The sequence below is a fragment of the Molothrus ater genome, chromosome 2, assembly GCF_012460135.2.
Source record: "Molothrus ater isolate BHLD 08-10-18 breed brown headed cowbird chromosome 2, BPBGC_Mater_1.1, whole genome shotgun sequence".
Lineage (NCBI taxonomy): Eukaryota > Metazoa > Chordata > Aves > Passeriformes > Icteridae > Molothrus > Molothrus ater.
The window spans coordinates 29,846,552-29,918,640 of NC_050479.2; the positions used below are offsets into that span (position 1 = coordinate 29,846,552).

At 39.6% G+C, this 72,089-nt stretch overlaps 2 protein-coding genes across 2 annotated transcripts in view; one reads left to right on the plus strand and one right to left on the minus strand.

Moving 5' to 3' along the window:
• Positions 1-38,155: 38,155 nt before the first annotated feature.
• Positions 38,156-58,363, minus strand: TMEM182 (transmembrane protein 182). The gene is made up of 5 exons (XM_036385206.2): positions 58,018-58,363; positions 57,505-57,604; positions 56,002-56,100; positions 47,372-47,509; positions 38,156-39,339 (listed from the first exon to the last, which is right to left on the minus strand). Exons 1-5 carry the CDS (start codon positions 58,156-58,158, stop codon positions 39,116-39,118), a joined length of 702 nt encoding a protein of 233 aa, XP_036241099.1. The 5' UTR covers positions 58,159-58,363; the 3' UTR covers positions 38,156-39,115.
• A 9,802-nt stretch (positions 58,364-68,165) lies between these two features.
• The window catches only part of MFSD9 (major facilitator superfamily domain containing 9), a 9,035-nt gene continuing 5,111 nt past the window's right edge, over positions 68,166-72,089 (plus strand). Inside the window, 5 exon segments of the mRNA XM_036389530.1 lie at positions 68,166-68,345; positions 68,348-68,462; positions 68,465-68,619; positions 70,509-70,596; positions 71,889-71,932. Of these exon segments, the coding sequence (XP_036245423.1) occupies positions 68,166-68,345; positions 68,348-68,462; positions 68,465-68,619; positions 70,509-70,596; positions 71,889-71,932 (582 nt within the window).

The following is a 72,089-nucleotide window of genomic DNA, read 5'->3' on the forward strand; positions in this document are numbered from 1 at the left end:
GCTCAAATCAACAAACGCTCCTGATTAAATAGCTGTGGTAGTTGACTTATTTGCACTTGTGTGTATGGCTCTGAATGTACATTGAGAATCCCTAACCTTTACAGGAAAAGAATTGTCTGTGACTTGTTTTTAATATGTTGTATTTTTACATAGAAAATAGTAAAATAATTTTGCATTTTATAATTTTGGTATGATGAGATATGTAAGTGTGGGTAACTCCAAATATTCCAAAACCAGCACGGGGCAACAGCAAAAAAACTCCACCTTTTCTCACACTGAATGTATTTGTATCTATTTTTGTCAGCAGCCTGGGCAGGGCCATTTAAATTCTGCTTGCTCAACAGAAACTCAGATTCTTATGTTGGTCTCCCCCCTAGTATAGAGGAGATGGGATGAGTTGTGTTGCTGCTGACTATGCCACTAAATCTCAAAAGTTTAGAGGTGGGAAAAGATGAGAAATTGAATGTTCAGGCTCCTGAATGCTTAAAAAAAGGGATAGGGAGGCTTTGGGACCACCTAAGTCCTTCTATTTTGGCCAAAGGAAAGAAACTAGCCCTATTTCCACAAATGAAGTCTTTTGAAAAACATTCAGAAAGATATAGTAATTGAGGTTTTCATACTCAACTTTCATATTCACCTTTAGCATTTCATGTTCAAGGACTTCACTTCAAAGGAAAATACCCACAGTCCTTCACAGACAACTCCAAAACAAGGCAGCCCAGTGCCGGGCGTGGCGTGACCATTTTGCCTGTTATGAAAATTAATTAGTATTAACTGCAATATGGATATCAGCTCAGACTGGTACACAGATTAAATTGAGTTTATATGGATAAGCTACAAAGCCACCCACTCAAAGTTGATTCTGGTTTTGAATACTACTAATACTCTATCCTACTAATGCAGCATCAGCACAAAGCAGGATTCATAGCAGAAGACCCCCACACAGTCTCTATACCATGATTACTCCCACATCAGCAAGAGAAGCACTCATATAAGGTTGTGCATAAAGCAGTTTTTGCTAAGCCAGACTATGCAACCCACATTTTGGAATCCCGATGCCCTGCCACTGATTGCCTGGCTCATTGTAACAAAGCTCTGGCAGCAAAAGCTTTGGCAATTTCTGGAGGAGTCAGTGATTCAGGATCCTCTTAGTAAGTGGCACTATTGCACATACTTCTGCTAGGTTATGTGAAAATATGCATTTCCCCTTTGTGAGTCAGTGCCTCAACATAGCCAGGCATAAATCTGGCCAAAAGGGTCACTGAAAGATTGAAAAGGCGAGTCCAGTTCTGTAAATACAAGGACAGGAAACATCCATAGTCTCAGAAGCCCATAAAGAAGCTATTCTGTATGGTCAGAAATGAAGAGAGGAGAGTTTGGTTTGATGTTGATCTCCAAAGGAAATGATTGCTGACATGCCATGTCATTTAACTGGAAAGAGCTGAACCTTTGCAGCAGATGGACTGAAATGGAAAAGAGCAGAGGGGCAGAGTAGTTCAGATTAGCTCTAATGTAATGTTCTATCATCTCAGGAGGACCCTAGAATATCCTTTTGTTTCCTGAACTATCTCAACAAAAAAACCAGCTAAAACAAGAATAATTTCAGAGGCTATGAGAGAAGATAGTTCTTCATAGCAAGCCTTCTGTGCTGCAGAAGGCTGAGGCTTACCTGCTCATTGCAGGACAGTCACCCAGCATATTACACTGTTCCTGGAATTTCTCAGTCACCCAAAGGCTCAATTTCTTACATATACCTCTACACCACTACTATTGATCTCATGGGGAACTTGGGGTTTCTAGGACTCCCAAAGATATTCCACCTATTTCCTTAGCATTGGGCTTGGCACTGTCTCAGCAACCGCATGAAAGGCTGCCCTTGGTGTCTGTAGCAAGCTTTGCGTGACTGCAGCAATTATTTCCCCTTGATGTCTCGCTCTGTCATTATTGTAGGTTTTTTAGCACTCCACATCATGGTGCTTTTTAAATCTTAGCTCACCATCAGTATAAATCAGTATAGCTAGACTGAAGTCAACAGTTACAGCAAGAAGTATTGAGAGAGTATCCAGACAGTAAATCCAACTCGGTGAAATTAAGAAAGTTCCCTTTCAATATATCTGTGTCACTGTTCCTGCAAGACTCCCATGTGCTCTAAGGCACATGCTTTAACACTGGAATATCTAACATCTCAGGGCAAAGATCAAAGCTACCAAACTGGCTGTATTTCTGTGACGGATAGGGGGATAAATGCAGTCAGCATGGATTTGTGTGGCTTTTGTGACAGGAGTGCATTGCCATTAAGACCAGTTTAGTCAGTGAGTTCAACAGTTGAGGACACAATCAATTCACTGTATGCCAGCAAAAGAGTGTCACTGCTAATGGGGAAAACTTGCTTCCAAATGGTCTTACCCTATGGTCATTTTGGATATTTTGCTGTTAAGGCTGTAGTACTGATTAAGTGACTGAGAAGAAGAAAATGTGAGACTGGGTACATTAATGCAGATGTGTATGTGAATCTTATCATTAAAGCATTTGATTCTAGTCCCTACACAGAAGTTACCATACATACAGTCACTTATCACTAATACTAGGTTTCATCAGGCATATCTAAATCAGGAAATAATATGGTAATTTTCACAGTCACCAAGTGGAAAATATTTATGGTGCAGTAGTTTAATATATCTGTATTTTATATTTCTAAGATTGCACCTGATGACATAATAAGAGTTTGAGTTTAAATAACAGTTGAATGATTTCAGAAAGAAAAAACTTGCACTGGTAGAAAGCTTACTCCTTTATAAAAAATCTTTTCCACGTTCATCAGGATTGCCAGCCTGGGGCAAACTTAATTAAAGTCAATGGAGAAAAAAATTGAATACTTAAAAGTGCTATTTGGGGTTCATAGAGCTTGAATGACTCAAAATATGAAATATTAAATTACTAATAATTGTGGGGTTTTGTTTGGTGAGCATTTTGTCACTCACTCCACACTTCACATCCTCCTCCTTTCATTCTCTTCTAGACAGAGGGGTTAAAAGAGAAGAAAATTAACAGCTCAAGTTCCAGTTCCCAGAGTGAGGAGGTACCCAGATTTCATAAACCCATTGCTCTTCATCATCCTGATCTCTCCCTTTGATTCAGACCTTGTCTTGCTGCCTTCTTGCTGGCTCCTTTCCTCTCTCCCTGAAACATGTTCTCTCTCCTCTCAGTCTTTTTTTCACTTTTTCTGGGTGTGATCATGATTCATGAAGTGATGATCTGGCTTTGAACATGTCCTTACATTTAGCAGCTCCCTGGCTTAGGTGCCAGGAAGGGTTTGAATTTCTTACTGACTTGAACACACCATTTAATAATCTCGAATGCTTTAAATGGAGATTTGAAGGAAATAATACCAGGAGATATTTTTCAGCAGACGCTCAACAGGGCTTGTAAAGGGAAAGCTGTTGGGCAAAGGCAATGAAACTTGAAATGGTTTTGTTTACTGGACTGCAGTATTAGAGGAGGTGAGCTCAAATTTAAATACATCTCCTGCCCAAAGTGGCTTCTGATTTCCAAGTATTTCATTTTATATCATGGGGGACAGAGTTCATTGGGATTGATGCTTCAGTAAAAGACAGAATGCTGCGCAAGAGGTCAAGCAATTTCCTCACCTTTGTTACTAAAACCAAATCAAATCAATATTTAGACATATATGTTAAAATAGGACATGAAAGAACTAAAGTCAGCCTCACAGACCAATATTAATTGTTTCCTAATTTCAAATATTCTCCAAGAACTATGAAAAGAAGGACAGCTTGGGCTCAGTTATGAGATATTCAACAATTCCAGAATTACTGGAAGAAACAAGTAAAGTTCATTAAGTGATTGATAAGGACAGGCTATTTGAGTGAATTTTTAAAAAGTATTTTACTGTCTCACAATAAAAGAAAATCCTAACCTGGAGAAATGGCAAATTAATTAACATATTCTCTAGTACTTAGTGACACCTCAGTAGAAGGAAACTCTTAAAATGTGAAACCCTTGACATTGCCAGAATAGAAAAATAAAGTACATGTCTCTCAGTGGGTACCAGGGACCTATATTATGTCCTACTGTTGGTTACAGAATTTTCAATATTTTCTTATCCTTTTTCACTCATATGAACTGCAGCTTATAGCAGTGGTAATCATTTCCTGTGTTTGAAAAAGAGATGAAAGCATTCATGGATGAAAGCAAGTTGGATTTAATCTCCTTCTCTCTCATCCAGTGCACTGTACTGATCATTTTCCAAAAAAACAAGACTTAAGCTCATTTTTGTCATGACAAAACTAGTTTCATAATAATCAGATGGCAATTCCTAGTGTACACAATTCTAATATAATTACCAGGAGGAAATGTAGAGGGAGTTGCAGGTTTGAGATAAAGAAAAGCCTGTGAATTTTGTATTAATGTCTCAGACTCTCTTATTTGTGCAAGTAATCAATCTTTCGGGGAGTAGAATAGTAATTCTTTGTGAAAAAATGACAAGAGTCTGAGGAAGAAAGAAGATAATCTGAGTTTCATTCTGTACACAGCAGGTCAGCTGTGATTGACAAAGCTCATCACAAAACTATAGCTCCCGGAATAATCCCAATAGCAGAGTTTCATTTGCAGCCGAAGCAGTGTTAATGACATGTTTAACAGCTGCTTGTTGAAGTTTGGAATCTGCATTAACCTGCAGAGCAGTGAACAGAGAAATGAGGGGAAGTATTGAAATCAAGCCCTCATTATGCCAACAGCCCAGGGTAAGGGGTAGCAAGGGGCTGGTGGAGCGGGCGGGCGGAGAGGCAGGTTCGGAGGGCTGGGCTGCAGACAGGGACACTGGAGGAGAGGGCAGCATCCAGTCAATGAACACAAAGGGCTGCACAAGGGAGCTGACAGGCTGAGGAAGGGGGAGATTTGACAACTGGCATGAACAAAAAGGGAGAGGTGGAAAACGGAGCACTGGCAGTGCAGCTTGTGAAGAGGTGAACCAACGGCACCGTTCCTCGCAGGTTATCACACTCCTCAGCCAGCCCCTTCTCCAGTCTGTAGCTGTTCTCTTCTAACCAGGGGCCTTTTTCTACCCTATAAAGGGGACACATTTCACAACATTCAGTCTCCTGCTGATATTGCTTTTAAGATCAGATGATTTTCCCTAATGAAGAAACAAAGCCAAGACACTGAATGCCTTTCCATGCCACACTGATACCCAGCAATCAGAAATTTAATATTCATCTGACTCCAGTCCTCCTACACTACTGTAAACCAATGCACATGTTAAGAGCCTGAGTGCATTTGAGCCGCCTGTAGACTGCACTGTTCTACACCAACTCCCTCTTTCATACTGCTAATACTACTTTTCATTCTGCTTTTCACAAAAGCAAAGGGCAAAGCCCTGGAAGTGTCTGACTCCTATGTACATGCTTCAAAATGTTGGCAGTGCCAGCAGGCATCTTTTGATGGACATGACAATTAATACAGACATATATACAGTACCTTCATAGGTCAAACAAAATGGCTCATTGTTATTCCAAGTACTGGATCAGCTATAGGGTTCCATTAAAAATCATTTGAAGGCCTTCCCTCACACCAATTTTACTGAATTTTGTTGTCTGAGGGACTTCTTAGTCAGTTTTTTTCACTGGACTGCATTCCTCTTTGTTGCTTCCTGACATGAGTGGAACACATTTAATCCTTTTAAAAATAATTTGATTTAGTCCATAAACTGTAGGTGAAAGGCACTGAACTTTCACCTAAGTCCCACATTGTCCTACACTTCCAAGCGTGTCACTTCAAGCACATTACAGCTTGAGCTGAAGAGTTTCTTAAGCACCTGGCCTAATGTCTTCCCAAAGGCAGGCACTTGGAAAGATAGGTACATTTTTGGTAAAGTCTAGCTAGGCTAGACTCAGCAGATCCCTCAAAGTACCTCTGATCTGCTACTACAGGAGCCCTTACCAAGTGACCAATCATGGGGAACTGGAAAAGATTTTTGTCTTTAAGAATATTTGGAATTCAAAGCCAAGGCGTTCCAAGGATAAGCAATGGACATTGGAAAAACAAAAGCAAAATTTAGAGGTGTGCAAGTCTGACACAAGTTTAGAGGTCATACTAGTGGTAAGGTCTACCATTCAAACCACCCACAATTTTCTTATTGTGCCTGCATCTCCAGTGTTTTGTTTTCTATCTCTTTTTTAGTTTTATTTCAAATGTCTTTGTCCCTAGTGAGGGTCAAAATCTCTGCTCTGGAACAACATTGTCTGGGAAGCAAGCCAAAACACAGTTGATGCTCTCTGAAAAAAAACAGGAGAAAGCAGAACGACATTGAGCTGGCATGGTCCAGAGGCTAGAGCAGGAGTCAGGGACCTGTGTTATATGAATACCTTCACAGTGATTTACCATAGCACCAATGACAATATTTCTTGACATTCTTAGTCAGAAGAGGTTTTGTTTACAAAAAAAAAAATCAAAATTAGGCTTCTGTGGTCATTTTCTCTTGCCTGCTTGGTTTCATGTGGTGAATATATTTGAGACCATTTTGTTTGGGAGTTTTTTCACCAAAACTTTTGCAGACAACCTTCTAAAATCTTAAGGCACATAGCAACGCAAAAGCTACATTAGAGCAAAACTGGAGGTAGATACATATGTAAGGTAGAAGTAATATATGTCATCTCTGCCAGCTAAAATCTTCCACAACCTCAGAAAATTCATGTGGCTTGTCATTCTAGCCCCTTGCCCAGAAAAAAATCTTCACATCCTGTGAAAAATTTCACTTACTCTCTTAGCTGTTCTGTGGACTCAGGCATTAAAAATCAGACAAACTTTGCTAACATTTTCTAATGTTTAAACAACCATTTTCTAACTCTGAATAATGTCAGATACTGCTTGTGGTTTTTTCCTTATGCATACCTGCTAGCTATTGCATTATCAAAGACTTAGATAGTATTGTTAATTTGTCCCCTAAAACATATGCGATGGATTTACACAGATCCTGATGGTTTTGACAGTAAAATCTACTCCTGGGACAGTCTTCTTAATCCGTGTTCCCAAACAAACCTCAGGGCAAAGACTGAATGATAGTAAGCTGTTGAACATGAAAATACATAACAAACAAAAGGAAATGAGATATATCTATGAAGCAATTTGGCAATGTGTTTAAACACTTCTGCTGTGATTTTCAGAGCTACTTTTTAAATAAAATTACTCTGTTAGATAGATAATTTTTTTTCAGAAAGGGCTTAGGAAGCCTTATTATTTTCAGCTCAGCCTTTAATTTTGCAGTGGCCAGGAAGTTTATTACAAAGAATATAAGGTGAAAAGAAGGGTTAGTTTTTGAATATAAATATACAAAATTCAGTCACTAGAAGCAGCTGAACCACTGTTCAGTTGCCACTTCATTCTCCTTCACAATATCAGAGCTCTGTAACTTCTGTTGAATTTTAGCATAATTTACGAATTTTAATATTTTCTATAAGATAATAGTAATCACTGGGGGTGTTCCTAGCATTGTGTACTGCTTGTACTCTCCATATCTTACTTTGTCAAGTGCTTTATCTTCTCCCATTTGGCTTCTCTGCAAGAACTACATTCTGGTATTGCACTGCTAAGAGTAAAAGCTCAATTTCATATGGAAGGCAGAGTTTGGAAGGCAGGGATTTGCTGAAACTTGGAGATGGAGTATGTAGGAGCCCCAAACTAGGAGAGTTTCCTTGGAGATAAATATTTCCCACGGCAAGCAGTAGAACTTTGTTTGAGGATTCCCTTTGGGAAACAATACTGCTGTTGCCATCTGCAGTGACCATGACTTTATACCAGGTCTACTTAATGTTCTCCATTAATAGTATCCAGCTTTGCAAGTGCTTTAGAGAGACAGTAGAGTGCTTTAGTATCACAGTATCTGAAGCACAGAGAGTTGAAGGGACTCACTTGAAATCCCTCATCAGACCTTTCCCATCCCTCCGGTCACACAGCCTCCCTAGGCAGAGTATTTAGCAACCCAACAGCTGAACTAGCAAGTCTTTCAGCTTTTCAAGGTAAATAGTCAGCAGTGTTCCAGGAAACTGGGATAAACATGTAGAAATTATGAAGATACTGAAATGTCCACAAAGCCAGCAGTTGGACTAAGATATGTAGAATAAATACATATTTTTGTTGGTTTTACTGACCCAATGAGCACCCTTACCAAAAACACCTTTGACACTAAAGATGCTTATCTGTGATTGTGTTTAGGCTTCATCATGAAGAAGTGCCTCCACAGGCAGTAGGATTAACACCTTGCACAAGAAGGAATTGTCAAAACAGGGATTTCCCTGTAGGAAAATGGGAGTATGCACAAATACAGAAAACACTGATTTTCATTCTGTTTCAGTGTAAAAATAATACAATCATCCTGTGGCTTTTCTAAAGTTGTTTAAGTTGTTTAATTTTGGACCAAGGAAAATTAAAATAAAATAAAATAAAATAAAATAAAATAAAATAAAATAAAATAAAATAAAATAAAATAAAATAAAATAAAATAAAATAAAATATTTTTTTTTAAAAAAAGAGGAAAAAACAGAAAAGAGATTCAGCTTTTGCCTAAATACATGTACATTACACACACACACACACACACACACACACACACTAATTTGGTGTAAGGAAGCGAGAAGATTTTGACACCTTTTATTGGGAGCATATGCTATATTTGCCGTTAGCATTTCAGGACCTTTTTTTATAGCTGGATAAGAATGGGCTGGCAGAAACATAAATGAGAATCCAACTCCATACCTGTCTGAACAAATTTCTTGCACTAATGGGTTGAATTACAGGAGATGATCTTGTTGCCATATGTGCGTTTTGCTGCTCTTAACCATATGGCTTTACTGCTAAGCAAAATATTTCTAGATTTCTATTTTTTTCATCCTCAAGCTGGGACAAATGTCAGCTTTTTGAAATTTTTCCCACATTGAGAATCAGGGAAAAATTGTATTAAAGCAGTTAAAATATTTCCTTTACGTTTCAGACTTTCACAAAAGTTTACAGTAAATAACTCTAGCTTACTAAGCAATCAGTTATTTTGTGCTAGAAATAGTGATAGTTTTAATACAGCTAAGTTCAGAACAGACTGATAAATTATCAGGTTTTTGAAAAATTTGAATGAATCAATATATTTAGCAAATAAGCGCCATTTCATTCGAAAACTTTTTTGAGTCATGTCAAATGAACGTAATGCACGCTTTAGGATTAGAAGGGAAGCCAATAAGCTTTTTCTTAGTGCAAGAAGTGACTTAGGGAAATATGAAAGTGGGAGAGGGAAGGTAGCCAAAGGTAGATTTTTGTATAGGATCAGAGGTTTCAAATCAGGCATTAATCAGGACAAAATGAAAAAAGCAAATAAAATGAGTGAATAAATCAGGAATGTCAAAGCAGAAAAACACAAAAGAAATTGAGCTTCAGTAAGGGCTGTGACTTCACCTGTGGCTAAGAGAGAAAATATGAAGTCTGTACTTTGACACTAAGCTATTACTTAAGCTAATTGCTGCCCTTATTTTGGATTTCAGTCATAAAACCATATGGTCATAAGAGAGCATTGAAAGGGGCCACATGGGTGGCAATGGCAACTAACTGCATACGTTGTGTGTCTCTCAGTTTAGTTTCAACCAAAAGGGTCAGCTTCACAGATCCTCAGTCTAGCCCATGATTTGAGCCAAACTGGTAAGAAGAGCCAGGGACAGATCTGTTTCAGTAGCCCACTTATGAGCTGGGAGTGAAATGCTGAAGCACCAACCCTTGACTAGCTTTGTAGAGAATGATAGAAGCAGTCAGAGCATCTCCTCTTTGAAATTACTTCCTAAATGGAGGGAGAAACAACAGAAAGCTAGATGGATGAGTGGCAGCCTTCTTTTAGCTTTTTCCCACCAATGTCCATCTCTCAACACAATAAGAAAATATAAGTGATCCTTCATCTTTCCCTTGATCATAGACATGAAAAAAAAGATCAAGACCACAGATTACCTGAGGGGGATGGTGAAAAAATGCAGAAATTATGTCCACCACATTGCAAGGCAGAAATACTGTTTCTCTACCACATTTTGGGGCAGAATGCAGCAAGAACTCCTCCTCTCCAGCAGCCATGGCTAGGAAGCATGTTCTCCAGGTACATGACCAAACACTGTGAACAATTTTCCTGGTTTTTTATTCCTGTTAAGATAGAAAACACCTGGGATGCTCACCTTGCCAGAGCTAAAGCAGCAGAGAGGGCCTACTCCATTTTTTTAGCAAGTCTTCCCTTTCCTGATAAGCCCTTAGACAACTCATAAAGAGATATCTTATTCTGCTTAAAAATGCAACATGGATCTAAAAGCAGATGGATTCTCTGTATTAGTAGGAGAGAAGATATGGGCAATTATTGCTTATTTCATAAGCATTTTAGGTTTTAAGAAATCAATTAATGCAAAGCTAATGCATGTCTTCCCTGATGTTTTTAAAGGTCACCCACCCTTTTCTTTCAAAGATCAAAAGCATGAACTAATACCATAGTAAATGTTCAAGCCTGCAAAGTGTCCCTCCTCCATGACATGACTTAGGTGTTTGTTCCTTTCTGTGCTTTGATCTTTTCCCAGTAGCATGCAGGCACTGTAACCTTTAAGTCTGAATTGAACTAGCAAACTCCTAATGACTGAGCAGGTTCAAAACTGAAGAGAAGTTGTCTTTTCCATTCATTGCTAGTAGGAATAGAGGAGTCTTTCAGACTTTACATTGTCAGCATGAAAGAAGTTGCCTTTGAGTATTTACCTTCAAATTAAAGAGAATTTTCTACAGCTTCTGCTAAAGCTAAATTTTATCCAGTTTCATGATGAGGCTGCTCTCACAGAAAGCACAGTTTTAGTCAGTATCTGTCAGGAAAGAGAAATATTAGATGAATCCTTCAATGGCAACAGGAATTTACCCCCTTTTTCTGCCTAGCATGGCAGTAAATATGCTCATGAAGCATCTTTTAAAAAAAAAGACCAGTGTTCCCCAAAACCATAAGCTAAGAATTTAAGGAAGAAATTAAAAGACATTTCTGGAGGCTAGGAGCTGATGCAATTTGGCCATTACTACCTCTGCTGGATTTTGGAGCATTATAATCTCTAGTGAGGCTCTTGTGTCAAAAAGTCTGCTGCAATAGCAACAATCTCTGAATGCACAGCTGGTCTCCTTCTATAGCAATTGACTCACACTGACCAATTGCTCACTACATTTCCAAATCAAAATTTGTATTAGATGGAAAAAACCAAAACATTAATATTACATGGTTTTTGTAAACAGCTGTATTTTCCTGCAGGGGTGGACTAAGGTGTTTTACTCTTGCTTGGGATGAAAACTTACTGAATGATGACAACTGACTTGAGCAGTCAGTCTGCTCAAGTCATACTTTTAGTACGTGCTAAAGCCTGTTACAAACAGACCAGCATTTTCTCCTTGAATTGAGAAGTATGACTTATGGTTCTGTGCAAAGACAGTGACTCAATCCCTAGGGGTTTCTTTTATTATGCAGGTAGAAGACTAGGTACTAAATATCCCCCTTTATTATAACATTACAGATTTAGTTATTTAAGAACAAAATAGTGAGCCACTAAAAAACAGATTTCTCAGAGACTGGAATGAGCAGTAAATCACTGTTAAATTTAGCTTTCTTTTTCACAATTCTACCCATTATTAAAATCTCTTTTAAGTCTGTGAATTGATTTGAAGCAGAACTCTGAGGATATCCGATATACTCTCTCCAGGGGAATTTAGAGATTGCAGCACGTTCTGAAAGAGCAATGAACTTACTGGTCTTTTCCATGATGTCAAAAGAAATTCCTGTCCTAGACAGATAGCAGCCATATCTCAGTAAGAGAAGAGATTGAGAACTGCTGTTTTGTTCTGGGATGGTTAATTTGGGTTTCTTATTCAATCTCCTTTTTAATGGAGATGAACTGTGCTTCTAGCCAAATTTTACAGACAAAAATTGGAAAAAAAGCTTTTTATTTACTGCATGTATCTTTCTGTACTTGAAATCCACTTCCCATTAAATTTGTATATGTAATGTCAGTCAAAAAGGACACTTAGACTGCAAGAAATGCTTTTTTCTTGACACGTGATCACATGAGTATGCAAGAAGTGCTTTTAGCATACTTCTTGCTTTGTTTCAATCTATTATTTTTTTGCATGTATACTAGTCATTTACCTCCAATTTAAGAAATAGTAATTTTTTTAAATAGTACTTTGCAGAGGGCACCAACATATGCAGAATTTGACCAGAAACAATCTTACCAAAAGTGGCTGATAACCACAAATTGTTTTCCTGACTCTGAAGTATTATGGAAAAAATAACAGTCCTCTTGTTACTCAGGCAGCCAGCATGCTGCACTAAAGCTAAAATATTACTTGAGGTTTGGTTATCAGAAAGGAGAAAACTTTGATTCTCAAAGTCAGGAGTAGATGAGTGCACATCATAACAATGTTATGACCATTTAATCGTTTTTCCATAAGAAAAGATTAAAATGCCTTAGTTATGCTAGATTAAATGCTCATTCAATAATTGCAATGGACAGTATGCTTTCAGAGTAGGAGAATTAAATTAAAAGAAAGACAACTACAGAAAATGTACTAGTGGTAGAATTAGACAATGTTTCATCAGTCCCTGATGTCTCTACAGTAATGAACCTGTCAAAAGATAATAATATTTTAGTGAAAGGTGTGATTGGATGAGTCACATTATTTATTAACTGTTACCCTAAAATATCACTTTTGTCTTATTATTAAAGAATGGTTAGAGGGCAGCAGGGATGCCTGACATAAAGCATTAAAACATGGATTATGGCTATAACAGGCCATGAAGTGTATATGCTGTGCTGTAAACTCTGTAGCACAACTGGCTAATACCTGATGCCTCAGAGCATTCCAGGAACCATAAACCAGCAGACTTTGTGCAAGGGCTTTGGATTGGTCTGCTAATTCAGCAGTGTATTTAGCTATCTTTCTGGAGCTACCTTTCTCAAAACATCTTAACTGTCCAGTGGACACGACCTTGGATTCTAGATTTGATTTTCAAGGTATTGCAATGAAACACTTTCTTCTTTTTTGTTCGGTTTGGGCTTTTTTAATTATGGTGGTAATGGTAGTAGGCAGGAGGGTGTTATGGAAAAAGGAACTACACAGCAGTATCAAACTCAGCAGAAAGTCACTGGGCAGAGATCACAATAAGCTCTCTGGTACTCCCATACCACGTGCATTTTATTACAAATCCAGCCTAGCTCATCTACTTGTATGGTAAAGAGGGCATCTCTATAACGCCACTATACAAGATAATTGAGAGGGAAAAAATCCATAATGGTATTATGGATGAGAGCAAAAGAGCTATTATGAGATGGGAATGATGTGGCTCCCATAATGAGGAGGCCATATCTAAACCACAGATAGTATTTACACTCAAAATTCTCCTTTCTTTGATTTTGTTAAAGCAACAGGAGTGAAAAATCAGGAGTCCAGACTTCTGCAGCAATGCCTGACATTTTTACCAAAAAAAAAAAAAAGGCAAAAATAATTTTGCATTTTTTAAATCCATATTTCCTTGGTTCAGCTCAGGATCAGCAATTACAAGTAAGATTCTGCCAAATCATATTGCCCTGTAGCAGTTTCTGGTTGCTCAGAACAGTCTTTCCTGTGGCTGTTAGACCACATCACACAGATAAAATGCAAGATGTGGCATTGTATATAAAAGCATCTTTTAAACACCAAATGTACAACCTTTAACTAAGCATATGAGCTTGCCTAAAACTGGGCCTCAACTTCATTCTCAAAGAAAATGTATCTGGTACTTCCAGAAACTGTTCTGAGAGAAGACAAAAAGTTACCAATTATATACCAAGAAAAAGCTAGCCTTGTGGAAAGAGGAAAAGCTATTTAAAATGAACCCATTCATTGATAAAAATGCAATTACTCCTGTTAGATACAACCTGATCCAAAGTTCTAAGTGTGGGGTTAAATCCCTCATGTTCCTTGAAATACAAACCTTTCAATAAACCAGGGGCAGCAGCAAGGTTTGGTTTTTCCCATTACTGCCATAAGAACTTCTGTTAAATACATTAATTCAGGGCATAATAATGCAATAATAATGGACAACATCAAACTGGCAAAGTCCTGCAAGTACATCTCAATTTTTATGTTTTGTTAGAAAGGTCACTCATTAACAAACTAATGGCACACTGGGGCAGATTCCAGGAGTGTGCACATCACCTGAGCTTCATCAGCATCATTGAACCTCAGCACACCCTCCTGCCAGCCTGCAGATGGGGCCTTCAGGGCTCCTAGAGACACACAACACAACGTGTATGCACATACACACCCATGTGGAGAGATAAAATCCCACAGAGTGTGTATTTACACACATAATCATCATGCTTTAATACTGAGCAAATTCCACCAGCTCTTTTGAAATGAATGTCATTAAGACCAAAGCAGATGCTGAGCTGCTGAGAAAACCCAAACACAGGAGCTAAAGCTACATCCTTTTTTGGTTAAATACACAAACCTTGTCCTGGTTTCCTTTCTGTGAAAAACTGAAATCCTGAAAGGCTTCCTGAGCTGGTTCACACTTTTGAAATTGTAGCTGAATCAGTACCCTGGTACCAGGTTCCTGCCATACTCAGAATGATCATGAAGACCTTTCCCATGACAAACCAAGGCTCATTGCTGCTGGAGAAATTATGTCAAATATTTTTTTACTGTTTGACACTTTCAAGGATGATTACTGCTAACCTAATATGCAAATGGGAGTATCAGAAATATGCAGATTATACATATTTAAACTCTAATACAGGATTATATGAGAGCACTTACTGTTGCAGTGTTTGCCATTGACACAAATTCATTGAGATAACTTGGCTGTAGCAACCAAGAACAACACACAAACCATAATGCCCAGTTTCACAGGAGGGGAGGAGAATGGACACAAGCAAAGCAAATTTGTGATTTAATGCAAAGCTGAATGAACCATTGTCCAGAACACACACCACAAAACACAGTCAACATACCCTGAGACCTCCCCACATAAACTGCAAATCACTCATGGCAGGAATTGGAGGTGTCTGAGGTGGTTTGTGCAAGGACTGTTAAACACCTTATTTGCACCTTTATGGTTACCAATTAGATATTGTAAATATCTATTTAATACTGCCACACATACCTCTACACAATTACAAGAATGCTCTTGTCCCAAGGAAGACATGGACCACACAATATCCTTTGGAAACAGATGCTTCAATGGAACAGAAGATAGCCCACTGTTCAGGTTTCTAGAAAAGCAGTTAAAAAATAAGGCAGAGGAAAGATTTGTTTTCAGCTCACAATAGATCGACTATTTGTAAAATGGCAAAGCAAGAGTTAATCTAATTCCCTAAAGCTCCTTATAAAATGACAGCTCTTAAAAGGGTCGTACCTACACTTATAGCTAACCATGCAAGTTGCAAGGAAGTGAAGAATCAGGCCCACTTGACTCTAATCCTACTGAGTAAAATATATATTTGTACATTAATCAGAGTGTGCACAGAAATACCTATATAACAATACATAAGGAAATGAACGGATTAAAGCACAGAAAACTCCAGATGCTGGAAAAGATTTTGCATCCTTATTTTTAGCAGTCAGCATCAGCAAGATTGTCTTTCAAAGGAAAGAGAGAAACTGACTTCACAAAGACACTTGCATTTCAGGTCAGCGGTACTTAGGCAGTATTTCTGTTCCCAGATGGCTTCCTGAGTATATTTATAAGATGCAGAAAAAAAGGACCTGCAAATATTTCCACACTCACTGCATTTTAATCTGGACAAGGGATTAAAGGGAACTGCTTCCCATTGCTTGCATAACAGTCACTAACACATTTCACATGCCCATGCCTGTCTGAACAATTTCCATTCCAAAAGGACAGAAGATACTTGGCCCTTGAAGCCCTGCTACAGGAACCACAGAAAACCTAAGGATGCACATCAGTACTGAGGATCAGACACAAGTTATTGCCACTCTCTGTTATTTACTCCTGAAATTCTTTGCACAAGCAACAACAATGTACAATGATCTGATAAACAGTACTGCTTTTTTTTTCTTTCAAGGTCAGTTCCAAGAAACCCTTGCTAGAATCAGCTAATTAATTTCTGGCCTCTTTAACTACAGGGTATTTGAAGCCACATGTTATGAATCATTTTCAGTTGAGATATTAAAATCAGATTACAACAGAAAAGCCTTGTAAATATTTGCCTTCAAATGAGGCTAAGAATAAATATATATTCAGTAATTCATCCATATTTAGCAGATATTAAAGAGACAAAGCATAGCTTTAAATTCACTTATCATTTTATACAAAGAGGGGAAATATGAAACTTGGCTTGATTAGCTTGTTTCTTCCTATGCTTTGTAATACCTTATTAAAATTTGAACTTTGAAATTGATATTATCAGTCAAATAATGTCAGCAGAAATATTTAATCTGTGGTTAGAGCTTTATTAATAGAACTTTTATTTGAAGTGTTTTATAGCCAAAGAGGAAAAAAATATTAAAAAGAAAGCCTGAAATGGACTTGGATGGTTGATTTGACTTCACTGATCTCATTTTGAAACCCTACATAACGTCCTGCTAAAGAAAAATCTCTAAATCTAGCTTCCCACATACACACACTTTAGACTTCCAAGACTACAAAGCCCTCACTGAGTGACCTGTTCCTTTTTGACTGGCAGGTATTCAGGTCTTCATGCAACACAGGGTACAACTGGTCTTCCACACAAGGCAAAAAAAAGACAGTTGAGCTCACTGGAAAGGACTCATAAAAGACATTTTCTCTCTTCCTCCCTCCTGATAATATTTTAACCATTAAAGAATGTCCATACGGTATAGAAGGGAAATAGGGAAATGATTGCTTCCTGTCTGGTTTTGACAAATGAGTAGTATTAACTTATAAAATAAATTTTTAGACCTCTGATAGACCAAACCCCAAAATTAAATATAATTATTCTGACAAAAATGAGAATGACATTGCAGAGCCTCCAAGGGTGACATTAGAAATAAAAATCACTTCAGAATTTTGCTTATAGAGGAGCCACATTTATGGAAATCTGAGTGACTGTCATTCATAGTATTCCATTTTGTGCTGTAGCAATGACATTGGAAATATATTTCAGTTTCCCTGTAAAGTATCTTTTTATCTCCACTGACACATGCACCAAATACTGCAGAACGCAACCTATAAAGAAATATATATGAGAAATAGAATCATTGAGTCTTGCTCTGTGTTCTTGTTTTTCCAGCAAATATTCTAGTTGTCAGCCCTGTCAGTTATAAATTTGCAAGGATGGGATTTATCTTGAGAATAGAGGAAAGAGAAAGGGACAGAGAGGAAAGGAAGAGAGAGGGAAGGAGGGAAGAAGGGAAGAGGAAGGAAAGATGAAGGTGATAAAGAAGGAGAAGAAGGGGAAAGGTAAAAGGGGAAAAGAGAAGAAAGGAAGGAAGGAAGTGGTGGAAGGAAGTGGCGGAAGGAAGGGGCGGAAGGAAGGAAGGAAGGGGCGGAAGGAAGGAAGGAAGGGGCGGAAGGGGCGGAAGGGGCGGAAGGGGCGGAAGGGGCGGAAGGGGCGGAAGGAAGGAAGGAAGGAAGGAAGGAAGGAAGGAAGGAAGGAAGGAAGGAAGGAAGGAAGGAAGGAAGGAAGGAAGGAAGGAAGGAAGGAAGGAAGGAAGGAAGGAAGGAAGGAAGGAAGGAAGGAAGGAAGGAAGGAAGGAAGGAAGGAAGGAAGGAAGGAAGGAAGGAAGGAAGGAAGGAAGGAAGGAAGGAAGGAAGGAAGGAAGGGGCGGAAGGAAGGAAGGAAGGGGCGGAAGGAAGGGGCGGAAGGAAGGAAGGGGCGGAAGGAAGGAAGGGGCGGAAGGAAGGGGCGGAAGGAAGGGGCGGAAGGAAGGGGCGGAAGGAAGGAAGGAAGGAAGGGGCGGAAGGAAGGGGCGGAAGGAAGGGGCGGAAGGAAGGGGCGGAAGGAAGGGGCTGAAGGAAGGAAGGAAGGAAGGAAGGGGCGGAAGGAAGGAAGGGGCGGAAGGAAGGAAGGGGCGGAAGGAAGGAAGGAAGGGGCGGAAGGAAGGAAGGAAGGGGCGGAAGGAAGGAAGGGGCGGAAGGAAGGAAGGAAGGGGCGGAAGGAAGGAAGGAAGGGGCGGAAGGAAGGGGCGGAAGGAAGGGGCGGAAGGAAGGGGCGGAAGGAAGGAAGGAAGGGGCGGAAGGAAGGAAGGGGCGGAAGGAAGGAAGGGGCGGAAGGAAGGAAGGGGCGGAAGGAAGGAAGGAAGGAAGGGGCGGAAGGAAGGAAGGAAGGAAGGGGCGGAAGGAAGGGGCGGAAGGAAGGGGCGGAAGGAAGGGGCGGAAGGAAGGGGCGGAAGGAAGGAAGGGGCGGAAGGAAGGAAGGAAGGAAGGAAGGAAGGGGCGGAAGGAAGGAAGGAAGGAAGGAAGGAAGGAAGGAAGGAAGGAAGGAAGGAAGGAAGGAAGGAAGGAAGGAAGGAAGGAAGGAAGGAAGGAAGGAAGGAAGGAAGGAAGGAAGGAAGGAAGGAAGGAAGGAAGGAAGGAAGGAAGGAAGGAAGGAAGGAAGGAAGGAAGGAAGGAAGGAAGGAAGGAAGGAAGGAAGGAAGGAAGGAAGGAAGGAAGGAAGGAAGGAAGGAAGGAAGGAAGGAAGGAAGGAAGGAAGGAAGGAAGGAAGGAAGGAAGGAAGGAAGGAAGGAAGGAAGGAAGGAAGGAAGGAAGGAAGGAAGGAAGGAAGGAAGGAAGGAAGGAAGGAAGGAAGGAAGGAAGGAAGGAAGGAAGGAAGGAAGGAAGGAAGGAAGGAAGGAAGGCAAATGGAAAAAAATAAGAGGACAGAAAAAGAAATCTGTCTAACTAAACAAATTTTAATATGACTCCCAGTATTTTGATGAATATGGCAAGGAATAAATGTTGATTTCACAGGGAATCAGATTTCAAAGGTGTTCAATAATCTTAAATTTATAATTTTAAAAATGTAATGCCTCTCTTCATTACTTTGTTATGACCAAAGTCTTCCTTATGTAAGCACAAAATAGAAGAATTCTGCATGTAGTCAAAAAGATCCCCACTTATGTATCAGACTTCCTTTTTGTCACACATACATAGGTCCAGATATTTGATTCATACAAGAACAACAGGTCATAGCTCTTAGGAACAAAGAGGGAAAAGATAATGCTCACCACTTCATCATGGTTTTATCAAATTGAGTAAAAAGTCTAAAACCTAGAGGTACTTGCAAAGAGCTGATCATCCTTTGTCAACAGTAAAAACAAAACAAAAAGCCTTTCAGGTCTCTACCTCCCTGTTGATCTGTGAATGTCTGCCTTTGATAATGTTCCATTATACCAGCAGAGGTTATGGCATTATCCACTGTGAGCAGTTCATGAAGACAGACGCTAGAAAGAGGACTTTGAATTCTCTACTTGATGTTTTCTTTCATAATGAAATTTATGAAATGTGTTAGAAATCACCCTACAGTAGCAGGGTGAAACAGATTGTTTCACTCCTGAAAATTTGACTAAAATCGCAGAGCCACAATTGAATTTCTGTACATAGAAAGGGCACTAAATAAATTGCTTTCCCGAGACTATGAAAGTCATGGTGAAAACGGGGAGGAAGGGTGCTTATTACAAGCATGAGATATTAAAATAAGTTATATAAACACCAGAGTTTGTAACAGGGACTCTGCTGCTGGTGCTGTTTTACAACCTGTTTGCAGAAAATCTCCATGTCCAATGCTCTTCCTGGCACTGCTCCTTTCACCCCCCACCCTCATCCACAGGTCCTGGGTGCCATCCAAGGCAGGAGGATCACATGCCATCTGTGGCAACCCTCAGGAGGCCTCAGTAGATATTTGTAGAAATTTGTAGAAATTTACTTGGATTTTTATTTCAAGCAGCATTAACCCTTAGTCCCTTTCCTAGATTTCTCACTCAGTGAAAAAAAAGACTTTATTCAAGTATAGACAAATAAGAAAAAAATCAGAAACAATAATACAGTTCCTGCCAACCAAACACTGGTCAGAGGCAGAAGTTTTGGGTCCTACTGTGCCTCAATTTACAGAGAGAACTTTTCATGCCAAACAAGAAAAATAATAGAAAATCCAGGAGTGAAGGTTTCTGCTTTGTGCCCCTCCAGCCCCAGTCTGTTTTCTTTTTGGTTTGGAGATTTTTTTTTCCTTTTTGTAGCAATATTTTTTGGAGCATAACAGATGCTACTCTTTATAGCTTTTATCCTGAAGAGTTTCTTTTTCCTTTCTCAAGACAAAGTTAGCGCTCACACTTTCTTAGTAGACCTTAGCCATGTGACATTACTGGTATACGAATGCAAGCTTTGATATTTTAATAGTTTTATAACTGAAAAAAATGCCATCAGATTTGAGATTAGTCACAAAAGGACTGATAGCTGTTACATGGGATCAACTCTTTTAAAAGCATACATTACTAATAAATATAGCAGAAATATTTAGATATTATTTGGTTTATATTAATATTATCTTAACATTCACAACTTACATTTTATTGTAGGAGAATTTAAAAACAACAGTGGCATTAAATGTGAGATTATGAGAGAGATCCATAGAATTTGTGTCACTGGTCTGCAGAAGAAGTTGTTCTCCAAAAAGTAACAGGAATTTTTCAGAGTCCTGCATCAAATTGGCAGTAATATTAAATGGCAAGGGTTGCATGATTATATCAGCACTTCTTGTATTTTCTCTCCAGCACCCCAGTATACTGAATTAATTCAATATTTCCCTTGGGTTGGAGGCAGAAAATAGCATGAAAAAATGCAAAATAACCTGCCACCAATTTTGGAAGGGGATTTATTTGTGATGTTTTCTTTCGGACTGCAATCTCCTGAAGAGCCAAAGGGCACAGTTAGTTTAACAGGGTTTGTACGAGACGATGGCTCCAGTCTGCATCCTTTGGGCAAGTCCACAGGACATAGCAACCAGCTGGGATGATCAAGCTGAAATGTGCATAGACATCACCCCTGAAAAGTAGCTGTGGTCAGAAAAGCCCACTTTCTCAGGCACACAGGGCTGTCTGGGAATCATTTACCTCTGGCAGAGAAGCTGTAGCCTCATCATGGACCTGACCTGAGATTTACCTCCCTTCTCCTTTGCTGAGCCCATGGCAGGAGCCAAAGCAGACACACTGAGAACATGGTGGGAGCTGGAGATTTGAAAATGTGTAAGAAACGGCAGGGAAAAACGAATTCTGAAGGAGACATGAGGCTGCTCAGGAAGGGAGGGAGGGAGGGAGGGAGGCAACAGCTCACCAGGCTGAGCCTTCCGTGCTGCAGGAGAGGAGCAGAGGAGGCTGCGTGTGTGCTCTTCCAGGAGGTATGCCAAGCATATGATTGCTGCTGATGGGGAAAGAGTTTCAGCAAACAAGCACATTCTTTGTAATGCAAAGGAGATGTTTCATTACGCACCGGCTGAGGAGTGTTACTCCGGCTCTGCGGGTGCGTGAAACGAGAGGCGGCATCCTGACCCAGATGGCGTGACCCAGCTGTCGAGGCACCACGGCTGCATGGGCCAGGAAGCTGGTTTTCTGGGCAAAATATTGCACAGAGACAGTGTCTAAGTTTTTATATTTAAACCCTTGAATTTAAGTGTGTGGCCACTCCCAAAAGGAATATATCATACAGTTGCTCAGTGGGCAAGAACAGCTATGACCTCAGCATTTAAAACAATATCTGAAACACATTTTAGGCAAGAAAGTAGCAAAATCACTCACTTAATACATGGCTAAGACAAAAACACAGGTTGCTGGTGTCTTTTTGGCTTATAATACCACCTACATGACCACATGCAAAACTTGCCCTGTTGAAACCCTGCAGTGCAGGGTTGGAAATGTTGCTGAAAAATCTTTAAGTCCCCTGAGGGGACTTTTGTTTTTAACCAGTTTAAAATATTTCTATCCAGCATTTCTATCCAGTTCTGCAGTTTCCCCCTCTAATGATTGAAATCAATGTGCAGGGCCCAACTTTTTTTGCTGCTCTCCTACCCTATGAAAATGATGCTGGTGTGTGCTTTGTGCTGGCTTTCCCCATCACCCAGTGGGTGAATTTTGTATCCTGCCTTGTTAGTGGCACAGCAGGCCGCCAAAAGGAAACCGAGTTGTTTGTACGAGATGAGATGTTGGGCTGCCAACTGTTATAAATCTTGTGCTACTTACAGCTTCGGCTTTTCTTCAAGTCTACTCCACCCCCTGCTGTGGTTTCGACTGTTGGAGCAACATTAGGAGGCACAACTGAAAGCAGTAATATTGGCATTTGTGGGGAAAATAAGAGAAAAAGCAAGGCACAAATGTTTCATTGCAAGAACTATATGCATAAGACCTGTAGCCGCAGACATTCAGGCTCTGTGACAGCGGAAAGGGGATTTGCCCCCTGCAATATTTACCTGTAGCTGTATTCATTGGCACCAGCTTGTTTCGTAAGTGTAAATGCTTGTAACCTTGCACGTGCTTCCCCACTGTCATATCATATTAAATGAGCTATAATTGTAGTCTATTAGAGTGCAATAACCTAAAAGTGATAGTGCATGACAGCACCTGTCAACACGTCATGGAGGATTGTACAGAATGCTGAATTATACCCATTTTATACCACATTAATGAGGCAGCTCATTCTTATCCGGTCATAAATAAACAGATTTCAATTTCTTTATACACCATGAGAAGCTGGTTGATTTTTTTTTTCCCTTTTGCACAGAGAGCCAAAGAAGTCACGATAGGGTGATCTATTGCCTTAAAAGGAACATTGGAGTGTGGTCATTAATGACAATGAGGACACTATTTTTATCATTATTAATTGTTTTATGAATCCATCTTGGTGTGGCTGCTTCTTTCCATTTTTTCTGGGAAAAAAATATAGAAACACATAACAAAAAGCAAGGGTTGTTCCTAATAAACTTTTAATATGAAATAAATTTATGCAGCAGCACCCAAAGGACAGAGCAATACGGGCAGAAACCCAATCCCCTTAAGATCAATGGCTGTTCTGGGGTCTAGTTCTCCCTCATAAACTCTTTAAGTCAGGTTTGAACTGGGAATGGGAAGAGAAAAAAGGAAAATGACAGTAGGGAGAAGACAGACAGAGAATGAGAGGCTTTCAGACAAATCAAAAGAAAAGCAAATGGATCAAAGCACATGTATAGTGCCCATTATTTTCTGTAACCTAACTAGATCACGGTGTCTTCATTTTGGAGAGCTGCTTAGGCTTCAGAGCCATAAATAACTGCCTGTGCGCTCCTGTGAGCCCATGTGAGGAGAGGTTGGTACAGTCCCTGTGAGCAAAGCTCTCACCCCCTGACCCAGACAGGGGCCCTGGGCACCAAATATATACACCCCAGGTCAGTGATTCTGAGAGGTGGATGCGAGAAGGGTGGTCATGTTAGACAGCTTCCTTCCTTTTCTTGCTCAAAGTTACTCAGCTAATGTAAGAAGAAGTGATTCATTCAGCAGCTATTAAGTGTATAAATAAAGTATATTGTGCAGAAATAAAACATGCTTAAGAGAGACAGCCAATAAAGAGTAGATGGTACTTATAAGAGGGAAAATATTTTCAATGTAATGAATATTAAAGGACTGAAAGAAATTGGCTACCAAACAAAATGATCACTAAATTCTGATCCTTTGCCAGGCATCTCCCACAGGGTCTGTGTGATGGGTGTCTTTTGGCTCCTGGGAAACAGCTTCTGCTCCTTCTTTGATCTTTGAACTGTTGCAGGAAGAAGAGCAAGCTTGAAAGCACAGCCCACAGGAGGCATGCCAGCTTTTCTAGGAAGTGAGAAAGAGAGATCCAGCCTTGGGAGCTGACACCTGGGCAGTCAGCGTGACCAGACAATGATCTCACCCACCCTCAGCTCTACACAGCACCCCCAAACCACCCTCTGCACCTTGGGTAACCCCCAGCTTGCCACAGGAATGATGACTTTGGAACTACAGGGAAAACCTGTGATGCTTATCTGAATACTCTGACACCACAGGCTATTTTATTCTTTTTTTTTCCTCAGGACTGGTGATGGGCAATTTTGCCAGTAGTGAGTGTTATGGAATGCTCAAGTAAAAATTTCTTCATTTGTGAAGCCTTATTTAAATTTTTCATTTATTACTTAAAAATAAAAAACTAAATTATTTCTTCACTTGAATATTTTCTCTCTAATCTTAGCTTCATAATAGAGAAACAGATTAAGAATTATGTTGTTCATGTACAGAAAAATTAAGTTTAAAATCCTCACTTGAAAATCAAGCAATCATTTCCCTCAGAATTTGTTTACAACCTATCGTCCAACAAATGCACTGTCCTGTGAAAGAAGGGTTGAATGACAGAGGAAGCAATGTTGTTAGGTACTAGGCAAATAAGTCAGGTCAAAATTGTTCCTGAAATTGGCTTGATTTGGATAATAATTTTGACTGAAAAGGACTGTGATTTCAAAAAAAAAAAAAAAAAATTCATATTTTTGCAATATTTTTCACATATTTTCAAAAAATAATTTTTTGTCCAAAAGTTATTTCTAAACTTCTCTAAATTTAAGATGCACTTAATGAGCATTTCAATCCCTCCAAATAAATGAATCGTTAACTTTGACTTCAGCCCCAAATAATTTTTCCTAACCTTTTTTTTTTAGTTTTTCCGAGAAAGCCAATAAAATTTTATGCTTCAGGTCAATCCAAAATGAATGGTTTTTTTCTTCAGTTTGACCAGTGAACTGAAAAATCAATTATTCACACAACTCCTCTTTAAAATGGCTTGGAACCGTCTAATTGTGCATGTAGGCAGCTACTTACTGTGTGATCTTATTACTGCTCTCCTAATTCTTGCTCTTTTCCCGCCTGGCTTTGTTGTGTTTTGTTCTGTGTCAGACCATAGACTGTTGCAGTCAGACATTTTGCCGTCCTGACATCTGAGATCTGTGTGCAGGGCAATTATTGCTATGCCAGTAGTACATAAGCAGCACAGGGTATGTCCTTCACTTGTCCATCAGTTCTCACTGGCATCTGGGTGCCTTCCTTGTTGTTGCAAGTGACATCCCCAGCACACAGGATTCATGGTCCTCTATTTCCTCCTGAAAGTAGTAATTCTGTTCTACAAATTAACCATTTAACCTTTCCTATCTTGCCTGTCCACTGCCATTTGAACTAGAAGCCAACTCAAGGAAGGGAACACAACAGAAGCCTTTCAAATGTCCATAGCAGAGGGAGAGCTAAGTGTTTGATTTCCAAACTGGAAAGCAGGTGAGAAGCAGCATATGATGGAGAAGGTTGGAAAAGTTTGGTTTCCACCTGCACAAAATGTCAGTAAAGCAAGAATAGATTAATGAATGAGTGGTTCTTGCTGTAGATATAACTACCAGATCATTCAAGTATCTTCATCTTTCACTGTCTTTCCCTTTTTTTTGTTGTTGTTGTTGTTGTTGTTGTTTGTTTTATTAGTTGATTTTTTTTATTTTCTTAAAGAAACATGTAGTCGTGCTTTCTGGTCTCTGCTTAGTCTGAGTGTATTTCAGTGGACTTACACCTTGTTTACAGTGTGGCAGTAAAGGTTTCTTTGTAACCTAAGAACAAAATTTTAACTGAGATGCACTGTAAAAATCCTTGAGTCCTCCTCAAAACAAAATGGATATTTCACCTTGACCCAGAAAAATGGTAGATATTGTCAAACACTTACTGTAGCAAGCAGAGAGAGAGGAGAAAGCAAAGTTTGCTCATACACTGGCCTCAGATGACTATCAATCATTCATAAATTACTCCTATGTTGTTTTGATTTTGTTTTTTCTTTAAAGATTTTTAGTGTCCTTATAAAGCACCAGTGCATCTCTCATCACCCCAAACTAAAAACGCAGTTCTAAAGAATCTTCCTCCAAATATGATGCACAGTCTGGAAAACATGTTTCTCTCTGAAAGGGGACACACTGGAAGCTTATAAAACAAGAACCTTTCTATTTTTAAAGTGTTTCCTATATATCCTCTGGACATATAAGTCATAGCTCTCTGCCTCTGTGAAAGACTGAAGCCAAGCAAGAATCTCTGCATTAGGCTGCTCTGTGTTTCAGTGCACTGAAAAAACACTGATGAGGATGACAGTGAGTGATCAGCAGGAAGCTTTCACAGAAATCCTGATGCTAGCCTGTTTTCCAGCAGCAGAGAACTACCATTTAGACCTTTGGGATCCTAGCTGAGAATGCAAAAGATGTCAAAGACGGCCAAAGGAAAATCCAATCAAAGTCCAGCCTCCTCAAGAGTTTAGTTCAAAAGAAGACTTTACATTTTTGGTGTTGCTCATGGTCTCCTGAAGCCTGGGTGCAGGCCACAGTCTGGCACAGAGCAGAGAGAAGGAATGAGCACCTGACACCAGGAGCCCAAGGGACAACTCTGGGAGCAGCAACTTACATCGCTAGCAGAAAACCACACACCATTTCACATGTAGGGAGCATACCATGGAATAAATTGTACCTACTCAATTAACTGTGCTTTGCAGCTCTATATTATTAGCTGCTGAGGGCAACTGGTGCCTTGGCAGTGCAGTCAGTGAGGATTGCACATGCAGCCTGAACCTGCTAATTGAGCACTGTGAGTGAGTGCACGCAGCAGCTCGGCTGGCTGATGGCCCAGGCTGCAGCACACAGCAAGCAGTGTCCTGGGGTCTGCTGCTGGACAACCAGCACAATTATCTGTGCTAAAGCAGCACCACCTCTGTAACCTACACACCAGCAACAACTTGCCAAGCACTGGCTCGCTACATGAAAGCAAATTTGACACCTGATTTGCAGGGGCTGGGCTGAGTACAGAAGGAGGCTTCCTTCTCCTCGGCTGCATTTCTAAATGAATCTTTATCTGACAACCAAGTACCACCCACATTTGCCAGCTGACACCCTGCGTCAGGCTCTGCTCCGGGTTTTGTAAATTCCGTGAAGAACAGGGGACAGCCAAAGTGCAAGAGCACACGGATCTGGGGTCCTTGTTTTGGAGTTTGGTGGTGGTTTTTGCTACTCTTCAATGCCAGTGGAATCTTAAAAGATTAGTACAAATGATACAGACTTGTGTAATGCTTGACATCGGATTCTTCAACTTCTGAGCTCTCTACGAAAGAAGTTTGCAGTTTAATTAGAATGGCTTACATCCAGCAACTGTATTCAGATTAAACAAAAATTAGAACATAGGGGTATTTTCTTTCCTGAAAGTATCTCAAATAGGGAGAGGGGAGAATTTGTTTACATTCGTGCACTGTGGGTTTGTTTTAGAAGCATACTGCCAGGGCAGATACTTGTGGCTGGAGGCCAAGGGGAGACCCTGCAGGCTAAGTTAGAATGGGTCCTTGTTGTCCAATGTGCTAGTGCGAAAAGGAGAGAATGATATTAGGCCTCTGCCCAGAAACCTTTTTTTGTTATGGCCCAACAGGAAAAGAAATGTGAAGTCTGATTATCTTCATAGATGATTTCCTATCTTTTGAACTCCTCTTCTTGTTGAAGGTATCACGGGTAAATCCCATTAGCTTTGATCTGAGCCTTTCCCAACACCCCGTAAAACACAGCTTTGCATACCAGGGCATGAACAACAGCAATAAAAGGGGTTCACTTAAGTGTAGGATTTTACGGATCCATCTGCCAAGCATTTCTTCACCAGAGGAGAAACACATTATGAGTCTAAGCAGATGCCAGGTCTCACCAAACTGTTCATTGACAGCAAAACATCAAGCCATACCCATAATTGCCTGACCTGGTTGCTACACATTGGAGATGAATCTGAAAAAAATCACTGATGCACTGACTCTGAGGGAGCACTTCAGGGAATGGAGATGTGAGGAGATGATGCTGAGGACACTCAAGCCCTTTCTCTGTTTATCCTTGACGAAACATGCTCCTCACCAGCAGAAGTATCTCAGTTTCTCTGAGGATGCAGAAGAGAGAAAGATGTACACAATATTTATAACCAGTTGAGATGTCACATTCACATTCCTGATCACATTCCTGATCTCTGAGAATGGCAGAGCAGAAGAATAGGCAGTTCTCCTGCATAAAACTGGTAAATGGTATGCAGGAAAAATAAGGGCACTGTTCAAGGATATGGATAAGTAAGTATGACCCCACATTAATAGAATTACAGAGTTATTTTAGCTGGAAGGGACAAGTGGAGGTCATCTGCTCTGATTACCTTCTCAAGACTGGTCTTGCTTTGATGTTGGTAAGTCAGACCTACCATAGTGAGGGGGTTCAACTGGTCATAAAGGACAACATGGATTTTAGAGCCCTGGCAGCATTTTCTGACACCCTCAGTCCCCCTGAACACCCAGAAGTTGTCTGAGTCCCTAATGAGGAGCCAGGGAGGGACAAAGGGCCCATGCAGTGTTTGAGCTGCTGCATAGCACCTACTGAGCCTTCCCACTGGGATAAAACTCTTAAGAACTGGGTCTACCTCACTTTTCCCAGCAAGTGAGGCAATCCAAGCCATGCCCAATGTTTACATCACCAGTGTGTTCAGAGCTTGCCTGAGAGGAACTTTCTGTGAGATGGTGAATTCCCCTCTGCCTTTTCACATAGTCTGTGTTTGCTGTCACAGAAGACAATACTGTACAAAGGTTCTCTGGTTCTCTGGGGTCAAGACACATGTGAAATATCTCCAGATGAGTGTCCTTCCCACTGTCTCCCATTCATTTTTTTTTCCTCCTTCTCTCTTCCCCCATCAGCTTTTGCTGATGTACAGACTCCCAGTATTGCTTAGGAGAGCTGACCATTCGACTTCTGCCTTCCCAGGCCTCCAAACACCTTCCCAGCTGCAAACACAAGGGCAGAGCATGGGCAAGCACTTGCCAGAAGGGGCCATGCCCTTAGAGAGAGACATTTTATTTGCACAGACTAAAGCCCCCCCTGCACACCTAGGTGCTAGAAAAACCTGACCACCCAAATGTTTGTGCAAAGGGAATAAAAGGAGCAGGAACGTGATCAGATGGAATCACTAGCTAGCTTTAGCAAACACGGGCTCTAATTAATTTTTTCCTCCCATTGTTTACCCAGCTTTGTATGTAACTGAAAGCTGAACTGGGCTTATCAGTAATTACCAACAGTTCTGAAAACTTTACACATTATTGTGCAGCGTTACTACACAGGCTAGTGATCCATGAAGATGGGTGTCTCTGCATTCAATGCTAAGCAATGCCTTAAAAAAATCAAAATCTCCCCCAACCCACTATTATGGCTGCTGCGACGAAGGGGAAAAAACGGAGGGGAGGCAGAGGGTGGCAGCGCGTCTGCTTCAGAGCTAATTATGAAAGTTTCCGGGACACGGTGGCGTGCTACCTCGGCAGCAGTGTCAGAGGAGGCTCCACCTGTTGCCAGACTCCTTTCCCAGCCCTGGAATTGCATTTTCCCATTCCATAGTGACACCTGCTGGGAGCAACTGAGCGGAGACTCCCCTGCTGCTCTGCTTGGCAAGGGGCTGAGCAGTGAAAATGAGGGGTCTACGGCAATCAGGCAGATTGATTCCCCTCCTTTCCTTACAGATTGAGCCAGGCTCTTATCAGAGGGAAAACGGATGTCTGCAGCATGATTAATGCTCAGAAACACCCCACATGAGCAGCCCCTGAGACAAGACACTGGAGCCTCATCTGTAGGCCTGCAGGAGAAAGGAGTGAAGAACACTAGAGTGCTGTTTGCATGCAGAGGGCCAAATTTAGCTCATGTAGCAAGGAGGTGAAAGCAGGGTTGAATTTTTCTTCTTTGCAGGAGCTGAAAGGTCTTATGAAAGGAAAGGTCATGTTCCACTTGCTGTTTGCTGACAGTCTTTCTGTAAATATTGGGCAGTGTAGGAAGAAAAGATCTTGGGCCAGTCCCTTTGGTCTGATTCGATATGGTCATTGCAATGGCAGCCCAAACTGTGGCTTCTCTGTGCTTTCTATTCTCCTTTCCTCCTGAGGATTTCACTGTTCCTGCCCAGCATTTAGATTCCATCATGCCTGGCATGTGGGCTGCAATGCATGCATGCAATAACCAGGGAAATGGAAAAATCTTGCCCTAACCCTGCACTTTCCTTTCCCCCTCTTGAAGCTGAAGGGAAAAGACAACTCAGGAGGAAAAGTGCCAAAATGTTTTAGAAATAAACGACAGACACCAGAGTCATCACACATTTTCCTAGGCAGGATAGTAATTTCTGTAATGTATTTTTAACCATGAGGAGTGATGGGAGGGAAGCCACTTAAATCTAATGCAAATGAAGGATTTGTCAGTTACGCAGTTTGTATAATGTCATACGTAGAAAATGTTATAAAAGTGGAGGGATTATGGTGAGGAGAGACATTTCTAAAATTGGAGGCCTCCTTTTAGGGCTTTAGCCCCCTCACTCTTTCAGATCACTGGGAACGTTTTCCTCCAAGGAAGGGCAGGAGTCTCTCTCAAAAACTGTGACAGCTCACTAAGCTACATGTTACTTAAGAAACTTCAGTCTCCTCTTCCAGTTTTTGCCAACTGCTGCTTCTCCTTACTTCAGTTCTTCAGTGATCCCCAACCACTTCAAGCACAGCAGGGCAGTTTTTCCAAATTCTTCCAGGCTATTTCCTTCCTCCCTTCAAGGCAGTGGCAGCTTCTGTGACCAAAAACCTTATCTAATATGGAGGCTTTCCGCTGTTTTGGTTTTGATTCCAGATTGGATTAAAGGTGCTAGAAACAGGACCATTTGTCCAGCTGATGCCAAGTGACAGCATCAGTTTATGGGCACATCTGGAATTTCTTCGCAGCAGTGGCTCAATAGGGTTAATTGCACTGACCTCATTTATAAAGCACTTTGAGATCTTATGAATGAATATAAGTGTTGTAAAAAAAAAAAATCCAATGTATTATAGTTGTTAATATGTATTACTCTCAGGGATAATTATTTAAGCAAGAAATTATTGAATCACCCATTTACCACAAAAAGTAGAGCAGCACCGCAGCCACAGGAGCCTGGCAGGCTGGAAAGAGCATTTAGCCCAGCATTTGGGGCCGTCCTGACCCACTTAATGGCCTTGGTTGTTATTCAGGCTCTATCGAAGGGTAAAACGTGCTTAAGCGTATTAGCCGCTACTCGGTGAAGGTTGACGGACGTGAGACCCTCAAAATAAACAGGGAGGCCAAGATACCTTTAAATGGCTAACCCGTGAGCTAGCAGCGAACGCTGAGCCGCGGGAGCAGAGCAGCCGGGCTCTCATTAGCGCTAACAAGCCGCTTTCCCGGGAAGCGGCTCCCGCCAGAGCTCCTTTCGAGGGGAGATGAAGCCCCCCGGTGGCCGCCGGAGGCCTTGCAGCTCCCGCTCCGCTCCGCACCGCTCCCGCACCGCTGCCGGGACCCCGCACCGCTCCCGCACCGCTGCCGGGACCCCGCACCGCTCCCGCACCGCTGCCGGGACCCCGAGGCTCCGCTGGCCACCCAGGGCTCGCCCCGGCCCGGCCGGCCCCACGGCGTACACAGCAGCACGGCCCCGGCCCACACATCCATCCCCCCCGCCAAAAATCCGGCCGCCGAATTTCCCCGGCCCGCAGTTATGAGCGGCCAAGGGAGAGGAAGCACCTCCCAGCCGAGGGGGTTTGTGTCCTGTCTGCAGCAGGTTGCGCAGGGGGGACGTGAATGTCACCCATGTTCCCTCTTAGGTAAACAACAAATAGAAATCTCAACAAACACGATGCAGATTCTCCCTTTCACAGAGGAGGAAATTGGCTGGCATCCCAGTCTCACGAGGGAGACGCCTCATGAGATGTTGGCAAATGGTTTTGCCAACCATTTGTCTTAATACTGGGGTAGTTCAGACACTGACACAGTACAAGTGTTCTTCCCAAACTTAAAAGCCACACCTTTGGCATTCTTCACCGGCAGGATCCAAGTGCACTGAAAAGCTGGTGTGGGCCAAATGCTTTATGTTAAATTGCTCTCTTGAAGCCCTATCTTTTTCTGTTATTGAGAAGTTTTTAGACAGCTCTTGCATCTACTTGTATTCCTGCATGTCGGCATTCAGGCAACAACTGAGCAGGCAGTTTGTTTGTGCTGGAATAAGGATCTGACCAAATAAATCAAGCAAATGGCTGATCAAGGAGTTTCAGATACCAAAATGTAGGGCCTTAGCTTCTGAGTGGGCCTTCTACTTTGGACTGTCTAGTTCATGAATTTTTTCTTACTCTGACTGCAGAAGCTCTCAGTTTAAAGAGCCCATAGCTGATTCATGCAGAGTCTTCAATGGATGTGCTTGTTTCACTGTAGCAGCAGAGATATGGACACAGATTACCAAGAGCCATCTGAAGAGTATTTCAATGCCATTGAAATATGCATAGAATTTGTTTGGGTTCCTTTCTGCAGAGCAAAACTGTCAGACATGCTTTTTTACAGTAATTCATAATTGGAATTTAATTACTTAATATTCCCATCTGAATTACAAGTAACTCTTCTTATTGCAGAAAGGTTATCGAAATATTCACTGTGTGAATCACAGGTTAGGCTTATAAGAGGGTCTTACACAATAGAACCAACTGTCACCATCCTGTCTTTAAGTGTGTATGTCACTGCCTTGTGACAGATTTATTCAGGATCATTTGTACAATAAGGTACCCCTAGGTTTTCATTAGAGCGAGAAAAACTAAGGTGATAGGAGTTTGGTTTTTTTAAACCAGGCTGGAACTTTTCTTTTCTGATAGTAGAAGCAAGTGCCTCCCATGGATTGCATTCTCTGTAGATACAGAGAGTAGCCAGAAAAATCCTCTGAGGAAATATGAAACTATGGACAGCTTTTCTATATTAGTGTATCAATCCAGCTAAAGAGCTACAATTTACACATACCCTGTTCTGTTCTGAATCCCACCAGTCTCATTTCCCCAGGCACGACTAACACTGGGGAAACCCACAAACTAATGGTGCATTGTGCAACTTCAAAACCACAACAGGCATTTGGAGCTACAGAGACAGGACCACAGCACTGGTACACTGGGCCTTGTTTCTGTGGGGAAGGCAGAGAGCATAATCCAGGTTATTGTTCCTCCTGTCTCTTTGGCCCTCTCTTTGTCTTGTGCACCACAAGCACAGCCACCATCAGAGTACTTAAGCTAACTTTTCTAAGCTAGTTGTCCACATGCACTGCTTCACAGACATGTACATAGACATGTAGTCTCAGAGACTGCATTCTTAGCTGTCCCACGTGTGGGCCCTGCAGGAGCTCACAAAGCTCTTCAGGCTCCTCTCAGTGCCAGGCACAAGCAGGACTGTTCTGTGCATGGTGCAGCACACCAGTGCCTCGAAGGCTGAGGTGCTTCAAGGGAAGCTTAACACTTCCCTCCCTAAAGCCTACTTCTCAGGGAAAGCTGAAAGGGTGCTCTTGTTCTGGATTATGTGCTGTACATGACAAAGAACCAAGATACTTAACACTAGTCCCAGAACGTACAGGAGTATGCTGTACATATTGCTTTGACTAGCAACTTGCTATTTAAAGTTCAGGGCAAAGATTTAAACCCTGAAAAGATTTTTTTCATAATTGCAGGGTTCAGGAGAGGGGGAGGATGATGATGTACAAATGGGCAGGACGTCAGAAAATAGGAGTAAAAAAAAAGGATTACATAAAAAACTTCAGTTTCCTAATCAAGACTCACTGGAGCTTCTTTGAAAGCACTATCCCATATTTCCTGAGAGAGGTTAAATGCAAGCTGATCACTCCAGCTCCTGAATTTAATACATCTATCAGAGTTCACAATGAGCTGGGCATGAGATCAGTCACTTTGTTTTCCATGGAAAATTCTCCTGTTTTACATTAATAGAATAACTAAATTCCCTACTAAATACTGTGTATTTATCGGTTAATTCTTCTTGGGACTAGCTTTTCTTAACTTTGTTCAATGTTTTGTAAAATTCAAGATTAGTCTTATGATATTAAGAGCAGGTTTCAAATCTAGTTCAGATCTCATAAAGATATCCTCTCTGCTACAAAATCTCACCCTGGACTGAACATAAAAAGACAAAATTAGTCCTTTTCAAGACAGAATCATCAAAGATCAGTGCCCATCAAAGAGCTTTACTTGGAGGAATAAAGAAAGAGGCCAAATTTCAAGATAATGCAGACAGTCAGTGAGACTGGAGTGCTTGAAGCTGCTGGAATTTTTTTAAGTCATTCACAAATACTATATCTACCCTTGACAGGTCATTTCATTCTATTTAGCACTTTTTATTCTCTGTGGTTTATAAGCTCTTAAGCAAATGTAAGAGGGAGGAAAAGCTAACATGTCTGATAATACACTATATCAGGCTGACAACCTAACTGAATTTCCCCTGTGGTGCTAGCAAAATGCTGTTCCAAAAAGTAATAATGCATACAACCAAAAAAAAAAAAGAGAGAGAAAAAGGGGTAAAAGGGATCATAGAGATCATGCCGTCACATTTAATTTCAGAGAACAAAACCTGAAGCTGATTTCTCTTTAGATCAGTTGTATACCAGTTGGAAAATGGGTGCCTAGCACTGCGACAGAGTAATATGATCTGAGCTTTAAATAGCTGCCAAATAACCATGTGGTGGCTGGCAGCATTAAACGTGTTGCAATGAGAATGATCTGTTTCAAAGTAAAGCCACATAACAGAGGATTAGTCAATCTGATGTGGTATAGAAGAGGAGGGGGGAACGTTTTTCATTATCCTTCTGGGTTTCTTTCTGGTTTAAACGTCTTCCAACTCAAAGATGCATTAATTTAAGCTCTTTCTCTTAACTGGTTTAAAACCTGAACCATGTCCAGGTCATTTCAGATAACATCTCCTAAGGTACCCGGGTACAAGGTGGGGAGTAAGTGTGACAAATGTGAAGTAACACCACTGAGACTGTTCCCTTGATTTAACCTAGTACAGAGTGGCTGCCTCTCGGTGTGAAAGGCACCTTCCCTGCACAGAGCTGCTCTCCACCATCCAACCCCCCCACTCCACCACCATCGCCCCACTTCCCTAGTTTGTACCAAATGCATTCTTGCCAGATTTTAGGAACAGATAAGGAACAGATCCACAGCAAGTAACATGGGGTGATTTGTACTCCAAGCCCTTTCCTTATCCTCACAGCAAAATGTTGAGCCTTGCAGCACTCCATGGGGCCCTTCTGGGCTCTTTGGGACACAGGAGAAAATCAGGTGCAGTTTAGAGATGACTAATCAGGAGTTGCTGCCAGCCCTCCATTCCTTCTTACCTTCAAGTCAAATGGCTCTCCTGACCACTATTGTAAATAGGTCTCCTGAGTAGATAAGGCATGTAAGGACTGGAAAGACAGACCAGTTTTGGTCTTAAACTGGTAATGTGAGTGAGAGACAGAGAGGGAAAAGTGGTGCTGTAAGAACTTGCGATTCTTCATCCCTTCTGTCACTTTTGATTATAGATGACTGACTTCTGTTTTCAATTTCAGTGTCTCCCCCAACTTCAGCTGCATCAGTTCAGGCTTACTGTAAGTTAACAGCAGAATTTCATGTGAACATACTTTATCTAGCCTTCACTGCCTGGGAATCACACTGCCAAAAGGACAAATAAGAACAGAAGAGCCAGAGGAGAGCCAGCTGCTGCATCAGAAGGTAAATAGCTCATTTAAGATGTTCAATATGACTTCGTAAAAGATAATAAGCACAACATACTTGGCAACAAGGATTTTGCAGGAATGAAGACAGCTATAGACATTACCTACAACTGTTTTACTAGCAGTTTACTAGCACACTGCAGAGTACAGTCTCAGCAGCAGCAGGTAGGCACCTTGAGGAGAAAAAAGCAGGCCTTTTTTTGCATTTCCTCAGAGAAGAACACTGTTTTATCTCATTAATGTAAATGCCAATAAACAGCCACAAATTTCATGAAGGTCAGCTCCAGTGAAACCTACAGCAGCTATCAAAATGAGTTAAAAGAATAAATGGGGAAAATCCTTTTCTGACTGGTCTTGTCTGCAGCTGCCTTTGCCACATTGTGTTGATGCATCCCCCAGGGATCAACAACAGCTGTACAGAGGTCTGGCAGATGGCATCAACAGAGGGACACTCACCTGTCTTTTTCTCCTTCCTTTCTCACCTCCTTCTCCTTATTTTCACACTGCCTCCTTTGCGGGCAGTCATAGTCCTTCCCATGTTTGCACTGGGCAAATGGATGATTTACAGATTGAAAGTAATCAGAAAATGCTTCTTAGTTACTCTTCTTCCTCACTCTTCCAAACACATTTCTTAAAAAATAAATCTCTTTTCTTCCAATATGATCACAGGCTATTAAGCCAGCTAGGAAATTATTAAGGAAAAAAAAGACAACCAAACTCCCAAACTCCTATGGATTTGTGAGGAGCACAGTTCTTTGACCAATTTCACAGAATATTTTGATTAGCGTATTTAATCCTCTTTACAATATTTTATTCTGTTCTCATGAAAATCCCTGCATCCCTGCCAAGGATTTTCTAGACAAAAGCATATCTGGAAGAATGCCACAAAGCAAGTCTCCTTAGCTGGCCTGTCTTCTCCAAGTTCTTACAAACCCATTCCCCTGCACATAGCTCTTTAACGAAATCAGAAGAACAGGAGTTAAACTGTGCTTTTAGGCAATAATCATCCAGAAATGCCTCCCCTCCACCCTTAACACCATTCCTTGGTCTGCAGCAACTACTTCTTACATATCATGTGCTTACCTACATACGTTTTTTGGAGGGAGCAAACAAACCCCACCATTTCAGAAGGAGCCTGACTTTTAGTTCTGCCACTAAGAGGGAATCAAATTAAAGCAAATTTATAGAGCTACAGACTGCTGCCAACGTATGAGTTTGAGTGAAAAATTTATGAGGACTCAAGAAATTTCTGCTGGTGTTGGAAAGGCTTTCCAGACATTTCCAAGGGAATCCTCAGAAACACATTAGATCTTGACAGCCATTACATCCACAGTCTGACCCAAAGGGTTGCCTCCAAGAGAGGATGTCTTGCACACAAAAGTGTAACTAATTTAGCTGCATAATGGAGAGAGTTCTGAAGATGCACATGGGCTGAATTAAGGGCACCACGGGAGCCTTTGGCTCAATCCTTGCAGAGTTTATTAGTTGCTGCTGCACACATGGTTGGGTTTGCTGGAAGAGGTCCAGCTCTGAGGCACCTCTCAATTCCTCCAGCTTCCAAAAGCTGCAAGAAAGTGGCTCAAGCATATTGCCCCCTTAAGCTCTTGTGGAGAAGGACTCTCCCCTGCAGAGAAGCAGACAGGGCTTGGGATGGGGTACCTAGTCAATAATTCTTGAGTTTACCTTCACAATTACCAGTGAGTGTCCTAGACTATAAAGAGGGCAAAAACCAACAGAATGTATTATTTGAGAAACAGTATGTGATTGTGTAATTAAGGGCAGGAATATAATACCATATGCACAACGAGCAGGGTTAATTTCAGCATTTCCTGACTAACCAACTGCATTATGGTGTAACCCTAATGTTCTCTGGATGGCTATCATTTATGTGGGGTTCATATATATATATATATATGCTTATGAATACTTGGTTAAAATTCACCCATCATACTCTCTGGCACAATAATTAAAAACACCATGTTATTTGCCAATAAAAATATTTTTGTGAATTGGTAATTATTCTAAACCTCACAGTCCCAGCTTCCCTACCTCCTACTCTTGTTGTCTTCCTGTTCTATAATGTATAACACTAATCTTGATGAGGGAAAAATAAATAAGTAGCAGGAAAACCTGGAAAGCTTCCAATCACAAAAGCTCCCAAAATGGAATAACATCCAATCTGGCTCACCACATCTTCTCTGTGGGCATTCCTTTCCTGCCTTTTAGCAATGCTTTCAGTATTCATAACAGCTGTGGAATTAAGCATTATGAACAAGAACAAACCGACATGAAGCCTTTACTTTTCCCCATCAGCCCCAAACTATTCTGCATCGAGTTACAAAGTGAAAACCAGCATACTCTCAGATGGATTTAATTTCTATTTGGGCCCAATGCCAGACAAAGTTTCCCCATTGTTAAAACTCAACCCCATCTTTTCCATACCATGCATGCAGTCTCATCCTTACCCCATCTTCCACACAGATGTGCATGCACACACACAGAACCAGCCACTCCTACAATGGAGTACCAAATCCATCTCCCTGGCTGTCTTAGCCAGGCTCATTGCTTTCCCTAGCAAGCCTAGTAGGCAAGTTGGATTTGGTCTATAATGCAGATTTTTAACATGTGGGACAATGAAGGCTGCGCAAGACACACATTTTCATGTCCTAAATATTGTCTTGATAATAAACCTTTTTAATAAAAAATTAATTTTACACAACCATGAAAATATTTTTTAGAGGAGCCAGTTGTTCCACTGAAAAATAAAAGGGTTAAAACTTAATTAAAATATTAATGCTATAATTCAAAATACAATTTTGGCATAACTTCAGATAGTGAAGGCATTCTGGCTTACAGGATCATGCAACACATGGATTTCAGAATACAGAAGTATACAGCTTTCAAATGCATACAGAAAAGAGAAATGGGTAATAGAACAGTTAATCTTTTACACATTCATGGCAATTGTCTTCTCTCTTGTCCTCTTCCTATGGATGCTGCATGAACAACTGCACTCTATTTTTATAAAGTGCAGACATGTTTGCTGCTATTAAAGCTAAGGCAAGTAGTGGAAAACAGGAGAGGAGGTAGATTGAATTACTGTGTTTGAATGTTTGCCTTCTCCTCTACCTTATGCCATTCTCTATAAACAGAAGAACAGTATAAATGTAAAAGATAAATGTATAAAATGTTGATTTGAGGCAATTCATGTTCATGTTTTACTTGCAGAAAAATTTTGTCTTCTTCTGTTTATTAACCTACAAAAATTCTGCTAATAGTACAATGTGAAGAACCACATGTGTACTTTCTAAATAATTAAAAACAACTAGTTGGAACTAAAGGTTGTTTCTTCCTGTACTGAGTTTTGTGTCCCTTACCCTTAAACAAGTAATAGAAGAACTTCCAGAAGTCTGCCTGCACATTTAAGATTGCCATAATGGTAATAATGTACAAAATTTTGTTCCAGTTTTCACTTGTCACAAAGTTTCACAAGTATTGCTGTATTCCCTTCAGCAGCGTCTGACTAGTCTGAGTGTAAATAAATGTAACGCCCTACCAACAAGAACAGCATTCCTGCTAATAAAGCAAAAAATACTCCTATAGGAGCCAGCATAAACGACCAGCCATAACGTACATAAACAGCAAAGTCTGGGCAATCCATCTTTTTCATGTTTGTGTAGTTTTCCAGATCAGCCATGGCCTGGACCCAGATGACATACATCACGACTACCAGCGAAAACAAGACACCTGGAAAAGAAACACCAGGTTTTAACAACAGAGTGTGAGACAGATGCTGGGTGCATTTACTGTATTACCTAAAAAGCCACCAATGCCTGAGGTCCTGTCTGCATGGCACTGTCAGCCACCACTGGATAATTTTTGCCTTTGGCTTCCTCTAACTAGCACTACCCCCATCTTGCTCCTGATCTGCACTGAAAGGCATGCTCCCATGACATGGTGATATCTGGTTCTGGTAGGCAGACCTTGGTGACAAAATTCATGCAGGTATTCACTGTTTTGAATTCAGGGGTCAAGGTGGGGGAAGGAGGGGGAAGGGAGTGGGACAATCTGGGAAAAAAATGTACTTTTGATTCCCAAACTCTGGCATTGTTTTTATCGGTTTTATGGATGAGATATAGAAAGGAGTGGGAAATCTTTCTATTATCTTCACCTCTCTGCATTTGCTTCTTTATTCTTCTGAAAAGGGCTGTGTTTGGAACACAAAATTTCAGAGTATTCTACTCAAATATTTTGCATAAAAATTCAAATGCATTTAATTCAAAATCATCCACCTTTATAAAAGAAGCTCTTGGTAGAAGAAAAAAACCCAACAATAATTAAATAATAACTATGAAGCAGGCTATTAGGAATAACCTCAAATTGGATACAACAGTTTCCTGAAATTAATCCACCACATAATTCACAGCCTTTTCCAAACCACTCCTCTGAAAGGCCTTTGAATTGTTTATACATGATAGTAATAGGAGCACATGTCCTTACAAACTTCGATAATCTCCTTGTTACTATACACCAGAAGAAGATATAAGAAGAAAGTGCTTTCCAGAGTATCAGTTGCATTCCTAATATTTCATTTCACTTTAGAGGAATGTGGACACTTGAGAAATGCAAGCCTGCAGAACAGATGCTCCAGAAGAAGATCTGCTGGAGGACTGAGGGCACGAGCCTAAATTTTTTGCATGCTTCAGCCTGTACCCATTTGCTCCCTGAGCTCCAGCTGTCACAGCAAAGTTGCAGCAGCAGGACCATCTATTCCAGCGATCAAATACTTGAGGGGCACCACCCCATCACATTTTTATCCCAGAATGTTTAGGTGCCTCATTAAAACACAACTCAGTGCACAGTCCTGGGAACACTCACTACCAAACTTGAGGTTACCAGCTGTAAGTCACAGGTATTTGTGGTATCTTCTCCATCCTGCTAAATACTTGCAATGCAACCTTGAACAAATGTGATATTTGCGGCAAAACCCACAAGTGCACTTTGGAAACACCCATGGCCAGGGATTTTCTTCCATATCCACATGTCCCGGTAACCTTTGATGGTTACCTTTCCCCATCCCCAACCTGAGATGCTGCCTCAGAACCTCCTTTCCCACCCTCTCTGCCCATTTACCAGGGAGCAGCTCTTGTCTCACTCCCTCATTTGATGCAGACAAAACCAGATAGGTTAGGTGGAGCAGCTTAACCTGGTAATCTGGTGATATTCCTGCTATTGCTTTATGGAAAAAATATAATATCTTTACATACATCCTGAATTTCTGACAGGTGAGAGCTCATGGCTCAATCCTTAAAAACATTATCTTTTGAAGACCAACAAAAAAGGGCTGAGGCATAATCAAAACATTCCCAAAGGATCTGCAGTTTCTAAGAGGCTGAAATAATAGTAGAAAAACTAAATAAAGAAGGAGGCAGACACATTTAAAAGAAGGAGGCAGACACATTTCATGTGTATGAAATACACTTCCAGGATTACATTTTTTTGCTAAGGTTCAAATTCCTAACAAAGTTTGGAAAAACCCAACACTCAGCTCTAAGATGCATAAATTCAATTTTGAAAGTATTTTACCTAAGTAAAACTCAATTTTGATGGAATTTAGTACTGTGCTTGTATTAAACATAAAACCACTGAAACAATCAGAGAGAAGGATCGCCATAGGGCCAGACAAGAAGAATAAGAAATTAAATTGAAAACTCTTCAAATATAATTCAAATTGAGCAGAAGATTCCTATAACAGAACATCTAATGATAACAGGTAATGTGGGCAACACAGGAAAATTAGAACAAAACAGAGCTAGTAACTTTTGATTAAAAAAGTAGAAAGATTCTGGGAAAAATTCATAAATCAAAATATTAGATATCTGGATTTTGTTCAAGGTTTCAAAATTTGAACAAAAATTATAGCACTAAGATTTGGAAAGATACATTAATAATCTGGCAAAATCCACAAGGACATTTGAATTTACCTCTTCAACTGACTGTGCCTATGCATTTTCAAACTAGTTCTCTATTTAATCTCTGCATGGGGGAAAACTTAGTCCAAATCAATAATAATTCCAAAAGTAGTGATGCATATTCTGTTACTATAGCAGCAGGTAAGTATAACCAGGCCTCGCACATCTGGAAAGCCCTCTGGCATCCTGGGTAGAGCAGAGTTATGTAGAACAGTTAGTCAAAAACATCCATCATTAAAACAAAACTGCATCAAAGGTGCTTTAATCTAGAAATGGGCACCCCTTGCTCTTCAGACACTCTGAAGCAACACCTAGGTGGTTAAGCTAGAATCAACACCATGTAGGTGCAAAATAGCAAGCCAGGGCTGCCAGTGGTAAAACAACTTCAGGGAATCTATCATCCATCGGGTGTGATTTCACAGCAAGCTGTTACACCTGTGAGTGGCAAATTGTTGGGTATGGAAATTTTCAGAAGAAATGTATGTCAAGCAGAGATAAATGTCCTTTCTTAAAAGGGAAGAAAAAGAAAGGAAGAGTATGCAAACCCTCTTAGTTAATTAAGGCACTAAAGGAGTATTTAAGCAGTCTCATCACCTGCTAATGGAGACTAATTAATAGGTGTATTACTTAGCATGTTCAATAAATATCTTGAACAATAGGATTAGGCTAAGTAAAAACTGACCATGTCCTGTTGCCACCATCAGTATTTCATTCATTAGCACTCCTTTTGTCTAATTTTCACAGAGTTATGACTTCACGGGAGTTAAGCTCTTAGAAGTTCACTGAATGTATATTTATCCTGAGAAATCTACTCCTGCACTCTTGCACTGACAATCTATTGTGAATGTTGTGAACTCTCAAAGGCAAGCTCCAAGACAAAATTACTGAGATTGAAAAAAAACCAAAATCCACAATTTCTTGAAGCAAATATTTTTCAGAACAATGTGTGCTGTGATATATCTCTACATTTTTGGCATTTAGACCTTTTTCATAGAGTGCAGGCATCCTTTTGCCTTTGGCTTTTAGTGAATAAAAAATAGCAGTTGCATGAATCAGTAATGATGAGGGAAATTATTCCTAAAACATGAAATATGTCTGAGAGAGATTAAGACAAATAAATACTTCCCTCCTACTCCTTTTTCTTTCTTTTTTTTCCATTTTCCTTTTTTTTTTTTATAAACACACATGTTTGAAACACAGCACTGTGCAGTGTGATAAGACATGGACTTCTCTGAGGTCACTCTTTTCTGTCTTTCACATTCATTCTTTTGAATTTCTTTCAAACAAATACTTGTGCATATTGTAGAGGAGAAAGAATACAGAACCTTTAGAAATGTCTGTGAATTCAAGAAGCAGTTTGCTGGCCTTTAGTACTGATTCTTCCCACGTAGAAATGCCTTTCACTTGTCAGTGGTGAATGGCTGTTTATGGCATGAATCTTTTACTATGCAGACATGAAGACAACAGGTGCTGAAAAGAATGATGTGAGCTTTTTACTTATGCCTGGAAGTTTAGAACTCTTTATCTCACTTGAGGAAAACTTCTGTGTGTGTGTGTAATTTTTTTTATTAAATGCATTTTTCTGTTCTTGTCCTTATTTCAGATTCTACCACCTACCTTGGCCTATTGTGACCTTTATTTAAAAATAGTGGTTGACATTCTCTGCTGAAGTACTTGCAGAGGATCCCATGCAAAAGTTATGGAAGTAGGTACATGTCTCTGAAAACAGACTTTTGTCCTCATCTAGGATCTCAAACTAAAGTACCATCTTGTTTCGCTCTTTTGGCAGGAAGCAGCAGTCATACTTCTAATCTTGTTTCTTCACCAGGGTGTGATTCTGTAATGCTCTGTGCACATCCTGGTATATTGCTTATTGGCATCAGTACAAGAGGACAGTTTTCACTACCAGCAGGCAGAAAGAGGCACAAGGTAATTATGGACTTTATTGAAGTCTGCTCTAAGAGATCATTTTATGACTGATTTCCCTTCTTTTCCTATGACCTTTGAAGCAACTATAAGGCTTCTCACAGTTTTCAGTACCATAGCTGCTCCTGGACCATCCTGTGATGTTACAGACACGGAGATGAGGCTGCAAAGGCAGAACTCAAATCACTGACTATGGTATAATTGAACTGATACTCACTTTTCCCCACAGGTCTTGCAGGTGTAGTTTTACCTGTGGACTCAGGTGGTTAACACAGTTACAAAGTTTTGCTACTCCCAGTTAAGGAAAAATGGGTCAGGAAAATGATAGATGGTGTTAATTGTAGTTACGATGGCCACAGAATGGCAAAAGTTAATATCCTAGGATGAATATGAAAGGTAAGACCCAGAACCTACGAGAACACACTGCAATCTCTGCAGAGAACTGGTAGGCAAGATCCCAAGAGAGGCTGCCTTGAAGGGCAAAGGCTACCTTAAAGGTCAGAGGGCCCAGAAGAATCTGGTGTTGCTCATAGACAATTTCCTTAAAGTACAAGAATAGTTCCTTTATGTGTACAGCAATTCAAGCAGGTCTTGCAAAAATGAAAATTAACCTCATACAGAGCTGCATTAGCAAGAACACCATCATTAGATTTGAAAATATTATCACCCTTTATTCAACACTTGTGATATCATATGTGGTAAGCTATGTCCAGTTTGGGGTCCCCATGTGAAACAGAGGTACTGAAAAACTGAGGTGATGACCACCAAAATGGTTGGAGAACAAGTAGAGGCTGAATGAGCTGGGGAATTTTAGTCTAGAGAAGAATCCAGTCTTCATTTCTCTAAATGGAGTTATAGAAAAGATGGGGATAGATTTTCAGAGACCTACAGACTTGAGAGGATGAGATGTAATAGTCACAAACTGCATCAAGGGCAATACCAGGTGAAAACAAGGAAAGAAGAAAACATTTCTCACAATGAAGTTGGTCAAACTGGGACAAGCACCCAAAGATGCTGTGGAACATCACTGGAGATTTTAAAAACTTGATTGGATAAGGCTCTGAGCTGTCTAATCTAACTTCGAAAACAACCCTGCTCTAAATGGGATGTCAGACTTGATTGCCACAAGAGGTCCTTTTCAACCTAAATTTGTGTCACGCAGGATCTCTGTTTAGGCTTCTTGAATGGGTCCCTCCAAAGGGCAAATCTATCTGCCTTAGCACAGAGAAGGTGAGGTGTCCATCTGAGTGTTTCTTACTGTTGACAACAGAAATTTAAGCAGTTGGTTCATATAAAACAGCTTTCAGATGGCTGAACAGTTGACAAGAATCTCATTCCCAATAATATCTTCAGCTACTTCCTGAACCCTTAGAGGTCACAACAGATCATGCTACAAGCTGCACTCTTCAGTTGAGGGAGAGCTTTTATCTGCTCCTAATTTATAAGTTAAGGTTGCAGAAGGATAAAGATACATCCAATAACATATTTCATCTAACTTATTTTTAAGACAAGTAGGAAAATGACATTTTCCTCTTCTTAAAAAGAAGAACTTCTTCCTAACTTCCAAAGAACAATCATCTAGTCTAACTTCCTTCTCGGAAGACTATTCTTTACAGTATAACACATACTTGAATTTTGTGGTAAGACATCATCCAGGCTCTTTCAAATCAATGTGCATAATTCCTTTTTTTTTTTCTTCAAAACAACTTGCTGGTTTCTGTCTTAGAAGAACTCTTAACTTCACCAAATCTAAGTCACATTAATCTAAGTCACATTACATCTTTTCATTTTCCCATTAGGTCTGTGTTTAAGTAGATGCAGACCCTGGCTGCATCCTGATCACATGTTTGAGAAGTGATAAATATGCCCGACTTCTCATCACTCTCCCCTTCCATGTCCTGCTTTGATTTGGCAGGCAGTTAAATCAACTCTCTAATCCTGAAGGAGATAGGCACAGGAAGGGATCAGGGCAGCAGGGAGACAGTAGAGCCCATCATCCTCTTCTGCATCAGATTCTATCTTATCTTGCTCTGTCTTGAGCAAACTGAATGGGTCCTATTTTCTCCTGCCACCACCACTTTTTTGACAAATTATAGCAGGATTTTGCTACAGACCTTTGCTTTTCAACAACAGTAATGGTAATAGTAAAAATAACATAGCTTTTTTCTAAAGCCCTGATTGAGAACAGTCCTGAAGTTGAAACATGCTGCATACAGAGAGAGTAAAAAAATCAGGATTTCCCTTGAAGAACATTTGCTCTATAGGGACAAAGGGTAAAGGGGCACAGACACAGACCCAAGGTCACACACTGGGATAATAAAGCTCACTTAACTTCACATACCTAAAGAAATAGTCTCTCTAGATTCTCTTAGTAAAGGGAAGAGAGGTGTAGGGTTCCTCAATAGCACATTCATCTGATCCAATTAGGCCCCTCTTTCAGTGTGAAATGAATCCCCAGCTGGGGGAACTTCTTACATGCCTACCGTTTTTACTGCCATTGAATGTTATTGCCTCTTGCAGGCCTCGTAGGGAAGCCAAGGGAGGCTAGCACAGGCTTGGGGATCTAACTTTCCCCTACCTAAATGAGGGCAATGAACTGACCCAGAGTGGAGAACACAAGCGTCGCTTTGCACCTCTGCCAGTCAGTTCCACATCTTTCAAGTGCCCTTTTTCCTCTCAAACAGCTTCTGCTACTTTCTAGTGACAGCTGAGGTTTTTCATGCATTACAAATGCAGAAAAAGAGCAAGACTCACATGGGCTCTTGCCCTGCAAATTAGTGACAAAAAGCATTGAAATATCTTAGAATCTCCGTCAGCCTATGAATATTTTTCGTATGTCTTTTAAAAGTGTGGAGGAGCAATTCTCAAGAGATGAAATGTAAGTATGCAGGATTTTCTTCAACTAAAATATTATAAAATACTTCCCACACTTCACTGAGAGTCCTTTGGAAGGGAATAATGATCACTAGCTGCATATGAAGAGCTTAGAGGTGCAGTGGGTAAGCAAGGTCAGGGGGTCAGTAGGAGAAGCAAAAAGAGAGCCCAGGCCCTGTGGTCCTGACACAGGTGGCTCTGCCCTGTAACACAATATGTTCTCACAGGGCTGCCTCTCATCAGGCTTTAAACCGAGGAGAACAGAGATGGAGCACATACTATCATTTACAACCTATATAACTATATCTTACACACCAGTGTGACACATTCACAGACTTTTCAAGGTTAAGCAAACAGCATGCCAATGAGCTGTCCACATCAGCTGAGTCCTGGGAGGGTGCATCCTCCACTGTATGTGCGGGTTATGAGGAAGGAGGGAATTCAGTTATTTGTTATCTTTCATTCGCAGAGGTTTAGAGCTCCTACTTACTCATACATGACAACTACTTTGTTTAGTCCCATCACATTCAAAGCATTTTCCTGTATTGGTCATGTATATGTGTTCTGTCTCCCAACTTCTTCAGAATCCACTGTAATCATCTTTTGCATCACTGATAAAGGACTAAACCCTCTCCTTAGCTAAAGCCCTTGAGATTCCTATGAGGCGACATCCTTAAATATGCATTCTTTTTCCTGTTAAAAAAAGTAGATTGAAATTGCAGTGTAATTCCATTATTTGTCCTGGATGTGGGGTTTTTTAACCTTAACCCAAAGCTTAATATAAGGGTTTTTTAACCTTAACCCAAAAATAGCTTTTATAATAGCTTCATGACTAAATAACTGTGCAAAGAACCTGTGTCCAAGGCAAGCATCCACAAGCCAAAGGATTAGAAGCATATGCTTTCTCTTTCTTTTAACCAGGATTGATACAATTTTTGGTTAAGGAAAATGGAAGAAACAACTCATCCTTTCTACTCTATAATTGACTGAGTAAACAGTATACCCACCAGCAATGATGAAAAAGCCTCCTCCTGCTTTGTATAAAATGTGACTGGCAAAAGGAGCTGCACAGATGATGAGGAAACTAGCCACCACAACAGTGAGTACTCCCAGGAGCATAAGAACTGTCCAGAAACCTCGATAAACTAGAGAACAGGAAGACATAAGAAAAAGAATAAAATGCTTTTTAGAACTTATCCAAGTGGGTAACAAATATTTTTCTTTCCCCTTCTCTTATCACTTGCCTTATTAATAAATGAAACACTAATTTTATTTTGCATATACATTATATATCATGTGGATCAAAATAGGTTTGATTACCAGCCCTTACCTGATGATCATGGAAAACAGCATGTAAGTTATTGTGAATGAAATCCATCTGCTGAATATTTAGCAATACCTTGTAAGATAGCAACCTGACCAAACTGACACTCTTTAGAAAATGGTACAGCAAAGCTATAGCAGTGATTCCTTGGGATAAATGATTAGATTGACAGGATTCAATTATTTTACCAAAATTGTGTGGAAGAAGCAGAGAGCTGCAACATCTTGACACTCCTAGTGCTGAGACTGTATCACCAATAACAATCTGTAAGTTCTTTACAATTTACGGCTGGATAATGCTCCTTATATATAGCCATATTCTGCAGGAGAAGCTTAAGCTAAGAACAGGGAGAAACTAAAAAAAATGTAAACTGTATTTCTGAAAAACAGCTAAGTGTCTTAAACCAGCCTATTTCTGCTCTAAAGCTCTTTGTATTTTATTAAATTTAAAATGTGATGTTTCAGAAGCCCGTTAGGCAGTGCCAAGCAGTGCTGAATTAATGGATGCAGCTGGTGATAAATGAGCTGAGAGTTTTGTGACATACTCTGGCCAAAAGAGTCTTTCTAACAATTAGTTTTTAGCTGGTTAATTGCACATCCATTTAACAAAGTCATCATTTTACAAATGCTACAAGAGTGACATAAATTTCTCCCATGAATTTAAAAATTGGTACATTAACACAACCCATTAGTAAAATTATGAGTTGTAAAGATCTCCATCGTCAGATCTGAAAATCTTGAAGCACTGACAATTCAGTCAGTGAAAAACATTTCCACCCAACTGAGGGAAAGCATATAAGCCAGCTGGCAAGTCAGGAAAAGTGTATCACAAAAGAAACTGCCACTTATCATCTGACAGCACCTACTTACTGTTATGGAAAAACACAACCAAGCAACTATTATACTGGTTCATACCCTGGAAGACTCAAATTCATACAGCTTGTTAGAGACAGCTATTCAGTAATAATTCAGGTTTGCTCTCATCTGAAATCTGAAGGCTCACTAGGCATTAGCAGCTCGTGTTTCCCACTAATGTATTCCAAAAGTCTATGGTTTTTAACTTGACCAGCTTAACACAAGTTAAAGAATACATCATCAGCCTTGTAAATGTATTAGCTATACCACGCTCTCCACATTACATTAGCCACACTTTTTAAATAACACCCTTTTTAATCCAGGCAAACATTCAGAGACATAATTTTCCGCCACACTGATCAGCAGATTTGGGCATAAAAAGGATGAATGTGTCTGAAAATACCTGGCAGAAGGGTTAAGATTGTGGTTTGGTTCATATCCAAGTCTCCACTTCACATAAACAAAAAGTTATTGGAGTAGTAGGTAAGAAATAAGGCTATGGCTCAGCAAACTGTTAAATGTGTGTGTTGCTTTAAGTACTATACCTCTTATGGGATTTAGGCACCTGTTTAAAGTTAAACACATAGTTAAATGATTCACTTAATGCAAATGGACAGCGAATGGAGACCTAGAAAGGTAAATCTCTCAAGTCCTTCAGTCCTGGGTTTCTGAAGCAATTTCATATTATTTTACTCATGGGGCTACTTTGATAAGCTTCATTGCAGTCTCCAAGTCCATGGGACATTACTTCCTCATTTAAAGCCTAATACCACTAAATCAATCTATAACCACCCAACTCTTTTACATGGGTGGCCCAAGGTACTTCAAAGTCATACTACATAATAGGACACATTGGCCAAAATGAAGCTTGAAAAAGCTTTCTTGTATATTATTATGGTCAGTCACCTAAGTCATGGAGCAGTGTTTCTATTTTCTCAATGGAGGAGGACACGAGATTCTCCAGCATTACAAAACCAACATCCATTTTCATTATTCACTCATCATACAGGAAGCTTCCAAGTCTGTTTTTAGTGAGATTTCATGAGTAAAGCTTGATTTGATGTTCAAATATTCTTAGAAACAGAGCACAAAAGAAGTACAAATGTAACTGATGAAAATTTGTTTCAACCTTTCTGTAACTATACAAGAGAAAAGCTGTTTCTCTGCTCCAACACTGTAACTATTTAATGCATTGTGTGGGAAATACTGATTTCACCTCGCTATCGCCTGACAGAAGCTTCCATTCTATTTCTCCAAAACAGTTATTTACTCTAAAGAATCACAGATAAAGTATGATTATCCTAATACTTGTTTATTAAGCTAATTCAGTCATTAAACATCAATTAAAAAATGGAGTGTAGTTGACAGGTACAAAGTCTGCTCACAAATCTGTGACTTTTCAAGTAAAATATTACCCCCTCTAATCTGCAAGGCAGAAAGTCATTTGGTTCATTTGTGGCACAGGTCTGAGGAAACACCCTACGAGCACTTAGACTTTCACTTTTGCAAGGGAATTAAAAAGCCCTCATTTTCCTGCAAAGATGGCTCACTTATTTTATGATCTGATCATTTTTGCTTAGATCACATTTCCCATAATCTCTGCCTAGATGGGCAAGATCAATTTCTAAAGGGCTAGTCATTCAAAATAACAGCTCAGGCCTACTGCTGTCATTTAACTTAGCTGTCATCTATAGATAAACACAAAAGAGCAGGTTGAAATTAAATCTTCCTAAGAATGAAATTACTCTTCAAGTCAAAAACTTTGCTGCTCTGAGGTTGAGACACACAATAATAGATAAAATGCAACAGAGGATGCTGCTTTGAATTACTCCTCTTTACATCCCATGAAAAGGGCTGACACTGTGATCCAAACAGTCTGTTTCAAGAAATAATCGTTTGGTGAACCCATACAAAGTGTATCCATACAGAAGTGTTAACAGAAGTTTGCACAATTTCAAGTCTCACTGAGGTATTTCATAGGATAGCCCACGTTCTGGTCGAGATGACAAGGAGTACCCTTGCCTCTTTCAGATACTTCACAGATGTGTTAGAGTTACCCACCTCAAATACATGCATTATTCTGTGTTTTCTACAACAGAAGAAATAAAGTACAAGCACTACTGCAGAGTGCAAAGTAAACATATCTGCAGTGCTTAAAATCTTAGATACCATTTCTCTGTGTTGCAAGAGTACTAAACAGAAGGTTTTGTAACTCATCTTGGTAAGGCAGCCCTTTGTTGAGTACAACATTTGCCTAGGAAATGACAGGCAGGCCTAAAAATAAAAAAGACTTAGTGGAAAACAGGAGTACACACAACTGCATCATTGGGCCTGCATAGGACATTATATTCCTCCAAAATTGCATGACCTGTAGTTTTCCCTTGCTACTTGTTTTTCTCACTAAAGATCCTAATTTAGGTCCCTCCAGAGATTTTCACATTATTTGAAAACTAGAAGTATCTGGGTTTGTGCAGTCCCAAATTTTGGAGAAAGGGAGGAAATTACCACAAGCCTTCTTTTCTAGTGTAGTAGATCCCAGCATTGATCACAAACTGAAGTTCCAGATTCATATTTTAAGACATTACTGATGCATGATTTCAAAGAGAAGCAATAATTAATTTGAAAAGTTACAGAGCTGTATTACCTACAGTTACACTTGCGAAGCAGTCATGGACACCTCTGGAGCTTCATAATAGTTACTTAGGAACAGCCTAATGTCACAAAGCAACACCCTTCTACTGTTGGAGATGTTAACATTAGCATCATGAAAGCATATCAAGTATTTCACTGCCCTTGCTGACTCAAAGTGTTTTCAAAACACAGCCATCAGACCCATACAAGTACTGTGGTCTACCATAAAAACCCAGGCTACTTAATCTTAAATTTAATATCAACATGAATTGTTAAGCATTATAAAGATGTTAGTACAATGCCACATAAAAATTTCCAGAGGTAGGCAAAAGGTCTTAGAAAAGTTTCCTTGAACTACCATGGACAAGCTCACATCCAAAAGGGACCATTTCCTGTGATCTGACAATGATTGTATTTTAGAATGTGCAGTTTTTTACCTCTCTATTTAATGTAAGAGATATTGAAATGCTTTTGACAAGAGTTTTGCCACACACAGTGCCAATACAGTGAAAGGCAAAGTGCCTGAACTGCTCTCAACCAGGAGTATCTTCTCCGCAGATAAACAGCTGTAAATGAAATCACCTATCTCAGCAGCAGTACAGGAGACACACGTGGCAACACAGTAAACCTTGCAAGACTTTTCTCAGCTTCATTCAGCACCCTTTACTATCCCTTAGTAATATTTTTTTTCAAAAATAGTGTTAACACTAATACAAATACAATATTCACAAATACAAATATTCACAAAATGGATACACTGCTTTTTTAAAATGCTTCTTACTCTATAGCTGCTTGGGGGGCTACAGAGATCACACTTATAAATGTACTGTATCTCTCATGGGCAATTATATGACTATTACATAAGAGCATTTTTTCCCCTAGAAATAGACTACTGCTAACATTTCACTGGTACAACTTCTATTTTCAGATTTCATGGCTGATATTTTCCAGATTACTTTAGGTTAATTTCAACCCATTAACAAACCTGCCAATAAATTTGATCTCACCATTTTAGATTAAACAGTTGCTAAATCAGATTTTTGCTTCAGTTCTATAAACACTGTGTATTATCCATTAGGCATTACTTAAAATGCTGGCAAAGTGCCCAGTACTGGACAAAATAAGATACCAATAGTCAGGAAAAAAAATGCTGGCAGCTACAAATCAGAGTATTAAACTAATATGCCAGTGCTGCCCCACTAAAATGCTTCCACTTCAGCTTCAAAAGGTGTTGGGGTGATTTACAACAGTTAGGGCACTATTGTGTATTTCAAAATTAAGATGAAAAAAATCCCCTTAAAAATAAAAATAATGAATTAGTGACTAAGTGTTAGATTTTTCACTTCTTTTTCTCACAAATAATCTCACTATGGCCAATGGGACTATTTCCATGAGTAAGAACTTTGCACATTTTCCAAAAACAGGCCTAGTATTGTCCTATAGTAAAAGAACTTTAGGAAAGTGTGATAGCCCTTAAACATCAGTGTTAAGTAACCTAATGACATGATATTATGCATGAATCTAGCTAGCATTGAATTAATATTAAAAATACCATACTATTATGTTTTCAGAATAGCCTGATGGGGCAGCTAATCTGTTTATGATTATGCAATAATATGTCTATTTTAAAATATATAGGTTACTGCTGTCCTATTTCTATTGCCTGGTCTAATTTAATTTTTTTATTCCTAGGTTGTAGTTTACTGCACTTATATACATGAATCATCATAAAATGAATCATCATAAAATGAATCTGCTAGCAACACAATGAGGTGCTAAGTCAACTTAAGAGCTGCACACTATAAAAGTTGTCACTCTAAACCTCTGTACCATCACAGAAAGTCACTAGAGTCAGGCTTCCCCTGAGTTCATTTAGAACCTGTTTCAGGTTAAGATAAATGACATGGCCTATGAATTTCTTAACATACATTAACCATAAATGATGGATCACACAGCTTTTGATGATACCTTACACTACAGCTAGGGGAAGTCCTCCCCACTCTGTTGAGACTATTTAACAAAACCAATGAACGCACAGAACCATTATAACCATGATTAAAAGATATAGCCAACTGCAATTTCAAAGCAGTGCTATCTAGCCCTGTGAAGCTGGTCATGCATCTAACAGAAATTATTAAATTATCTGATACATTAAGGTATGCATTCAAACCTTCAATATAAGCACCCCATAAGCTTTTCTGCCTTTACATTTACATCTAAGTCTGCAGTCCTTGACACCAAGAGTTCATAGTCTAGGTTTGTATACCAGAATGAACCCAGCCTTTGGTCTAAATCTTTGTAAGGCAGACTGAAACACTAGAGTTCCCCATCCTCAGTGCTTTAAGATTTTTGGGAACTATAACACAAAAGCAAACCCAACATACAAAAAGATGTAAATAAACTAAGAGAGGATAGGTGAACCTGTTTTGAATTCTGGCCCAGAAAAGTTCTGAGTCACATTCCTACTAAAGCCAAAGGAGTTATGTCAACAGAGAACTTGGTCCAGACACTGCACTCAAAAAGCATCAGAGATTTCATGTTCCTCAGGCAACTTATCTTTGTCTGAGCTCTTTTAGCTGGATGGTGACACGGCGCTCCAACAAACCACACTTGTGTCTCCACACAAGTGACTGCACAAGGGGCTAAAGTTAAATTCAAATTCCTCTAAAATCCAAAAGTCTCTTAAACCAAATTGTCTGTAAAAAAGTCACATGCCTCTACTTGTTCAACAACTAATAGTGCTCTGAACAGAAAGTTAGAGATTTTTAGAAAATGTGTTGTATACATGTTTGATTTTTCTAATGAAGTTTAAAGGTCTTTATTCAGCTGTTTCTTTTTCTATGAAAGAGCAAATGAAGATGACAGAAAAATTATTGTTATCTTGTTATATTTTGTTAAAATAGAACTTGACTGACTCACTAAAAATACTATGATAAACCTGGGTAGAAGATTTGGGCTTTTTATCATCCCCAAAAGAGAACATGTCAAGAAAGGTATGAGCCATGAAAATGGTAATATTTTATCAAGAAAGAATAGCAGAACCAAAAAAGGGGAACAATAATCTCAAATTTTTGGTAGTGCCCTTTTATTCTAATTTTTGCTGATGCAAAGTATTAGATGCAGACAACTGGATATACAAATCATAAATGAAATCTTGTTCTTCGGGGAACCAAACTGGAGACTTTTGCCACTGGCTTTATAGAGAACCACTTCCTGCACTGGGAGTCAGGAAGAAGAGGATAACCTTGTCGCATTTCTTAATTTAGCAACTCCAGATGAAGCAAGGTTTTTAAAATCTGTTTGCCAAATATCACGGGCATGATTGTCAAACTAGACTAAAGGAGAAACAAGTTTTGAACTAACAGAAGAGATGATGACACAACCTTCTTCATAAAAAGTTGTGAAAGACTCTTGAGCAATCATAACTGTTCTAATAAATAACTCAGCTTGGATGCTGAAAATGAAATGTAGGCATAAAAAACCCCAAACCATCTTCAGTTTTAATGAGCTCGAAAGCAATCCAACTGTATCTATTTATATAGCAGGAATGGCTCTGAATATACTCTACCTGGGCCAGCATCTATAGTACAGTTCTGCCTACTTTTAATCTCCTAATATGAAATATAGATAGGAAAATTATATTTGAGCAGTGGTTCTTTTGGCAAACATTAACTAAAATTAATTAAACTTTTGATGATATTCCTTCTCTTTTTCTTTTTCTTTGTTTGTCCACTTCTGTGTAATCATGCAATATAATTTGAGGAACCTTTGTGAATGTATGAGTGAATGGTGGAATACAAACTCTGTCTAGGCTATTAGGAGCTGATGACTCTGTCACTTTCAAACGGAAAGATAAACTGTTCTAGATGTGCTGTGAAGTTACAGATTAGATCTCTGAATGGTGAGGTCTGAATTCTTCCTGGACAAACAGTTCATAATTTCTAAAGATTAACAGAACCATTATAATTTTAGTTTATTTTCTTTTTCATGTCTGCAGCATAAAAATTGGATTATAAAGACAATTCAAGGTTAGCAAAAGCATAATTACAGCCTCAGGACAGGAAGGGATCACTAAGTTCCTTAGTCAGCAAGCTCAGAGACATGTAGCATGCACACATCACAGGTTGTTTAAAAAGTCATGTGAAATAGATATCAGAAGTTATTTACTTCAAATGTATTTGTGTAAAGCTCTTAATATGAATAAACGTTCCTGGTATTTTTATCTCTGTCCTAAGTGTTGTAAAGACAGATCTTTCTAGGCACTATTCAAACATTAAATTTTCTATTAATATTTATCTTTCACATGTATATAAATATATACTTACATGTATCTCTGTTGCAGTACAAGAATTTCTCAGTGAAGTATATCTGAGTCACTTAAACTCAGATAGCATCAAGGCTCTGCTCCTACTTCCACATAAAGTAAAAATGCAGTAGATTTCCATACGTGTTTATTTATTTAACAAAAACAAAACCCCCGAAAAAAAAAAATTCCAACCAAAACCAGTTTTATTGAAATACATGACAATAAGTTCTTGTTTAATGTGTTCAGCCCAAGGAAGATAATTACTATGTTGGAGAAAAAAAACACTAAACAGGAAACGTCTCTGTTTTTTTTTGGTTTTTTTTTTTTTTCAGTTAAGCATTATTTATGTGCTTTGTTAAACAGGGGCTTAAATATTCATGTTGTAAAAGTATGAGAAGTATGAAATACCAAAATTCTGTTAATTAAACTGTGTGGAGAGATAAGGCTGTTTTATTTTGAAGCATCCAAATTGTTTTCTTGAAACTATGGGCATTGTATTCATTTGCACCAAACAATACTTACTGATTGCAGAGTCATAGGAGGTGGAGTTGTGTTCATCTCGGAGAAGAGGAAATGGGGACAGGTAAGCATGTGTACAATTCTTAGAAGGTGACTGGTTGGCTAAAAATGAAAGAAAGCTAAAGATTAATATTTTACTGCCCTAACAATATTGTGTGCCTGTTCTTCAAACGGGCAAACTGAGCTTCATAAGTCAAGATTTCAGGTCCGTTCCTAGGCAACATCTTACAGTGAATTTGGTTTGGTAAGAGACTCAAGCCTTGTTATCCAAACAAGAATATTCCTTAAAGAGCAATACAGATTTGTACCCTGGGACAGTAAATGAGCCCTGCTGAAAGCACACTGCAATTTATATGTGATGCATATGTATGCCTTTGCATGCATATGTACCTTTCTCATTTGAGAGTTAGTTATATTCTTCTCATTAATACATGTGCAGAAAAAAAAAAAAACAACCAAATAAACAAAATCCAGGCAATTACTTTTTCTTTTGTGAAAGAACAATGAAAATACCAAGCATCTTCAGAGTTTACTATGGCCACAAGTAAGAGTCCAGTCTATGGAATGAATATCCTCCAGAAATGAATAATTTCACCCTTTATACTAAATACTTCTAAAAATATCAACTTCTTCCTGGCAAAAGACAAAAGCTGACTATAACTTAAACCCCATCTAAGTTTCAGATTCCTGACCACATAATTTTCAAATAAATAACAAGGGGAAATTAACTACAGTAAATATTACATTTTCCACCCAAGACAAAGCAATATATTTAGCAAAATATGGGCTATTGAAGTCAAATCTGCATGATGGCACCTGCTTTTCACAAAGATTATGGAAATCTTGCAATAAGGTGAGGGAGCTCCCTACCTCAGAGGGAGTGCCAAAGACTGGAGAAGAAATTTTGCTTGATTTCTAAATGGGAGGTTTTGGTTGTAAAATACTCTCTGATCTTGTAATTCTATCTATCTTAGAATCCTGGATGTAGTGGAAGAAAGCAACGGGTCATCTGTGAATGTAATAAGGAAAAAACTCTTCTGGAGATGGTGTGTCCTACACCATTTTCACTGTGGAGTAGCCCATTCCCTTCTTAACCTACTTGTAGTCAGTTAAGAACAGATAGAGAAACTCCCCAAGCAAAAATTCCTGGACCAGGCTAACCACTAAGCTCTTTTTTTCCCTACTTAACAGAAATAAAGCAACTGTTTAACAGTAAGTGGTAAAGAACTTTGTAGCTAAGAATGGACTCAGGTTAGCAGGGCATCCATAACAATCACAGTGTAATCTGATAGCTAAACTTGTACCATTTTGTCCTGGGGTTTCCTATAGATTACAAGAGTGTGTGTCAAGAATTTATTTTAGGGTAGCTGAAGAACCTGATCCCCAAAGAAGCCATGAAATCTAATGATTCAGAAGACAGAAGGAAAAACAAAAAAAAACCCAACAAACCCAAACAATTATGAGAACAAATTACTGTAGATAAAGTAAAAGGAAAAAATTACTTACTATACCAAAACTTCCACATGCTGCCATTATTATCTCCTACATTTCCACTAAACCAGCACCTCCAGAAGAAGCCTTCATGATGGAAAGTGGCCTTCTCTCCCTACAGAGAAAGGAAAAAAAGAAAAAGAAAGTCATTATCATACAATTTTTAAATGGCTGAAAGAATTAAATGCAATTAGATGTTGATGCAAAAAACACTACCATCATAATGACACACACAACCTGTCTGAATTTAGGTCAGCTAGAACATTTATAAACAGTCCTTCTTCTTTTGAAAGAATATCATATTGCAAAAGCAGTATCACAAAATAAAAATTCACTTTAGAGTGATTATAAGAGGTTTTGAGGCAGGCTTGTAAGCCTCCAGAAGGACAAAATGAGTATATTCAAAAGTATACACAGAAGTAAAAATAGAAAATAAACAAAATTAGTATATTCAAAAGTTTATAAAATAAACACATCCAAGAATTCTACATATATAATTCTAATTATAAATAAAAAGTTCATACTAACCCCAGCACCTTCAGGCACTTCCGAACAAGTTCCTATTTCTGTAGCAAGAAGCCAATAATCTGTTCCAAATGCCACCAAAAAAAGCAAAACCCCCAGAGCTGCAAAGAAGCCTCCAAAAAATATCCCCACACTCAGTTTCATTATTGAAGTTATTAGGAAAAAAAAAAAAAAAACAAAACACCTTAACTACTGAAAAGGTTAGCAGTAAAATAAATTTAAAACAAATTATTGGGAAAGTAACTAAAAAACTGTATGGAGAAAATAGCTCATATCTGAAGAAGTTTCTCTTCACTTGACTTTCTGCCTGTGCCCTTCTTCCCAATGCCCTGTGAGTCGATTTGTGTCTCCGAATTTGTGTTCCATGTGGCTGACTCAAGTCTGACAGATGAAAAGGCCCTTCTATTTTAGGACACTGATGGCAGAGCTTTGCTCTGTTTCGCTGTCCAGGCGAGGCCAGTCAGAAATAGCTGACCTTCCCCTAACTAATCAGGGATTGACTTGAAATATTATTGCAGCTGGTGCATCATCACCAGTGGAGATGGAGTTGCAATGGCTCTGTCCATCTATGTGAGCAGCGTTACAGAGCACGCAGTAGTAGCAAGGACTTCCAAAGTTCAGGCCTGGTGGTGAATGTTTCCTTAGCTGCTAGCAGGAAAGGAAACATCTTTCAAAGCAAAGAAGTTACTATAAGTCATGTTATAAAAAGAAGGCTGAGGATTTTTTATAGAATTTTAAAATATGGTAGCCAAAATGAAGAGATGCCTCTGAAAAATCCTATATAATAAAAATACAGTTATCTTTAAAAATTTACATCCTACATTTAAAGTAATAACTTTAGCAATACTAAACACAAAAACACCTAAATGCTTTATTTATTCAGATGCATCTTTTTTGCATATATCAAAAAATTATGCAGTTAAAAATTCCTTCAAGCATCTGATAAAAAACTTCAATCTTTTTAAAACAAGAAGACACTTTCCCAAGAACATACTTTGGCCATTTTGGAAAGTGATGAGGTAAAACATTTAAATTACAAGTACTCACTGTACAAGAAAAAGACTTTTTCAACAACTTCATTTCATGCCAAGCAGGCCTTCCCAGTCATCTCTCATGGATTACAGAAATGTGTAGAGTTTATAACATGCACCAGATCCTACAGTCCTTATCCAACAAAGGAATTATTTATCACCAGAGTAGAATTTTCCATTGATTCTGCATACTGGGAAGTGCTGGGCTCAAAAGAAGAATTAAGCCAGTTTACTCCAGAAAACATGTGTCACAACAATTTATAGCAATAGACTTAGGACTCCAGAGGGACTCCTATGTTCAATATGCCAGTATTGGTTTGGACAGTGCATCAGCATGCTTGAGGACAGCAAGGAAAACGCTTTTTCTACCATTTCCCTTCATTTCTACACAGATGAACGAGTGTTGTGTCCTCAGTGGTTTTATACCACTAGACAGTCTGCCAACATCATATTCACATTTGTTATTAATCATATTTTATTCAAACCTGATACTACACTAATTTCATACACAAGCACATTTAATATTCTGTGGCCTTTTTGCACTTCAGAGTTTCAGTGTATGCAGAGCAGCAAATGAATATTCAAACAGACTCTTTTTGTCATATTTGCTTTTCCTGACAGCCACTGATGCAGTTCATTTTGATACAGCAGAAGAGAGGTGTTTAGAAACCTAAGTTTGGAAAGTGATGTTTTATTGTTCATTATTAAAGAAAACAAAAAAAAAACCAAGAAAGAAGAACAGGAGAACACATAGAATGTGTTATAAAATAAAATAAAAATGATTACTTGCAATTTGGAATAATACTTCAACTTTTAGTCATCCCTGAAGTGGTCAGGCAGGTGGATTAGATAATTGTTGTAGGTTCCCTCCAGCAAATATTCTACTCTGTTCTGTTCTGTTCAATTCCATTCTAACGTGTCTAAAAAAAAAAGTAGGATTCAGTTAAGCACTAACATGCCCAAATTTAGACAATTTCATATAAGCTAAATGTCTTTCCATCATAATCAATAGTGATCACACTCAGTGGAGCCAGAGAGCAGCTCATCACAACCTAAATTAGGCACACAGGGCTCTGCTCAGTCACTTGGGCAGACACCTAGCTCTAGCCAGTACCCTGCTGGCTCCCAGCTGCCCTGACAGAAGGGTGTATTTCCCTCTCTGTTTTAAAATACCTGCTAGCCCCATATGGGATCTTACATGCCCCCTCTCCCCTTGGATGGCATTGGGACCCTACATGGAGGTGACTGAATCATGTCTGGAAGGAGTGACATGGTGGCCTTGCTGTCATCTCCCACAGCCAGGGTGCTCCAAGATGTCTAAGGCACCTATATTGGGCAGGCAGGTACCACAAGGGACTTCGAGGAGGCCAACACCTCTTCTGAGTGATAGCTACAGGCCAGGTTCACACCACCTGTGCCATGCAGGCCACCTCTGAAGCCAGGCTCCATTAGCTTGCCAGACCATCCTGGAGGCACCGCTGAGTGTTTTAGCCAGACCTCGATCAGCTCTGACTGCAGCAAAGACCTGTATTTCACATGGAGATGTCTGAATGCAAAGGCCTTAATCTGCAACTGAATCCTACTCAGTGAACTGGAGCTCCCAACTATTTTGCTGGTGTACGGGTGGCCTTAGAAAGCATTGGCCCAAAGTTCAAGAATTTCATACAGTGAAATTCAAAGATATAGATAGTCACAGCATAAACAAAATCTATTTTATTAAGTTCTTCATGATATCTATTAAAAATTAATTCTAATGCACTGTTTATGCCACTTAGCTCATCATAAATAATGGGATGTCTTATAACGTCACAACAGTGAACTTTTCCAGCATCAAATTAGAAGAAAAAAGAGAACTCCAGACTTTCAGTCTCAGCCACTGAACCACAATTAATAAAATAAACAACCAAAAAATATCAAATGGCTAATTCCAGTCATGTTGCACCTACCTGTCCTCAGGACAGAAATATGTCAGTGACTCTGTGAGCCTGTTTCTGCACGAAAGTAACTTATTCTTGTGAGTAGCTTCACTGAAATCAGTTTGCATGGAAAGTTTCACTGAATTCAAATGACAGCTGAATTACTGCCTGTGCAGTGCAAGTATTTATTTTTAATATACTGTACATGCACTCTGGTCTCAGTTTAGCATGTTCATCCTGAGAGGATCTAATTTAATTATTCTCTTTTATATTTATGGCACATTCTCTGGCAGTGTTATCTTCCAAATACTCTAACATCACCAGTATTATGCCCGCCTATGTCAAGAATGAAGCAGAAGCCATGTTAAGACTTGTTATGTCAGCTTAAAAATTCATGTTATCCACCACTTGAATACTCAAAGAAAGTCTCAGGGCCTTTTTCTTTAATTAAATTAAATTCTGAAGGTTCCTCAATAGAAGAGAGAAAGTTTTAAGGGAGAGAAAACAGGGCCAAGCTTATCAAGGCAAAACAAGCGTTATTTTGAATCTTAAACAAAGTCATTCCCCAACTCCTTTCGAAACTCCTAAACTTCTGCAGAAATACTGTCATTTTAAACCAAAATGACTTAGCCAAATTTATCCCTACTATAATGACAATGAAATAATTAAATCAGCTTTAATATTCAATTATTTTGGCAAATTAAGCCAAACATTCATGGATTTTGTTGACTCATAGTGTGAAGATTGAAGGACCCACATAATAGATGGATTCCAGTCTCATTTAACAAAGCTGCAAAAGTTTTTTGATTTCATTTCTGTTTATTCGCCAGATAGATAGGGCTAAACTAAGTCCTGAATCCGCATATTTATTTATGCATATAATAGTGCCAGCTTCAACATACTATCTGAGCCCCTCCTCGTATTTAAAAATAGAAAAGAAAAAAAAAATTAAAAAACAATAATAGCAGGCTGTTTCTTTTTTTCCTTTTCTATCTGAAGGGGGGAAAAAAAGATATTTATGGGAAGGGGATGTTGTTTATTTGCTTGTTTATGTTTGTGTGTGATTGAGTAAGTGTCGGGTGCGTATGTTTGGAATTGGCAGGCAGCTCCCTATCTGTGCTGGCAGATATGCCCATGATCTAAAAACAGCCTTTTAGAACTGGCTGCATGTCTCACTATGTACCAAGAAACAATTTCAGCAACTGCCTCAGAGCTGAGTCCTTCTGAGACCTCAATGCTCACTTACTGTTCTAAACAGTAATGGGAGTATCTCACCCACTGACTCCAACCCTCCTCCTGTCCATGTGCCCCAGCTGGGCAGATGTTACCTACTGCATCGACACGATTACTTGTCAGGAGAGTACTAGACAGACAAACAGCCAGACACCTACACAGCATACCCTGCACACACCTTGTCCCTTAAATGTGCGGCTGAAGTTCATCTTTAAGCCGGTCACTTCAGGTTTCCTCTACAGTCATATATCACTTTTACAGCACAGTCCATCTGACCTTTTTTAGGATGACCACCTAAATGTGCAACCAACCGTGCCCTAGAAGTACAACTACTTTGGTTGGTTGTTTATTGGTTTGGTTTGGTTTGTTCACTGACCAAGAGCAGGTCTGGAATAACTAGTTTGAGATATGACCACTTTTTTCTTAACACTACAGTAAATCAGACCACAAGTCACACAATGACAGAGTGACTGAGGTTGGAAGGGACCCCTAGAGGTCATCCAATCTAACCTCCCTGCTCAAGCAGGACCACCTAGAAATGATTGCCCAGGACCATGTCCAGGTGGCTTTTGAATATCTCTGAGGCTGGATACTCCAGAACCTCCTTGTGTGACCAAAAACCTGCTGGTGTTTGGTCACCTTCACAATAAAATGTTTTTTCTGAGGTTCAAAGTGACCCTCTGGTGTTTCAGCTTGTCCCCACTGTCTCTGGTCCTGTCAATGGACATCACTGTAAAGAGCCTGGCTCTTTATATAAAACTCCCTCTGAGCCTTCTCTTTTCTAGGCAGAACAGTCCCAGTTTTCTCAGCTTTTCCTCATAGGAGAGATGCTCCGATCCCTTCATCACCTCAGTTGTCCCTCATTTGACTCCCTCCAGAGTGTTCATGTGTCTCTTGCACTGCAAAGCCCAGAACTGGACACAGCACTCCAAGTGTGGCTTTACCAGGCCTGAGTAGAGAGGAAAGAAGACCTCCCTCAACTTGCTGGCAATTCTTTGCCTGATGAGGACCAGGATACCATCTACCTTCTTTGCAGCAAGGGTACATGGCTGGGTCATGTAAAACCTGAGTGGAGATTGTAGAAATGTGCTGAAGTCCCCCACAAAAGGAGGAAATCAAGCCATTCTGAACACAGGTATCACTGAGTCATTCATTCTGCAGGAGTTATAAGTTTACATAGATGATAGTAAGAACAAAAGGGACATAAGCAGCTCATATGTGTTGAACAGGAATTCTAATAAACCAACAAGAAAAATCTTCTTTATGACACTTTACTTTTACCCATCTCTGTGTATCCAGGATCCACTGTTAGCCACCTGCAGGAACACTTGACAGACTTGCAATCACCCTGATGAACAAAGCTCCAGAGTGTACATCCCATTTGGACCCTGCCTTATACCCTCTCTGTGTTCAGGACTTTGACACTACAAAGCATCACAGATTTATTCAGTCACAGAAAGGAAGACAAAACTTTAGTATGACTGAGTGGATCACTCTGTTTGATATATCCCATTCTATATCCCATTCCCATCCCATTCTATCCCCAATCTTGCATGAAATCTACATTAGATAAAATAGGCAAAAAAGACAGCAAAGCATCATTTCTTTTTTAATTGTGTCATAACACTGAATCAAGATGTGATGAATCCATGTCCCTGAAAATTGGGCAAGATAACTAGAATTATCAGAAGTACAAGAATGTGCTTTCCTTTATCACATCACTATCATGAGTGCTCTGAATATTTCATACAATTATAGGAAAGCCAGGCCAATGCCATTAACATTTCCCACAATACTTTCAAGTCATGACACATCACATGCGCAATTTTCAGAGAAATGAATGAGTTGCCTAATTCTAGGAGGTATTCCAGGAAGTATCCTATGAAAGTAGTTATGTATAAATAGTCAGAAATTAAAAGCTGGAGTCTTCTTCACCATTCTTGTTGCTGCCTTACACAAGTCCTTCCACAGCAGGATGCTATTATGAATCTCACTCTGAGGCTGTAACACCTTCCATTTACTCCACAGACACCTTCTGATACATATATTTTTGGATTTATTCAGGAAGTCTGAGGAACTAGCCTTTAGGTCTTTCTGTGCCCTTCCAGCTTCTACAGAGCCACTGGCCTTAAAATAAATAATTAAATAAATAAAATCATAGACTCAGTGAGGGATTGGGGGATCTGGCATGGAGAGTGGGGAATGATGTGTGTGATGTAAGAGTACTTTAATATACCAGAAAAGAGACTGAGGTCAACAGGAGTCATCCTGGCCACCTTCTGCTCCAGAGAAGGATTGATAGTATCTAAACTATTCCCAATGTATTTATTTTATCTGTTAAACATTAATTGAAGGAAACACAAAAAGCCATGTGGCCTTAGTTATGCTGCCATGAAAAACTCCAGAAGGGAAGAAGTAGACCCAATTCCTGAAATAATTCATTCCTTTAACAAGCTGTTTTATAAATGCTTTCTAAGTCTCTCTGACATACCAATGTGATACATTTACAGCTTTGAGGGTGGCATCAATTAAAAGGTTTCTTTCCACATTCCTTAAATTTGCAGATCTTTTCAGACAGATTACACTTTAAATGTCTTTAAGATTAACAGCAGATTCCAAACTCAAGTTCATTTACAAGTACCTCTTAAAATGTTCTAGACCACTGGATTGTAACTTTTTCTACTTCACTCAATTTGTATATGAAAAGTTGAAATTATGTTGAAGTTACCATAATGATCTGAAGCGGTAAACCAGAATGAAATAAGTCATTGTTAGATTCACTAAATTTGATGACAAATTGCACATTTGGGGGTCTTGACCTTACCTATTTGTAATGTAGGAATTCAAGAATAAATTCCATTACTGGAATAAATCAGTGTAGTTGTCTTAGACCTGTCTCACAGAAGTATTTTTCAAACTTTTTTAAGAATTTATAAGGTTTAAAATTTTCTCCACTATTAAAGTAATGTGAGGATCTTTTTGAAAAGAATTTTATTGGATTCCAGATGACTTCCATCAATGCTCTCACTGTGTCAGGGCTTGAAGCACACATAGCCACAGAGCTGGCTGAGGAAGGGCAGCTGCAGACTGCCTCAACTCCTTGCTCGGCAGGTGACACCAAATATTTACAGTAGAGGTTTTCACTAAAAGGCTGAAGATTCCTCACCCCTTCTCCTCATGAGCAAATTGAATCTCAGACATTCTCCCACAGACTAGTTCTCCTCTCATTCAAAATTTGAGGCAAGAATAGCCCAACAAGGCTGTGGATAATCTGATCTCTGGCAGCCCAATGCTAGAAGAAATGTTCCTTCTGCCATTGAAATCTCTCTCACCCTCTCTCCTCCTTTTTTTTAAAATCCTCTCTATTTATGCAAAATTGATCATCCATTAGGACAGCAGACCTAGACACAATGTTGCATTAGTATACAAACTGAAACACTGATACAAATGTAAAGCTTTCCTGCTTTTTTAATTCTGGTTCCTCTTTTTCTTGTCAAAAGATGACCACTTTTCTGGGGGGCAACAAAATAACAATAACAAACTTACAGTTGCTGGCTGAGTACTATGACTACCAAGTGCATCTCATAATCACTGTCACAACAGAGAGGTGCAGCTCCTCATGCTTTGTTTCTAGCATGATGCACCTCACACTTACATTACTTAAAAATAATGAAAACAGAGTACTTTGATTGTGTAGTGACAGTAGTCTGCATCTTCTTCCTGGTTCTAGCATTATCCATAAAATCATTAATTTTCATTCAAGTGCTACTACCAGGTCACAGGAAAAAAAATAGAAATAAGAGGATCATCTAGGCATTTCTGAACACACATGCTGCTGGCCACTTCTGAGTATCTATTGTGTACTTGTTTTTAAGAATCATCCAGTAACAAGTCAAACACCTTAAAGTACTGTAAGTGTACTATATTGATAATAGCATTTTAATCAACCAACTATGTAATTCTGCTCCCAAATATAGTAGACTAGGTCTATTTTCCTTAGGGCTCTGGTAAGTGGTCTTCATTGTATTTCATTCCTTTAATTGCTAGTCAATTCCCTTAGCAGTCATAAAACCACTTTATTTGAGAACATTTACCTCAAGATTTATTTATTTGGGAGACTTTATCTTAAATTTTGTAATTGCAATTAAAGAACATGAATGGAAACCTTGAGGCAGCTGAAATAATCTGCCTTCAGTTTAAAAGTAACAGAGATATTTGTCGATTACCACATATTAATGCATTTTTCTTATATATTATGTAAATTATGTAAACATGTAAGATGCACAATTCTTTAGCAATATGATCAAGTTCACCAGGAAAAAAACAGTAAGAGATCTGTTAAGGAAGAGACACCAATGTGTTCTCTAAATGCTTGGGGTTTTTTCCATGAACAGTTTGCATTGATGTCATAAAGTTTGGTTATTCTCTGCTTTACAAGTCATTGTGCATGGTGATAGCTTGAAACAGTATACAAAACCTAACCGTTTTCATTGCCAGGAAATTCAATATTCCTGCCTGCAATATTTTGTCCCCATCATATTTGATCATTGTGATCATCAGAACCTGAGAAAAATACAGAATAGCTACCTGGTTTCAGAGACTTATGGCAGAGACTAACACAAAACATTAAAAATTTCAGTTGGACTCAGTGTTTGCATAGAAGTCAATGTCCCTTAGACGCCAGGAAAAGTACCTAAACCCTTGCATCATCTTTTAATCATCCAACTCTTTAATACCTTCTTCTAATAAATTTTCAGGCACTTTCCATTTCCTCTATCAGTTAAAATGACCAAGGATAGAATTAGCGCAATATTGAGCAGACAATGTGGCAGCAGTTCCCAGGATGCTCCAATATTTCAGCATCTTGTCACCATTTTGTCGATTTCAGAGAAATTGTGTGCAACTCATCTCCGTTAGTGTTGTATCCAGAATTTTAAAAACCTCACTGAGAGAATTTGTTATTCAAAATGGCCTCAAAGAGAGAGATTAATAGGATATATTGGTTAACTCAACACGAAAACATCAGTCACTGGGATATTAAACAACTGAGTTATTATTTTCTGGACTCTGATAACATCTTTGTCCCTATGCAGAAACTATGTTTTGCCTTGGTATCTTATAAATAAGCTCCATATATATAAATATGTCTTTCTTTACCATTTTAGTATTTTGGGGTTTTTTTAGCCTAATTTTTAATAATCATGGGAAAATCACATTCCCCTCCCCATTTCTTTTCTGTTAACTGAATCTGTAAAAGATCCTCAACCCTGTGATATTTATTTCTTCTGGAAACATGAAGATAAAATTGAAGTTATGCTATTGTCAGTTATTGAATGATCTTCCTCAAACTTTATAACTCAGGCTGACTTTTAAAGTATAAGAGTCATCCACATTTTACAAAAGTTTCTTCTTACTGATAATTTTAAAAGTTAAAGCATCTACTGTTCCCTTGTGCATTTTTAAAATAATTAAAAACTGCAGCAGTTTTACTGATCCCTGGCCAAGCAACTATATAAAAGAGCAAACCTCTGACTCCAAGATAAAGATGGGTGGTCGTATTTTGCATGTGACAATCATTTCCACCAGTGCTTCTGAGATTTATAAAGTCTCACTGGTTTCAATGCCGATGCATTATAACATACTAGTTGGCAACAATTCCAGCTATCCCTGACTTTTAACAAAAACACAGCACAGCAGGGAACGTGCTAAGCAGAAAGAGGGATGCCCTTCCTCCTTGGCTCAGTACCACCATGATAAGCCACGAACAAGGCAGGAAAACACTTTGCTGCCAGAAACACTTGATACAGGCACCGGGCTGAGCCCGAGAGATGGCCGAGGAACAGCAGCAGCGCTGGGGCACGGGCGCTTTCCATGTGGGTCCGTAGGATCGGAGGTGCAAGGGCCAAAAAGACATTTTTCTACAGCCACCACTGTGCACAGAACTGTGCAGGGGATCCATCACCATACTCCTATGGCATATTTGTTTCCAAAGCCCCCCGGCTCCACCTGGCTCCTCCTGCCCTCCCCAGAGCCTCAGGTCCCGAGGGCCCGGGTTGCAAAATGTTCCCTGTACAAACACGCAGGAGGCAGGAAGTGCAAAGTCCTACAGAGGTGTGTGTGGGAGGGTGGCGGCAGGGATCCCGACGGCTCCCGAGGCCGGCAGGGAGCCTTATTCTTCCTCATCTTCGCCCGAAAAAGAGGACACACTTAGGATACCGCGCCAAACGAAACAACAGCGACACTCTCCCCCGCCGCCGGCGCCGCCGCCTCCCGTTTCCGCCGAGCCGCGGGCACTGCGCAGGCCCTGCGCCGCCGCCCGCATGGAGGAGGAGGAGGAGGATGAGGGTGGCGGCGGCCGGGCGACCACAGCGAGCCCGGCCGCGTCCGCCCGCTTCGTGCGGTGCCTCTACGCGGTGGGATTCCTGGTAAGCGGCGGCCCTGGGGCCTGCGGCCGGCGGCCGCGCCCGGGAACGGGAACCGGCTCCTCTGCAGGCCAAGGCTGCCGGGGCGCATCGCTGCAGCGTTCCCTCGGGAACGCCAGGGCTTGTAGCGCTGGTGGTGTGCAGCGGCTGGGCTCGTTTACCCCTGCAAACAGCCACGCAGTTCGACACACAGGTCGGATTTTTATCCTTTGAATGCCTTGGAAAAGCGTAGCACCCGAAAAGCTGAGTCTTGCCTTGGTGCTTATAAGAGAGCTGCTTCCTGTTCTTGAAATACCCGTGGTTCCTGTAAATTTACCCCCCGCAAAAAAAACCTAAAAATATGTTTCTCTTAAAAAAAAAAGTCCTCCATTGGAAGAACAGACTTTTTAGAAGGTTCATACTCTGTAGTGATTCCTGAGCCTCAGGAAAGTGCCGTTTAATTAATTTGAAATTGAAAGCGACGATTTGGAAAATGAATACAAAATGAGTATGAGTTTGCACTATGAAATGTCAAGATAACTGTCTTACCTACTTTTAATAGGGCGATAGAAACGACCCAGCTGGTTTATGTCCTGGAGCAAATATTACAGCGAATTCTGCTCCTTTTAACTGACTTTTAAAGGCTGTGGTTCTCCAGCCCTGAAATAGTTTATTGACACTGAGCTGAAGCACACAAAAAAATCAACCAAGTGAGTGTCCTTTTAGGGGATGTGGTGATGCAAACTTCCTGTAGGCAGACAAATAAATACAGCATATCTGTCACTCTACAGAAGGAATTACACAGTGGAATAAGATGTAACTACCCATCAAAGGATAGTGGTTGATGGGTCTTGCTCTACCTGCATGCTTGTACAGTCCAGTACTGCCAGGGTATGGTCTGAGACTTGTACTTCTTCATGTCTCCATTGATGACCTGGACAAGCTCACTGAACCTTTCTTTCAGGTTCACAGATGACAGCTAAGATTGTATTACTGAGGATGTTTGTAAGTGGTGTGCTCTGTTTGTTCATGCTCATGTGTTTAATGATTCTAACCTTGTAAGCCTCGATTTCAACCATCAAAAAATAATTAATGACAGACTGTGAGAATTTGCTTAGTGACACACATTGTTACAGTTAATCAGTCTTTGAGGTAGTCTAGTTCAGTTCAAGCAGTCAGTGATGAAAGGTGATTGTGCTCCAATAGATCTCCTAGGGACACTGGATGCTGTGCCAGATTGTAGTAGTACTAAAAGAACTACTGGGTCAAAGTGGTGAGCTTAACAAAAAGTAATAAAGCAAAAGGAACAAGTAGGAGATCCTTGTACTTCTCAGGATGGGCAGTGTCCTTTACCCTCCTCTTACAAAACGTTTTTCAATTATGCTTTGCCTTTATTTTTTTTTTCAAGTTTCTGTCTTGTCACATTTCTTAAGCTATACACAAAGGCAGTGTGTTAGTAGGTTTAGATCTATTGTAGCTTCTTCCCCATTGTAGTTGGGTGAAAGTACCATTTTTCAATATATACGTTCTTTGCACAAATAAAAAGCATGTTTAGGTGATTGAAAGTAGACCACTTTAAATTTAAAGGGCTAATACAAAGTACTTTTCTTGTTAAACAGGTAAAGTTTAATATATTTAAAGGAATATTTAATGTTTAAATATATATCTTCAGAAAGATTGCATCTAGAGTGGGGGAAGAAAATTGATGTTTTCATAGGTTTAACTCCTCTGTGAGGCAATCCTTTATCTTTCAGTTTATGTGTTTTGTAATATGAAAAATTTTCTTTTAACCTTGTGTTGATAGGGAGATAATTTACTTTTTTTAAATTTATATTTCTAATGATGACTGTTATTAAGCCAGGTTGCTATTGTCTTTATGAAAGTTACTAAAACTTTTCCTGCCTTCTTTTCAGGATTTATTTGGGGTGAGCATAGTGGTTCCTTTAATGAATCTTCATATCAAATCTCTAGGAGCAAGTCATACAGTTGCTGGAATCATAGGTGAGTTGCAGTACTTGATTTATGAAAGAGTAAGATAAGGCCTGGATTTTGCCTTGGTGCAAATTGGACATTGGAACACAGTTCTTCCTTGCTAATAGCATAATAAAAAATAAAGACAATTTCCACATGAAGCTCTAAGGGCAGCCATACTGTGTTAGACCCAGAGGCCTGTCCAAACTCATGCACTGACAGTAGCCAAAAGCACATGCTTGGGAAAGAGCACAACTGGAAAGAGCAAGGAAGTCTTGCAGTAGCATCTGTACAGCTACTTTCCAGCATGCAAGAATTGCTAAGCTTCTCCAGCTTAGCAATTTAGAGAGCCAGAGATCTTGCTTGTAGTTTTATTGTTGTTTACACTTAGCAAATGGTGCTTCTGCAGCTAGTTCTCCAAAGCTTTCAAATGTCCATGACTGTTCCCAGTTTGATTAAAATCCTTACAGCAGTCTTGGCAAAATATTTATTCACTTTTACAAGTATTTACAAATAAATTCTGAAGATTTGGAATTTTATCTTAAAGTTTTTAGTGTTTAGGTAAGTTTTGTGTCTTTAAAGTACTTTTTATGGTATTGTTTATGGTTTGGAGTGATACAGTATTTTCTTTATTCCCAGACATGGGAGCTGTTACTCAGTTTTATTATTTTGCATTCTTATTTAACACTTTGTATGAAATAATTCTGCTTCTATACTGAGTTGAAAGTATTATTTTAAGCAGAAACTAGTCAGACATATGTTTTCATTTCAACAGTCTGCTTTGATTTTTAACATTAGGAAAAAAATAGCTTTGAGGTGTATTCATATAAATGAAAGAGTCTAGCAGATGTTTCTCTCTGCTTCTCTCTGCTCCTTCTCTTCTGTCACTAAATGCTGCTAAACTCCTAACCTCCAAAATGAGAAAGTAGGGTAGTGTTTTCTTCAGGGCTTCTGTGGTGCCTTGTAGTAGACTGAAGCACCAAGTGGAAAGTCCTTTCCAGTAGAGAAATTCTCTCCTGATTCTGAGAAAGCAGTTATAAATGCCAAGATTGGTTTTGTTTAATACACCATACAAAGCAACATCATTTTGCCTTACATAGTTTTACAACTTTTCAGCACTTTTTTCTTTTTTATTTTGTCATTCTCTGAAACAATTTCCTTTATTAAGTACTAAACTCCACCCTTGGTTTGTCCTGCTCCCTCTTCCCATTCTTCCAGTAAACTATTCCCATGCTTTCCCATTTTTCATAATTTAAAATTCTGTGCAGTTTTCATTTAAAAAAAAAGCTGAATTTTTAACACTTTTATTTTGTTTGTTTTAGGATCTCTCTATGGTATAATGCAGCTATTTACCAGCACATTTGTGGTGAGTTCTAACACTGCATTCCAGAGCATATTGGTATTTCTATGGATTGTAGGGGGGGAAAAGGGTGGGGTTAATAATACCATTCCTTGACATTTTGAAAATGCATAAAGTGTTCATACAAGCATTTTGGTTGGAGGAACCAATTTTCAATTTGCAT

Coding starts and splice junctions, on each gene's coding strand:
- TMEM182 (XM_036385206.2), bottom strand. CDS start 58,158: ATGAAACTGAGTGTGGGGATATTTTTTGGAGGCTTCTTTGCAGCTCTG. Junction 57,605..58,017: donor AAGTGCCTGAAGGTGCTGGG/GTTAGTATGAAC, acceptor CTTTCTCTGTAG/GGAGAGAAGGCCACTTTCCA. Junction 47,510..56,001: donor CTCCTATGACTCTGCAATCA/GTAAGTATTGTT, acceptor CCTGTTCTCTAG/TTTATCGAGGTTTCTGGACA.